Here is a 72,089-nt window from a genome sequence, read left to right as displayed (position 1 = left end):
AAACATACAAAGGAACAACCGGTGCCACCCACTGCAAAAACATGCCAAATTGTAAAGACCATGAAGGCTAGGAAGAAAATGCATCAACTAATGAGCAAAATAACCAGCTAACATCATAATGACAGGATCAAATTCACACATAACAATATTAGCCTTAAATGTAAATGGGTTAAATGCTCCAATTAAAAGACACAGACTGGCAAACTGGATTAAGAGTCAAGACACACAAGTGTGCTGTATTTAGGAAACCCATCTCACATGCAGAGACACATATAGGCTCAAAATAAAGGGATGGAGGAAGATCTACCAAGCAAATGGAAAACAGAAAAAGGCAAGGGTTGCAATCCTAGTCTCGGATAAAACAGACTTTAAACCAACAAAGATCAAAAGAGACAAAGAAGGCCATTACATAATGGTAAAGGGATCAATTCAACAAGAAGAGCTAACTGTCCTAAATATACAGGCACCCAATACAAGAGCACCCAGATTCATAAAGCAAGTCCTTAGAGACCTACAAAGAGACTTAGACTCACAAACAATAATAATGGGAGACTTTAACACCCCAATGTCAACATTAGACAGATCAACGAGACAGAAAGTTAACAAGGATATCCAGGAATTGAACTCAGCTCTGCATCAAGCGGACCTAATAGAAATCTACACAACTCTCCACCCCAAATCAACAGAATATACATTCTTTTCAGCACCACACTACACCTATTCCAAAATTGACCACATAGTTGAAAGTAAAGCACTCCTCAGCAAATGTAAAGGAACAGAAATTATAACAAACTGTCTCTCAGATCACAGTGCAATCAAACTAGAACTCAGGATTAAGAAACTCACTCAAAACCGCTCAACTACATGGAAACTGAACAACCTGCTCCTGAATGACGACTGGGTACATAACGAAATGAAGGCAGAAATAAAGATGCTCTTTGAAACCAACAAGAACAAAGACACAACATACCACAATCTCTGAGACACATTCCAAGCAGTGTGCAGAGGGAAATTTATAGCACTAAATGCCCACAAGAGAAAGCAGGAAAGATCTAAAATTGACACCCTAACATCACAATTAAAAGAACTAGAGAAGCAAGAGCAAACACATTCAAAAGCTAGCAGAAGGCAAGAAATAACTAAGATCAGAGCAGAACTGAAGGAAATAGAGACACAAAAAACCCTTCAAAAAATCAACGAATCCAGGAGTTGGTTTTTTGAAAAGATCAACAAAATTGACAGACCGCTAGCAAGACTAATAAAGAAGCAAAGAGAGAAGAATCAAATACACATGATAAAAAAATGATAAAGAGGATATCACCACCAATCCCACAGAAATGCAAACTACCATCAAAGAATACTATAAACACCTCTACACAAATAAACTAGAAAATCTAGAAGAAATGGATAAATTCCTCGACACATACACCCTTCCAAGACTAAACTGGGAAGAAGTTGAATCTCTGAATAGACCAATAACAGGCTCTGAAATTGAGGCAATAATCAATAGCTTACCAATCAAAAAAAGTCCAGGACCAGATGGATTCACAGCTGAATTCTACCAGAGGTACAAGGAGGAGCTGGTACCCTTCCTTCTGAAACTTCCAATCAATAGAAAAAGAGGGAATCCTCCCTAACTTATTTTATGAGGCCAGCATCATCCTGATACCAAAGCCAGGCAGAGACACAACCAAAAAAGAGAATTTTAGACCAATATCCTTGATGAACATTGATGCAAAAATCCTCAATAAAATACTGGCAAACCGAATCCAGAAGCACATCAAAAAGCTTATCCACCATGATCAAGTGGGCTTCATCCCTGGGATGCAAGTCTGGTTCAACATACACAAATCAATAAATGTAATACAGCATATAAACAGAACCAAATACAAAAAGTACATGATTATCTCAATAGATGCAGAAAAGGCCTTTGACAAAATTCAACAATGCTTCATGCTAAAAACTCCCAATAAATTAGGTATTGATGGGACATATCTCAAAATAATAAGAGCTATTTATGACAAACTGACAGCCAATATCATACTGAATGGGCAAAAACTGGAAGCCTTCCCTTTGAAAACTGGCACAAGACAGGGATGCCCTCTCTCACCACTCCTATTCAACATAGTTTTGGAAGTTCTGGCCAGGGCAATCAGGCAGGAGAAGGAAATAAAGGGTATTCAACTAGGAAAAGAGGAAGTCAAATTGTCCCTGTTTGCAGATGACATGATTGTATATCTAGAAAACCCCATCGTCTCAGCCCAAAATCTCCTTAAGCTTATAGGCAACTTCAGCAAAGTCTCAGGATACAAAATCAATGTGCAAAAATCACAAACATTCTTATACACCAATAACAGACAAACAGAGAGCCAAATCATGAGTGAACTCCCATTCACAATTGCTTCCAAGAGAATAAAATGCCTAGGAATCCAACTTACAAGGGATGGGAAGGACCTCTTCAAGGAGAACTACAAACCACTGCTCAATGAAATAAAAGAGGATACAAACAAATGGATGAACATTCCATGCTCATGGGTAGGAACAATCAATATCATGAAAATGGCCATACTGCCCAAGGTAATTTATAGATTCAACGCCATCCCCATCAAGCTACCAATGACTTTCTTCACAGAATTGGAAAAAACTTCTTTAAAGTTCATATGGAACCAAAAAAGAGCCCGCATTGCCAAGTCAATCCTAAGCCAAAAGAACAAAGCTGGAGGCATCACGCTACCTGACTTCAAACTATACTACAAGGATACATTAACCAAAACAGCATGGTACTGGTACCAAAACAGAGATATAGATCAATGGAACAGAATAGAGCCCTCAGAAATAATACCACACATCTACAACTGTCTGATCTTTGACAAACCTGACAAAAACAAGAAATGAGGAAAGGATTCCCTATTAATAAATGGTCCTGGGAAAACTGGCTAGCCATATGTAGAAAGCTGAATCTGGATCCCTTCCTTACACCTTACACAAAAATGAATTCAAGATGGATTAAAGACTTAAATGTTAGACCTAAAACCATAAAATCCCTAGAAGAAAACCTAGGCAATACCATTCAGGACATAGGCATGGGCAAGGACTTCATGTCTAAAACACCAAAAGCAATGGCAACAAAAGCCAAAATTGACAAATGGGATCTAATTAAACTAAAGAGCTTCTGCACAGCAAAAGAAACTACCATCAGAGTGAACAGGCAACCTACAGAATGGGAGAAAATTTTTACAATCTACTCATCTGACAAAGGGCTAATATCCAGAATCTACAATGAACTCAAACAAATTTACAAGAAAAAAACAAACAACCCCATCAAAAAGTGGGCAAAGGATATGAACAGACACTTCTCAAAAGAAGACATTTATGCAGCCAAAAGACACATGATAAAATGCTCATCATCACTGGCCATCAGAGAAATGCAAATCAAAACCACAAAGAGATACCATCTCACACCAGTTAGAATGGCGATCATTAAAAAGTCAGGAAACAGGTGCTGGAGAGGATGTGGAGAAATAGGAACACTTTTACACTGTTGGTGGGACTGTAAACTAGTTCAACCATTGTGGAAGTCAGTGTGGCTATTCCTCAGGGATCTAGAACTACAAATACCATTTGACCCAGCCATCCCATTACCGGGTATATACCCAAAGGATTATAAATCATGCTGCTATAAAGACACATGTACACATATGTTTGTTGTGGCACTATTCACAATGGCAAAGACTTGGAACCAAGCCAAATGTCGAACAATGATAGACTGGATTAAGAAAATGTGGCACATATAGACCATGGAATACTATGCAGCCATAAAAAAATGATGAGTTCATGTCCTTTGTAGGGACATGCATGAAGCTGGAAACCATCCTTCTCAGCAAACTATGGCAAGGACAAAAAACCAAACACCACATGTTCTCACTCATAGATGGGAATTGAACAATGAGAACACATGGAAACAGGAAGGGGAACATCACACACCAGGGCCTGTTTGGGGTTGGGGGAGTGGGGAGGGATAGCATTAGGAGATATACCTAATGTTAAATGACGAGTTAATGGGTGCAGCACACCAACATGGCACATGTATACATATGTAACTAACCTGCACGTTGTGCACATGTACCCTAAAACTTATACTAAAAAAAAGAAAGTGAAAAAAAAAAGAAAAGTAAACTCTATACACTGCTGGTAGAAACACAAATTATTAAAGCCACTATGGAAAACAGTATGGATATTTCTCAAAAAAAAAAACTCAATATCAAGGCCTGGATGACATGAGAGACTATTATGCTAAGTAAAGTAACTGAGGAATGGAAAACCAAACATCTTATGTTCTCACTTATAAGTGTGAGCTAAGCTATGAGGATGCAAAGTCATAAGAGTAACACAATGGACTTTGGGGACTCTGGGGGAAAGGGATAAACTACAAATAGGGTGCAGTGTATACTGCTCTGGTGATGGGTAAACAAAATCTCACAAATCACCACTAAAGAACTTACTCATGTAACCAAACACTACCTGTTTCCCAATAACCTATGGAAAAAAAGAATTGTTTTAAACCACTAGGTCATTCACATGGTATGGTTTCCTCATACATTAGACCGAGTTTCAACCTCACTTATTCCATTGAGGAATACATTTGTTTGATCCTGTGCTCTATTTTTAGAGTTAACTATCAGCCTGTGAAATGGTCTGAATACATTCAATTTCAGTATGTTTATAGCAGCACAATTCACAATTGCAAAAATATGGAACCAGCCCAAATGCCCATCAATCAACAAGTGGTTAAAGAAACTGTGCTATATACGTATATGATTGAATACTACTCAGCCATAAAGGAATGAATTAATGGCATTTCCAGCAACCTGGATGGGATTGAAGACTAATATTCTAAGTGAAGTAACTTAGGAATGGAAAACCAAACATCATATGTTCTCACTCGTAAGTCGGAGCTAAGTTATGAGGATGCAAAAGCATAAGAATAATACAATGGACTCTGGGGACTCAGGGGGAAAGGGTCCAAAGGGGATAGTGATAAAAGTCTACAAATTAACTTCAATGTATACTGTTCAGGTGATGGGTGCACCAAAATCTCACAAATCACCACTAAAGAACTTACTCATGTAACCAAATACCACATTCCCCAAAAACCTATGGAAATAAAAAATAAAAATGTAGAGTGGCTGAATAGATAAAAATAAAGCAAGACCTAATAATCTGTTGCCTACAAGAAACACATTCCACCTAGAAAGACACACATAGACTGACAATAGAGAGATGGAAAAAGGTATTCCATGCCAAGGGAAACCAAAGAAGAGCAGGACTAGCTGAACTTACATTAAAAGAAATAGGGTTCAAGACAAAAACTACAAAGAAGGTCACTATATAAAAATAAAGGGGCCAATTCAGCAAGAGCTTATAACAAATTAAAATATATATACATCCAACACTGGAGCACCCAGATTTCCAAAACAAATATTATTAGAGCTAAAAAGAGAGATAAAGTCCAATATAACAATAGCTGGATACTTCAACATCCCACTTTTAGCATTGGACAGGACTTCCAGACACAATATCAGCAAAGAAACATTGGACCTAATCTGTACTACAGGACAAATGAACCTAATAGATATTACAGAACATTTCATCTACAGAACATTTCATCAGCTGCAGAATACATATTCTTCTCCTCAGCACATGGATATTCTCAAGGATGTACCATATGCTAGGTCACAAAACACACCTTAAAATTTAAAAAAATGAAATAATATCAAGTTTCTTCTCTGACCACAATAGAATAAAACTAAAAATCAATAAGAAAAATTTTGAAAACACATGATAATGAAACCATAACAGACCAAAACCTATGGGATAAAACACAAGCAGTAGTGAAAAAAAAAAGTTTATACCTACATCAAAAAAGAGGAAAAAATTCAAATAAACAACAACAATCCATATTAAAAAGAACTAGAAAACAAGACAAAACCAAACCCAAAATTAATGGAAAGATAGAAATAATAAAGATTGAAACAAATAAAAATTAAATGAAACTGAAATTAAGAATACAAAAGATTAATGAAACAAAAAGTTAGTTTTCTGAGATGTTAAACAAAATTGACAAACCTTTAGTCTGACAAAGAAAAAAAAAGAGAAAAGAGCCAAATAAATAAAGTCACAGATGAAATAGGAAACATTACAACTAATACTGCAGAAATTCAAAGGACCATTAGTGGCTACTATGAGCAACTATATCCCAATAAATTGGAAACTATAAAATAAGTGGATAAATTCCTAGATGCATTCAACCTACCAAGACTGAAACATAAAGAAATCCATAACCTGAACAGATCGATAACAAATAATGAGATCAAAGACATAATAAAAAGTCTCCCACGAAAGAAAAGCCCAGGACCTGATGGCTTTACTAATTAATTCTATGAAATATTTAAAGAACTAATATCAATTCTACTAAAACTATTCTGAAAAACAGAGGAGGATAGAATACTATCAAACTCTTTCTACGAGGCCAGTATTACTCTGATACCAAAACCAGACAAAGACACTTCAAAAAAAGAAAACTACAGGCCAATATCTTTGATGAATATTCATGTATAAATCCTCAACAAAATACTAGCAAACCAAGTTGAACAAAACATTAAGAAGATCATTCATCATGATCAAGTGGGATTTATCCCTGGGATGCAAAAATGGTTCGACAAACACAAAGCAATCAACGTGATAGATCTTAGCAACAAAATGAAGAATGAATACCATATGATTATTTCAATTGATGTTGAAAAAGCATTTGATAAAATTCAACATCCCTTCAGGATAAAAACCATCAGAAATCTGGGTATAGAAGGAACATACCTCAACATAATAAAAGCCATATATGACAGACCCATAGCTACTATCATACTAAATGGGGAATAACTTAAAGCCCTTCCTCTAAGATATGGAACAGGACAAGGATGCCCACTTTCACTACTGTTATTCACCATAGTACTGGAAGTGCTTGCTAGAGCAATCAGACAAGAGAAAGAAATACAGGGCATCCAAATTGAAAAGGAAGAAGTCAAATTATCCTTGTTTGCAGATGATATAATCCTATATTTGGAAAAAATCTAAAGATTCCATCAAAAAACCATTAGAACTGACAAATTCAGTAAAGTTGTAGAATACGAAATCAACATACAAAAATCAGTAGCATTTCTATATACCAACAGTAAACAATGTGAATAAGAAATAAACAAAAAAAGTAATCCTATTTAAAATTGCCACAAATAAATTTAAATACCTAAAAATTAACTTAAGAAGGTCTATTAGTCCATTTTCACACCACTGATAAAGACATACCCGAGACTGGGCAATTTACAAAAGAAAGGGGTTTAATGGACTTACGGTTCCACGTGGCTGCAGAAGCCTCACAATCAAGGTGGAAGGCAAGAAGGAGCAAGTCATGACTTACATGGATGGCAGCAAGCAAAGACAGAGATTGTGCACGGGGACTCCTCTTGATAAAACCATCGGATCTCCTGAGACTTACTCACTATTGTGAGAACAGCAGGGGAAAGACCCACCCCCATGATTCAATTACCTCCCACTGGGTCCCATGCACAACACGTGGGAACTGTGGCAGTTACAATTCAAGATGAGATTTGGGTGGGGACACAGCCAAACCATATCATTCCAACCCTGGCCCCTTCCAAATCTCATATCCTCACATGTCAAAGCCAATCATGCCTTCGCAACAGTCCCCGAGTCTTAACTCATTTCAGCATTAACTCAAAAGTCCACAGTCCAAAGTCTCATCTGAGACAAGGCAAGTCCCTTCTGCCTATGAGCCTGTAAAATCAAAAGCAAGCCACTTACTTCCTAGATACAATGGAGGTACACGCATTGGGTAAATACAGCCATTCCAAATGGGAAAAATTGACCAAAAGAAAGGGGCTATAGGCCCCATGCAAATCCAAAATCCAGCAGGGCAGACAAATCTATAGCCTCCCTCCCGGCTGCCTTCACAGGCTGGCAGTGAGTGTGCAGCTTTTCCAGACACACAGTACAAGCTGTCAGTGGATCTACCATTCTGGGGTCTGGAGGACAGTGGCCCTCTTCTCACAGCTCCACCAGGTGGTACCCCCGTAGGGACTCTCTGTGGGGACTCTGACCCCACATTTCCCTCCCATACTGCCCTAGCAGAGATTCCCCATGACAGCTCCATGCCTGCAGCAAACTTCTGCCTGGAGATCCAGGCATTTCCATACATCCTCTGAGATCTAGGCAGAGGTTCCCAAACCTCAATTCTTGACTTCTGTGCTCTTGCAGGCTCAATACCATGTGGAAGCTGCCAAGGCTTGGGGCTTGAACCCTCTAAAGCCACAGCCCAAGCTCTACATTGACCCCTTTCACCCATGGCTGGAGTGGCTGGGATGTGGGGCAGCAAGTCCCTAGGCTGAGCACAGCACAGGGACCCTGGACCTGGCCCACAAAACCACTTTTTCCTCCTAGGCCTCTGGGCCTGTGATGGAGGGCCTGCCCTGAAGACCTCTGTCATGCCCTGGATACATTTTCCCCATTGTCTTGGGGATTAACATTCAGTCCCTTGTTACTTATGCAAATTTCTTCAGTGGGCTTAAATTTGTCCTCAGAAAATGGGATTTTCTCTTCTATGGCATTGTAAGGCTGCAAATTTTCCAAACTTTTATGCTTTTCTTCCCTTATAAAACTGAATGCCTTTAACAGCACCCAAGTCACCTCTTGAGTGCTTTGCTGCTTATAAATTTCTTCCACCAGATACCCTAAATCATCTCTCTCAAGTTCGAAGTTCCACAAATCTCTAAGGCAGGGGCAAAATTCCACCAGTCTCTTTGCTAAAACATAACAAGAGTCACCTCTGCTCCAGTTCCCAACAAGTTCCTCATTTCCATCTGAGACCATCTTAGCCTGGACTTTCTTGTCCATATTGCTATCAGCGTTTTGGGCAAAGCCATTAAACAAGTCCCTAGGGAGTTTCAAACTTTCCCACATTTTCCTCTCTTCTTCTGAGCCCTCCAAACTGTTCCAACCTCTGCTTGTTACCCAGTTCCAAAGTCACTTCCACATTTTTGGGTATCTTTTCAGCAGCACCCCACTTCTGGTACCAATTTATTGTATTAGTCCATTTTCACACTGCTGATAAAGATATACCTGAGACTGGGCAATTTACAAAAGAAAGAGGTTTAATTGGACTCAGTTCGACGTGGCTGGGGAGACCTCACAATCATGGCAGAAGGCAAGGAGGAGCAAGTCACATCTTACATGGATGGCAGCAGGGAAAAAGAGAGACCTTGTGCAGAAAAACCCTAGATTTTTAAAATCTTCAGATCTCATGAGACTCATTCACTCTCACAAGAACAGTGCAGGAAAGACCCACCCCCATAATTCAGTCACCTCCCACCGGGTTCCTCCCATGACATGTGGGAAATGTGGGAGTTACAATTCAAGACGAGATTTGGTTAGGGACACAGCCAAACCATATCACTACCCAAAGAAGACTATGTCAAGGCATTTAATAAACAGAACCCCAAAGGTCAAGGACAAACAAAGGATCCTAAAAGCAGCAAGAGAAAAGAAACAAATAACATACAATGGAGCTGCAATACATCAGGCACCAAACTTTTCAGAGAAAACCTTACAGGCCAGGAGATCTGTAAGGTACAAGCAATCTACAGATTCAATAAAATTTCCATCAGTATACCAATGACATTCTTCACAGAAACAGAAAAAACAATCCTAAAATGTTTATAGAACCAATAAAACTCCAGAATAGCCAATGCTATCCTAAGCAATAAGAACAAAACTGGAGGAATCACATTACCTGACCTCAAATTATATTACAGAGCTACAGTTACCAAAACAACATGGTATTGGCATTAAAACAGACACATAGACCAATGGAACAAAGTATAAAACCCAGAAACAAATCCACACAAATACAGTGAACTCATTGTTGACAAAGGTGCCAAGAACATACACTGGGAAAAAGACACTCTCTCCAATAAATGGTGCTGGAAAAACTGAATATTCATATGCAGAAGAATGAAACTAGACTCATATATCTAAGACCTGAAACTATGAAACTACTGAAACAAAACACTGGAGAAATTCCAAAAGGCATCAATCTTGGCAAAGATTTATTGAGTAATACCCCACAAGTCCAGGCAACCAAAGCAAAAATAGGCAAATGAGATCACAGCAAGTTAAAAAGCTCCTGTACAGCAAATGGTACAACCAACAATGTGAAGAGACTACCCACAGAATAGGAGAAAATATTTGCAAACTACCCATCTGACAAGGGATCAATAACCAGACAATATAAGAAGCTCAAACAACTCTATAGGAAAACAATCTAATAATCTGATTTTAAAAAATAGGCAAGAGTTGAATACACATTATCAAAAGAAGACACAAAAATGGAAAATGTATATGAAAAGGTGTTTGACATCATTGACCATCAGAGAAATACAAATCAAAACTACAATGAGATATTATCTCATTCCAGTTAAATGGCTTTTATACAAAAGACAGGCAATAACAAATGCTGATGAGGGTGTGGAAAAAAGAGAGCCCCCTACACTGTTGGTGGGATTGTAAATTATTAATACTGAACCACTATAAAGAAGAGGTTTGGAGGCTCCTCAAAAAACTAAAAATAGAGTACCATGTAATCCAGCAATGTGACTGCTGGGTATATCCAAAAGAAAGAAAATCCGTATACCAAAGAGATGTCTGCACTCCCATGTTTGTTGCAGCACTCTTCACAATAGCCATCATTTGGAAGCAATCTAAGTGTCCATCAACAGAGGAATGGATAAAGAAAATGTGGTACCAAAACAAGGATGCCCTCTCTCATCACTCCTATTCAACATAGTATTGGATTCCTAGCCACAGCAATCAGGCAAAAGAAACAAAGGGCATCCAAATAGGAAGAGAGGACGTCAAACTGTCCCTGTTTGCAGATGACATGATTCTGTGTCTAGAAAATCCATAGTCTCAGGCCAAAAGCTCCTTTAGCTGATAAATAACTTCAGCAAAGTTTCAGGATACAAAAATCAATGGACAAAAATCACTAGCATTTCTATACACCAACAACAGTGAAGCCAAGAGCCAAATCAGGAATACAATGCCATTCACAATTGCCACAAAAAGAATAAAATACCTAGAAATATAGCTAACCAGTGAGGTGAAAGATCTCTACAATGAGAACTCCAAAACACTGCTTAAAGAAATCTGAGATGATACAAACAAATGGAAAAACATTCCATGCTCATGGATAGGAAGAATCAATATTGTTTACATGGCCATACTGCCCAAAGTAATTTACAGATTCAATGCTATTCCTATCAAACCACCAATGACATTCTTCACATAACTAGAAAAAAATGTTTTCTTTTTTTTTTTTTTTTGAGACAGTCTCACTCTGTTGCCCAGTCTGGAGTGCCATGGTGTGATCTCGGCTCACTGCAACCTCCGCCTCCTGGGTTCAAGCAATTCTCCTGCCTCAGTCTCCCGAGTAGCTGGGATTACAGGCACCCACCACCGCACCCGGCTAATTTTTGTATTTTTAGTAGAGACTAAAAATCTCTACTAATAGTGGATTTCGCCATGTTGGCCAGGCTGGTTTTGAACTCCTGACCTCAGGTGATCCACCCGCCTCGGCCTCCCAAAGTGCTGGGATCACAGGCATGAGCCACAATGCCTGGCCAAAAAAACTATTTTAAAATTCATCTGGAACCAAAAAAAAAAAAAAAAGAGCCCAAATAGCCCAGGCAACCCTAAGCAAAGAGAACAAAGCTGGAGGCATCACGTTACCTGACTTCAAACTATACTACAGGACTACAGTAATCAAAATAGCACAGTGCTGATACAAAAACAGACACATAGACCAATGGAACAAAATAGGGAACCCAGAAATAAGGTCATACACCTACAACCATCTAATCTTCAACAAAGCTGACAAAAACAAGCAATGGGGAAAGGACTCCCTATTCAATAAATGGTGCTGGGATATCTGGCTAGCCATAGACAAAAGATTGAAACTGGACCCCTTTCTTATACCATATACAAAATCAATGCAAGATGGATTAAAGACTTAAATGTAAAACTCGAAACTATAAAAATCCTGGAAGACAACCCAGGCAATACCATTCTGGACATAGGAATGAGCAAAGATTTATAATAAAGATACCAAAAGCAATTGCAACAAAAGCAAAAACTGACAAATGGGATCTAATTAAACTTGAGAGCTTCTGCATTGCAAAAGAAAGTATTATCAGAGTAAACAGACAACCTACAGAATGGGAGAAAATATTTGTAAACTACGCATCTGACAAAGGTCTAATATCCAGCATCTCTAAACAACTTAAACAAATTTACAAGAAAAAAACAACCCCATCAATAGGTGGGCAAAGGATATAAACGGATACTTTTCAAACGAAGACATACATGTGGCCAATATGTATATGAAAAAAGCTCAATATCACTGATCATTAGAGAAGTGCAAATCAAAGCCACAATGAGATACCATTTCACACCAGTCAGAATGGCTATTATTAAAAAGTCAGGCCAGGCACAGTGGCTTATTTCTGTAATCCTAGCACTTTGGGAAGCTGAAATGGGCAGATCGCTTGAGCCCAGGAGTTAGAGATGAGCCTGGGCAACATGGCAAAACCCCACCTCTACAAAAAGTACCAAAATTAGCTGGGCATGGTGGCACACACCTATAGTCCCAGCTACTAAGGAGGCTGAGGTGGGAGGATCGCTTGAGCCCAGGAGGTCGAAGCAGCACTGAGCTGTGAGCGTGCCTCTGTAGTCCATCCAGGGTGACAGAGTGAGACCCAGTCTCAAATAAAAAGAAGTCAAAAAATAACAGGTGTTGGCAAGGTTGCAGAGAAAAGGAAACGCTTATATACTGTTGGAGGGAGTATAAATTAGTTCAACCATTCTGGAAAGCAGTGTGGCGATTCCTCAAAGAGCTAAAAACAGAACTACCATTTTACCCAGCAATCGCATAACTGGGTATATACCCAAAGGAATATAAATTATCTACCATAAAGACAAATGCAGGCCAGGTGTAGTGGATGCCTGTAATCCTACCACTTTGGGAGGCCAAGGCAGGTGGAACACTTGAGGTCAGAAGTTCAAGACCAGCCTGGCCAACATGATGAAACCCTGCCTCTACTAAAAAAATCGTAAATTAGCCGGAAATCACTTGAACCTGGGAGGCAGAGGTTACAATGAACCGAGATCACATCACATCACTACACTCCAGCCTGGGCAACAGAGCAAGACTCCATCTAAATATATATATATATATATACACACACACACATACATGCATGTGAATGTTCATTGCAGCACTATGCACAACAGTAAAGACATGGAATCAACCTAAATGCCCATCAATGGACAGATTGGATAAAGAAAATGTGGTACATATACACCGTAGAATACTATGCAGCCATACAAATGAACAAGATCAGGTCTTCTGGGAACATAGATGGAGCTGAAGGCCATTATCCTTGGCAAACTAATGCAGGAACGGAAAACCAAATACCCCATGTTCTCACTCATAAGTGGGAGGTAAATGATGAGAACTCATGGACACAAAGAGGGGAACAACAGACACTGGGGCCTACCTAAGGTTGGAGGCTAAGAGGAGGGAGAGGATTAGGAAAAATAACTATTCGGTACTAGGGTGGCAAAATAATCTGTATAACAAACCACTGTGACACAAGTTTACCTATATAACAAACCTGCACATATACCACTGAACATAAAATTAAAAAATTTTTTAATGTGGTACTTATACGCAATGGAGTACTATTCAGCCATAAAAAAGAATGAGATCCTGTTATTTGCAACCACATGGATGGAACCGAAAGTCATTATGGTAAGTGAAATAAGCCAAGGACAGAAATACAAACATCACATGTTTTCACTTATTTGTGGGATCCAAAACTCAAAACAATTGAACTCATGGACACAGAGAGTAGAAAGATGGTTACCAGAGGCTGGAAAGGATAGTGGGAGGGTGGAGATGCAGGTAGGTTTATGTGTACAACAAAATAGAAATGATGAATAAAACCTGGTATTTGCTAGCACAACAGGGTGACTATAGTCAATAATAACTTAATTGTAAATTTTAAAATAACTAAGAGTGCAATTGGATTGCTTGTAACACAAAGGATAAATGCTTGAAGAGATGGATACCCTATTTTCCATGATATGATGATTTCACGTTGCATGCATGCATCAAAACATTTCATGTACCCATAAATATATACACTTACTATATACACAGAAAAATTAAAAATTAAAAATATATATAGATAGCTGTTTGTCTTATATTTACATTCCTTTTAAAAGTCTTATATTTCTGTATATAAAGAATACACAATATGACGTACAAAATTTAAATGTGCAAGAGTTAAATTGTACAGAGGACAGAAATATAATGAAAAATATTGTTAGATTTTTCTCACACATATTATTTAACTTATCCTACTATTAATTACTACTAATGGCCACTGTTTAGTCCTAGTGTTTTGTTTAAATAGCACTTACGTAACAGAAAATAATACATAAAAAACATATAATTTCAAGTGAACACTTATTCTTAAGTAATGATACATATGGACAATTATTTATGTTATGGGTTTTCTTCATCTAGCACATCTATCTCCTGGGTTGGCTCTCTGAAGTTGGCCACCCTAAGACTATAGTACCATTCTAGTGGGAGGAAAAATATATAAACAAGATACTATTTGTAAATTGCACAGAATAGAAACTGATAAACAATGGTGCCTTCTGTGAAAGTGACATCAGTGGCCGGAACAGGTGAGAGAGGTTTTCTTTTACTAGGGTATTTTAAAGTAGTCTTAAATGTTGTACCCTGCAAATATACCACGTATTTTTATTTTATTTTATTTCTTTTTTTGAGATGGAGTCTCGCTCTGTCGCCCAGGCTGGAGTGCAGTGGTGCAATCTCGACTCACTGCAACCTCCACCTCCTGGGTTCCTGCGATTCTCCTGCCTCAGCCTCCTGAGTAGCTGGGACTACAGGCCTGCGCTGCCATGCCCGGCTAAATTTTGTATTTTTAGTAGAGACAGAGTTTCACCACATTGGCCAAACTGATCTCAAACTCCTGATGTTAAGTGATCCGCCCGCCTCGCTCCCAAAGTGCTGGGATTACAGGCGTGAGCCACCATGCCTGGTCCCCACCTATTTTTAAATGTACCTTGCAAATATTCAAAAGCAAGGGACTGTTACTAGTTTTACACAGAGGTTGGCCACAGTTAAGAGTGGGGAAAGGCACTAGCTCAGCGTGGGAGCACGTGCTCTCACTGGAAACAATGTATTGAGAACACATGGTTCTTGGGGCGGAGGTGGGGGTTCCTGCCCAAACTTCAAGATGGCGGCCAGGTGGACGGCTGATTCTGATGAGTCTGATGAGGTGAGCTGCGCCACAAAACTGAAGGGCCCGCTAAGCCTGGGAAATTAGTATGTATTTGTGTATGTGTTTGTGAGGAGAGCCACTGGAGGGTTTTAAAGAAAATAATGATTGGATTTATGACTGAAAGGTCCGTCTAGCTGTGTAAGGAATGTGGGGAGACTCTATTTGGGGACCATATTTCTGTAATCTTGGTGAGTAAGGATGTTGGCTTGGACTCGTTAGCATAGTAGCACTGGATGGAGATGTGGAGACATGCATAGAACTTTGGGAGGTCACCCGGACAAGACTTGTTGCTAGATTGAGTGTGGATTGTGAGGGAAAGCGCCAACATGGCTGCCTGCTCCGTTTCTGGCCTGGGTGAGTCACGGTTCCTGTTCCTGAGATGGAGAATCCTAGGGCGTTGGTGGATGTGGAGGGTAAGAATGCGTTATCTGCGACATTTTAAGCCAGAAATAGTTAACTGATGCACATTTTTTGAAAGTCACTGGGGCTGGATGGTAGGTTCTCACGAAAAGTCATTCGGGCTGTTCTGTGGAGGAGGGGCTGGGAAGGGTGTAACTGGGAGGCAAGGAAGGGTCCTGTGTTGGCCTCAGCGGGGAGACAGGAAGCTGCTCCAGGGCCAAGAGAGACTAGAGGGTCTCTAACGGGCCGAGTGAAGGCTTTAGTTTTTCATCAGTGTGAAATGGGCAGCCATGGTAGGGCTTTGAGTGTGACAAGGGCTGACCAAAGTCTTGCTGTGGGGAGAGCAAGCTATTGGGTAGGATTGTCAGATTTAGCTAATAAAAATCCGGGACACCCGGTTAAATATGAATGTCAGAACAATTATTTCGTAGCATAAGTATGGCCTGTGCAAATCTGGGATATACTTATACTAAAAATGTATTCCTTGTTGATGTGACATTCAAACGTAACGGGTCCAACTGTGTTGGACCAAGCAGCCCTAACACCGACTGGGTCTGGAATTTCGGGAAGCCGAAAGGGGCAAAGGTGGTAGCCGTGGAGGTGTGAGGAGGGACCCCCGCAAAGGTGAGGTTGGCCCGCTTGGTGCGCTTTGCCGGGAAACAACTCTGGGAAGTCGAGCTTCTCGGCCCCTCTACTTCTTTCAGCCCCCAGCAGGCTCCACGGGGAAGGATTACCTGCCTCTTCCAATCCTGAGCTCGGGCGCCCGAGCGTGTCTCTTCCCCTTGCCAGCGGCTTGCTGAAACTCCCGCCCCTGGCGGCTGGCACGTAACCCCGCCTTCCGTTTCCCTCCTCCCGCTCCCTGCAGGGGTGGAGCCTGAGCGAGGAGCCCGCGAGCTCGCCTGTCTCCTCTCTCTCCGCGGATGACGAGTGGCTGGATAACATGGAGTCGGGCAAGATGGCGCCTCCCAAGAACGCTCCGAGAGATGCCTTGGTAAGTGCGAAGGATGAGCAGCGGAGCGCGAAGCCAGGTGCAGCCAGGGACCTGCGAGGCAGGGCCACGCTGAGGGCCTGAGGGGGGGCTCGCACGCTCGTTTCAGTCTAGTCAGGGCCGTCAGGAGAGGGTGATGGGGATGCGCCCTGGCCCCCGGGCCCCTATCTCGCCGCTTGGGCCAAGCCCTGCCAGAGGGTCGCGGTCCAGCGGAGCTTGCGGAACGGCTGCCAAGCTTTGTGTCCTGGGCTTGGGGCCCCTGTCTCCCCATCGTCTCTAGCTATCTGCCAGCCCTGACTCCGCGTCCAGGATTCTGATGCTAGCTTAACCCGCCGCCACAGCCAAAAATGACAACCAGCTGGATGGAGATACTTACCTCTGCTGGGGAAGCCAACTTCTGTCTTCTCTTTGCCCCACACCCCGCCCCCAACCCCGCCAAAAAATAAAAATAAAAGTTTTCTGCAAAAGCGTACTATGCGATTTGGTGTGATCACTGACTCACTTGGGAGGGCAAGGGTGAGTAGGACTTTGGAGCCCAAAGAAGGGGAACCTTGTATCATAAATATAAATACTACCCTTCAGTGCAGCCTTGATTTCCAGTACCAAATTCTGCATCTGGTGTTTTTATTTGAATCCACAGGTGATGGCACAGATCCTGAAGGATATGGGAATCACAGAGTATGAACCAAGGGTTATAAATCAAATGTTGGAATTTGCTTTCCGTAAGTTAATGAAACACCAAAAACTTGCCTAACTTGTAAACTTGAAAAGATATTTTTATTGTAAGAACATTTTCTTTTATTTTCTTTTTTGAGACAGGGACTCGCTGTTGCCCAGGCTAGAAGGCAGTGGCGCGATCTTGGCTCACTGAGGCCTCCGCCTCCTGGGTTCAAGCGATTCTCATGCCTCAGCCTCCCGAGCTGGGACTACAGGCACTTGCCACCACGCCAGGCAAGGTGTTGTGTTTTTAGTAGAAAGGGAGTTTCGCCATATTGCCCAGGCTGGCCTCGAACTACTGACTCAAGTGATCCGCCCATCTCGGCCTCCCAAAGTGCTGGGATTACAGGCGTGAGCCACCACGCCCAGCCTTGTAAGAACATTTTCAACCAAATTATGTTAACAGTTAGTATCAGAATTCAGCCTAAAGAATTAAAGGAGCTCAAGCTATGGGACAGTAGTATTCACACTGTGATACCTGTTTAAAACTGATCATATAGACAGGACAATTACTTATTAAAATCATTAAGACAAGTAGCCATAAATATTAAGCTGTCTTCATATGTTTAAGAAAAGATTGTTTTGTTCTTAAAGGTTATGTGACTACAATTCTGGATGATGCAAAAATTTATTCGAGCCATGCTAAGAAACCTAATGTTGATGCAGATGATGTGAGACTGGCAATCCAGTGTCGTGCTGACCAATCTTTTACCTCTCCTCCCCCAAGAGATGTGAGCAAACTTTGATTTGAAGTTATTTTTACTTATAATTTTTTAAACTGTAGTTCTAATAAGGATTTTTTTTTTAAGTTTTTACTGGATATCGCAAGGCAGAAAAATCAAACCCCTTTGCCACTGATTAAGCCATATGCAGGACCTAGACTGCCACCTGATAGATACTGCTTAACAGCTCCAAACTATAGGCTGAAGTCCTTAATTAAAAAGGTAAGAAATTTTAGTCAACTTTTCTTTTTTTAAAAGGTGGAATATGATAGGGGACTTTGTGAAAAGCAAATTCCTGTAGCTAGTATAGTAGATTAAAGGTTAAGATAACTTACTGGAATTTTTTTAATTTTAAAAAATTTTCGAGCTAGATGGAACTTTATTGTTCATCTAACTCAACAGTCATTTTTCACATCAGGAAGCAGGGCCTGAACTCATTTATGAAGTTAGTAGCAAAGCTAGGACTGATTCCAAGCTTCATAACTCCCATTCTTTCCACTATATCATAGTTTTTTAGTGAGGCCTAATAACAGAGGAAATGATACCATCAGGAATTAGGCCAGCTTTCTAAAATATGACATAAAGCTCTCCCACCACTGAAAAAGTTCTCCCCATAATAGGCTGCCTTTTCTGAAGTTCCACTATAAGAGTTTTATTCTTTTTTGGGTTAAGAAATTGACCAGTTAAGATTAAAAATCACAAAGTAGTTAGAGTCTTAACTTGAATGGGGATAACAGCTATCTTAAACTTTAATACTGCATAAGATTATATACGTATTCATATCTATTTTTATATAGATAAAGACATGTATATATGTTTATGCAAACCCCAGATTAAATGTTGGATTTAGAACACTGAGAGAACAAAAACAGGACTTTCTTGCCGTGGATTATCCATAATCATTTACATCAGCAATCCTAATTTCATTCCTGGTAAATTTAGGTGTCACATCTTAACATTAATTTGTTTTTTAAATCCCCTAGGGACCTAACCAAGGGAGACTAGTTCCACGATTAAGTGTTGGTGCCGTTAGTAGCAAACCTACTACTCCTACTATAGGTAAGTGAGAGGAGACAATGGCATTTCTGGCTGGTAAAGCAGTGCCTCAGCACTTGGTTTTGAACTATAATGCAAGTCAAAAAGTGAATCAGAAATTCTTGTGTATGTGTTACTATTAATAATTTTACTCATCCTCTAGTAAAGCTATAAACATACATGTTACTGGATTTCAAAATGAGAAAGCCACAAGGAACGTCTGATCTCAAATGAATATAAAATAGGACATTGCCCCCATTGTTGTTGGTATAAACTCTGATACCAAAAACAGGAGTTTACTCTTAGCTATGTACTTTACGCCTTCTATAAGGTGCCACACACACTTATGGCAGTAGACTACTTATTAGAAATTTAAATTTCGAAATAAATTGATAAGAGAATACAGTAGAAAGAAGATTAAGGTGTACAAAAATCTTAAGGATCTCAAAGAAAAAAATTGTTGTTAATACTAACCTTTTTAAAACATAGTACTGATTGTTTTAGATTGGTCAGTGGGAGCCCCTTCAAGCTGTTTCCTGTGTCCTTTTGACATATCTGCATCATTCTGTGATCATTTCTTGCTTTCTGATGCAACAAGATGTTCCAAACTCATCTTTATATTTTTCTGCCCAGGTCCTAGAATCATCCACTTGTCCAAAGAGCTCTGGTTCCTTTTAGTGGAGAATGGTATTTAGAAACCATTATTTGTTTCTTTTTAATATCGTTGTTTAGATAATAAGGAAAACAAATAATGGACTTAGAGTTCCTGTTTTTTTTTTTTTTTTCCTACGTTCCTGCTGGGTTTCTTGCATAGTCTGGTAATCAAAGTATTTTCAGAAAAGTCCCTTTTCACCAGTATTAATTTATTGGCTCTTATTGCTTATAACTTGAGTCCTGTAGCTGTCGTATAGCTCAGGTATAAGCAGCATTTGATTTCTGAGGTGTGTAAACCCTCTCTTCATATTCTCAGGATGTAAATTTGCATTTCAGGCATTGTAAAACCAGTTTGGTATAGTATTAGTTGTACATGTCTAATTACCTACCTGTGACCTTTGTGGACAGAAATCTGCATTATAATCTTTGTAAAGTTTCATCATATACTGTTTGTCTGTGGGTTCACATTACTTAAATGAATACCAGCTTTTTTAAACCCCTAGGCTGGTAATCAGTTTCGTGTGTTAGGCAGGTTAACCAATTTTAGTTATCAGTTGTGATTTTTATTCCTAGCTAGACATTTGTTGTACATACTTCAGAGATTGTTAAAATCTAGAGTCAGGGCACTGCCAAAAAATGCCTGATAGTTTTAAAGATGCAAGTTTTTTTTTTGTTTTTATTTTTTATTTTTTGAGACAGAGTCTCGCTCTGTCACCCAGGCTGGAGTGCAATGGCACAATCTTGGCTCACTGCAACCTCTGCCTCCTGGGTTCAAGCAATTCTCCTGCCTCAGCCTCCCGAGTAGCTGGGATTACAGGTGTGCGTCACCACACCAGGCTAATTTTTGTTTTTGTTTTTCAGTAAAGACGGGATTTCAGCATGTTGGCCAGACTGGTCTTGAACTCCTGACCTCAAGTGATCTGCCTGCCTCAGCCTCCCAAAGTGCTAGGATTACAGGCGTGAGCCACCACGCCAGGCTTAAAGATGAAAGTTTTAAACTTGAAAAAAATTAAAATGAGTTGGCCAGGTGCGGTGGCTCACACCTGTAATCCTAGCACTTTGGGAGGCCAAGGCGGGCCTATCACTTGAGGTCAGGAGTTCAAGAGCAGCCTGGCCAACATGGTGAAACCCCGTCTCTACTAAAAATACAAAAATTAGCCGGCCATGGTGGTGGGTGCCTGTAATCCCAGCTACTCGAGAGGCTGAGGCATGAGAATTGCTTGAACCCAAGATGCGGAGGTTACAGTGAGCCAAGATCATGCCACTGCACTCCAGCTTGGGCGACAGAGTGTAAGACTCTGTCTCAAAAAAAAAAAATTAAAATGATTTATATAGACTTAAGACCTGAGTATTTACTCTGTTCAATTGGGGGAGGCTCCATCTACAGTCTAATGTGTTCAGTTTTAAAGCCTGAACTCCATACCTACTTAAATGTATTAACAATCCTTAGGCCAAGAAAACATCCACCTACTGTGAGTTTTCTTTTTTCTTTATAAAATACTTACATTGCTTCATTACGCTTCACCAAATTCTTTGAACTGATCCTTAATACATGGGAAAACTTACCTAGGGATGGAGATATTTTAGAGGAAGGTCTCACCTTCTGTGTTTGGGAGAGAAAGCAGTAAAACCCGGATTTCTCGGTACCTTTGGGCTTTATTCCCTTAGACTTTCTTCACCTTTGTCTCTAGAAATGATGATAATTGTAGTGTCCTCAGCAACTCTATCTCTGGGTAGACTGCTGATTCCAAGGGGGGAAGGGATGTATTGGAAAGCCTGCATCCTCAAATGAAAAATTGGAAATGGATACATTTCCATAAATGTATTTTTTGAGAGAGCAATGATGTCAGTATATATATTAAGTCTTCGAGTCTTGCAAAATACATTTATTAAGCAAACATTTGTTGAGTACCTATTAGGAGCAAGGTAAAAGAGCCATGTGCTCACAAGGATGAAAAATGTTAGCCAAGGCTTGTAATCTAGTCAGTGAGATAAGATAATAATAATAATGACTCCTATGACGTTAAGGGAACTTCAGAGGCAGGATATAAGACGTTTAACTGAGAAAATTAAGGAAAGTTTTATAAAACGGGGTAGTATTTAGAGTTGTACCTTGGAATAATGGGTAGAATTTAGATGACTGGGGGTTTAGACTAGGTTATCTCCAAGATATTTTTCTGCTTAAAAAGTATCTGAACACAGAAAGGGAATAAATTTTCTGGGCCCACCTGGAGACCTCAAGGGGTGTATTTGATCTCTGCTTTAGTTTCATGGGCATAGATGACATCTTCTGATTCTCAGCAAGTGACCAAGATTAAAAGTGCCAACTAAGGTAATAGAAAACCTGGGTCTTTATTCTGGTAGGTTAAACTCTTATCTTTATGTCTTCATCCAGCTAAACCTCAGTGCTTACTATGTACCAGATGCTGTTTGAAGAGTTTTACAGGGATTATTTTTACTTAATTTTCACAATAATTATATGAAATGGGTGATATTATCCCCCATTTTACAGAGGAGAAAACTGAGGCACAAAAATTCAAATAACTTGCCCAAGGACACTCAGCTAGTAGGTGAGAGCCTGGATTCAATCTCAAGAAGGTAGGCTACAGAGCCTACATTCTTTACCACTATTCTATACTGAATTTTGTAACATCTAAACAAGCTTGTAAATTTTTTTAAGGTTGTTTTGCTCTTATTTCTAATGACTTTTTCCTCACCTTTTATTAGTTTCCTTTGCTTTGAAGATAGTTTGCGGTAAGCTGAGTAGAATATAAATCTGTATAAGTCACCTAACAAATATGGTCTGTTTATTGTAACTACAGCAACCCCACAAACGGTGTCTGTCCCAAATAAAGTTGCAACTCCAATGTCAGTGACAAGCCAAAGATTTACGGTGCAGATTCCACCTTCTCAGTCCACACCTGTCAAACCAGGTAATGTGATTGGGGGTGGGGGACAGAATTTGTGAATAATTTGAAATTGTAGAACCGTTTGTATTCCTATAGCAAGAGGTAAATTGTTTTAATACCCAACAGGAAGGTGGCAGTAATGCTGCAAATGAGGGTTCTTCAGAGGGACCTATGAGCCCTCTAAAATTCTGTGAAATTTTACATAAAGTAGTCTCCCCCCTTATCCTTGAGGGATTGTTCCAAGACCCCCAGTTAGATTTACAACCTTTAAAGTTAAATTTATAAACTTTCTAAATTATAAGGTTTAATTTATAAATTAGGCACGGCAAGAAATTAACAATTAATTAAAAAAGAACAATTACAACAACATACTGTAATAAAGTATATGTGAGGTGATCTCTCAAAGTATCTTACTGTACTGTACTCATCTATTTTTGGATCGCAGTTGACCACAAGTAGCTGAAACTGCAGATAAGGGGGGGCTACTATATATGTAACGTTTTGGGGAGGAGGGAAAGAGTATTCAGTGTGTTCATCAGATTTTCAAAGAACACCGTCAACTAAACAGTTAGGTTCCACAAATCTAAGGCATCTTCAAGGAAAAGCAGTTAAGGTAACAGCTCAAGAAAGCGACAAAACTTAGTGATGAATATGTGTATGCAATCCAGAACATAAACGTAAATTCAAATGAAATTGTACCTTTACTTCATAGGATACACACACACACACACAGATTGGAATAAGTAGAATTCTGTCATAGCAGTTTACTAATGTGTATGTCTAGATTTCATGTCTTCTGAAACCTAACTGCACACAATAAGCAACTTATGTAAAATACTGGCCTATTAGGGAAGTGATTCCTGACCTTGAACATAGGCCTTTGTTTAGTATGTTGCATGATGAATCCAGTGCAGTTTCCCATGACTAAATTGAAATTCTAGGTTGTTAAAATACAACAGAACTTCTTCAACCTTGTACTAGATATGTTTGATTTAATCTTTATCTATACATAGATCAGAACATCACATTATATCCCATAAATATACACAATTATTGGCAAGGTGCAATGGCTCACACCTGTAATCCCAGCACTTTGGGAGACCGAGGCGGGAGGATCACTTGAGGCCAGGAGTTCGAGACCAGCCTGGCCAACGTGGTGAAACCCCGTCTCTACTGAAAATACAAAAATTAGCCAGGTATGGTGGCACACACCTATAATCCCAGCTACTTGGGAACCTGAGGCACGAGAATCACTTGAACTCAGGAGGTGAAGGTTGCAGTGAGCCAAGATCATGCCAGCTTGGATGACAGAGCGAGACACTGTCTCAAAAAAATAATAATTTAAAAATAAATACACAATTATTATTTGCCAATTAAAAATAAAGATTTTTTAAAATTTAATTCAACTCATTGCAGTGTAAGTACCTATGTTTCTTCTATGATATAGTTGCACTTCATGCTATTGAAATTCGTATTAGAATTACATTCAGCTTTGTTGTATACTTTTTATCATATGTTTCGGATTCTGGGTAATTCATAGCTTGGTTTTGGGGGGGGTCTTCTCTGTTTACAGTTCCTGCAACAACTGCAGTTCAAAATGTTCTGATTAATCCTTCAATGATTGGGCCCAAAAATATTCTTATTACCACCAACATGGTGTCGTCACAGAACACGGCCAATGAAGCAAACCCACTGAAGAGAAAACATGAAGATGATGATGACAATGATATTATGTAAGGAATATAGTCTAGTCTAGATGCATTTCAAAAGGAAAGTTGGTTTTGAGCCCAGCATACTGAACTAGAATATTCTAGATCTTGTTTTACCTTAAAAGACTGAAATGTAGCTGCAGTATTTTTCGTCAGTTAAAACTGTTAGATCTCTTCAGTAAACATACAAATGTGTTTTTCAGTAGGCTTCAATTACAAACAGTTAAGTACTTGTTTGTTAATAGTTTCGTTAATGTTGAGTCCTAGTATGGCAATTCTGTTTTTGAGACACTTTTCTGCCTTCTATCACTGATAGCAGCACTTAAGTTTCAGGTTCTACAGCCTAGTCAGCAGGTTTATCTTTAACAGCATAATTTCTGATCTACATTTAAATACTACTTTATTTTATAAGGTAATATAGTTATTTACTGTCACTAGCTTTTTTATTTTTACCAAATCTCTCAATATAGGAAACATTTTTTGGAAAGGGTGGATTTAGAGATTCTAAATCCATTTTGAATGTATTTGTTTCTTTGACTTCCTTAACTCCCAAACTCAACTCCCTTTCTAGATCCCATTCATTTTCTGCACCTCCCCCATAGGCTTGTTTCTCTCCATGGCTGTTAAATGTAAAAGGCCATACCTGGAATTTTAAAAATATTATTCCTGGTAATACAGCTCAGTGTCATTTTCCTATTTTTAAAACATGCTCTACGTGCCTAATGTTTTGTGATTCACTTTAACCTGATGGTTTGCATTTGCTGTTTTTCACTCTTATGTCAGAGCAGTTGGGTTTTACCCCTTAGTTTTTATACCTGTTTAAGCTTTACTGTGCTTTTGACAGGTAGTTTTGGGTCAGTTATATTCAGTTTTAGTATTGTATTCCAAGTTGATAACTCTTCCATGCTTCACATTTCTAAATTTAACAGAGATGCTGTAGCTTAAAACATGTTTTGATAAGTAATTACACTGGACCTAGGCAAAACCACTGAAGAACAAGTGTTCCTTTTTGCCATATACATATTATGTTTTGATCACTGCTGCTTGAGCCCCGCTATTGGTATAATTCAGATCATTTTAGCTTGTTGCTGAGGATGTCACATATAGGACAGGATCAAACCTGAAAGTAAGACACTAATGGTTCTCCATCCTCTATAAGGCCAACAAAGAAAACAAATTAATGTGACGTAACTTGCATTTATGTGCACTCTGCATAGGTTTCCCAATAATACTGTAATGTTGCTGAACACCTTTCCCTGTTTTCCATTTATACACATATTAAAGTCATATTGGGAAAGATGGCAAAGCTTTTGAGAATATAAACACACCTGTTTTTTCTTAAGTTCAACATACTTTTGTAGAATTTGTAAAATAAATGTTCATATCATAATTTAGAATTTATAGCCAAGGATCCTCAAAACAGAAGTTTCATCTTAGGATAGTGCTTGATATATCTAAGAAAGTCCAGTAACAGAGAAGAAATGTCTCAAATGTCTCATATCAGTTTTAGTGTTTTTCGGTATTAAGGAAAGGTAATATAAAAACAGGTAAAATGTATAAAAACAGACCCGACCAACATCATAGGAGATAAATATTCATTATATAGCATAAGATATTATTACTTGAATGTTCTCAGGGAGGCAGCAAGTCAGAAGGCCTAGGTTCTAGTCCTAGCTCCATCATTTACCAACTGTGTGACCTTACTTCACCTTTTAGCCTTGTTCTCCTCACTAGTAGTAGGAAAGTAACACCTACCTTGCCTACCTCACAGGGCTGTTGTGAGGGTTCAATTGGTATATGTGAAAATTCTTTCAAAATTGTAAAATGCTATATGACTATAAAGAATTATTACATTTGTTCCAAGGTTAATAAAAATTTGAGCTTATCAGTGTTTTCATTTTTTAGGATTCAAGGGAGATGAACAAACCCCAGTAACTCTGATGGCCAAAAGCCATTAAGATTTGTTTAATGGTTATATATCAGAAAATCACTTGCTTTTATCTAGAATCAGCATGTGACACCATCATAGTGAAGCAAATTGAAAATGAGTAGAAGAATATGGGTTTAAATCTGTTGTCCTTCACCTTCTAGGTAGAATTTTTAAAAAATATGTGCTGATGGTAAATGGGATGAGGACACTGTTATCTCCAGTTCTTCCTTTTATGGGTAGCAAACAAGCATCTATGATCTGAGTACGAATATAGCCAGCATGGGGCGGGGGGAGAATGGAAGATGTGATGCACACTATGTTCTAAGGGATCCAAGGTGACGGAATATTCAAGAGGCAGGAAAGAAAACACTAATCAACTACAGAACAGCAGGTATGCCACCATTTACATTTTAATATATTTATATACAGATAGATAGATATACACACATGGGTATGCTCTTTGAGTCTCACTCTGTTGCCTGGGCTGGAGTGCAGTGGCGCGATCTCGGCTCACTGCGAGCTCCGCTTCCCAGGTTCATGCTATTCTCCTGCCTCAGCCTCCCGAGTAGCTGGGACTACAGGCGCCCGCCATCACGCCCAGCTAATTTTTTGTATTTTTAGTAGAGACGGGGTTTCACCGTGTTAGCCAGGATGGTCTCGATCTCCTGACCTCATGACCCGCCCGCCTGGGCCTCCCAAAGTGTTGGGATTACAGGCGTGAGCCACCGCGCCCGGCCTCTTTATGTATATTAAATAGCCTTAGATTGAAAGACACTGGTCTTCCAGAGGTTGCTTCTGGGGAGGGAAACTGGTAGGGGACTGATGAAGGTGTCTTCATTGTATATTTCTTTTTGATCATGTGTTAACCCCTGTGCTAGAGGGAAATTTTGGAAAGAAAACAGAAAACACTGAGCTAAAGAACCAAATTGTTCACTTACGACATGCGAATTATTTTTTTCTGCACATAAACACATATATAGTCTAGGGTTAAAGGTGAATTTACAACTTAAAGCATACACCTTTGCAATATTTTACCAATAATTCATAATTCCAAATTAGAAAGCACATCCTTATACTGTTTTGTGGGGTTTTTGTTTGGAGGCAGAGTCTCTCTCTGTCGCCCAGGCAGGAGTGCAGTAGCGTGATCTCAGCTCACTGCAACATCCACCTCCTGGGTTCAAGTGATTCTCCTGCCTCAGCCTTCTGAATAGCTGGGACTACAGTGGCACCCGCCACCATGCCTGGCTAATTTTTGTATTTTTGGTAGAAACGGGGTTTCACAGTGTTGGCCAGGCTGGTCCCAAACTCCTGACAGGTGATCTGCCAGCCTCGGCCTCCCAAAGTCCTGGGATTACAGGCGTAAGCCACCATGCCTGGCCCCTTATACTGTTCTAGCTTATATGCACACAAGTTATCTACTATCTTCTTTGGTTAGGTTAAAAATTCCTTCAGAACATAAATGCTCTTATATTCCCTCTATCACGTCTTTAAGCACATAGAAGGAACTCAAATATTTGCCTAATTGACAAGTTATTTATGACTGGAGATTCCTCCATTCATTCTTTAGGTTAACAACCCAAATAAATGGGGGGTGATCCTGGAAACAGTCCAGTAGAAAGTACTTAAAAGGTACAGTCAGAGATTGTTGGATAGATAATGTTGGCAATTGTAGAGTCTATGTGCTGGGTTTATGGGAGTTTATGCTTCCTTCAGTTCCATCTGAAATAATTTTTAAAACGTTGGAGGAAAGGTAATCAGTAGGAAAAAGTCACAAAAATTGGACTAGAATTCCTGAGTACCCACAGAGGTATGCAGAAACATGGTACAATTTAAAATTAACTACAAATATGGGTACAGTATTAACTAAAATACAAATGAAGAAAAAAACTTGAGCTTTCAAGTTTGTTTTGTTTAGAGCAACCACCAAAATTTTCTTTTGCCATTCTATCCAGGGTTAAACAAAATAGTCTAGAAGCATCATGTCAGGGATAGAGTCTAGAAGCAGCTATAGCCTAGAAGCATCATGTCAGGAACAGAGGCACATTGGAAAAGCATCAGCCACTGGAACCAGACAAACCTGGACTTGAATCCCTGCTGTTACTTACTAGCTCTGTGGTCCTGTCCAAAAGTTTATTTCTTTGTCCCTAAAGTTGAAATACATATCTTGCCAGCACAGAATTTCTGGTTAGACATGGCTTTTTCAAATCATGTTTACCTCTGCTCTCTCCCAAAACTCCATTAAAAGGACAGGAAAGAAATAGGAAGGTAAAATTATAAAGATGAAAGAATCCGAATGGCCATTAGATTCTCAATAGTGACAACGAAACAGTGGCTTCAAGTCTCAAAAAGTGACACTCAGGCTAAAATTCTATATATAGCCGAACTAGGAATCAAGTATAAGGGTCGAATAAAGACATTTTCAGACTTACAAAGTCTTAGAGATTTTGCCTCCCAGGCACCCTTTCTCAGGAAGCTAGTAGAGCCTTGTGTTCTACAAAAAGTAGACCAAGAAAGAGGGAACAGAGGGAATCCAGAAAACAGGAGTCTAACACAGGAGGTAAAAGGAATCCCCAAGAAGGTTATAGGAAATACCAGAGCAACAGCTAGCTGTACACCTTGCCTGGAGGGCATCAAGTACAAATTGGAAAAGAAGCACCAAGGACTCCTGCAGGGATAACTCTAACAAGGATTATTCAGTATGTTTTAATATATTGAGACACTTATGCTTCTAGAAGATTTGGGAATGAATCACTGATGGGTAGGCACAGAAAAAAAATTTTTTGAAACACTGTTAACACCAAAGACAATAAAAGTTACATAAGTAAATTTAATCATAGCATACTACATAGCTCAGCTGTATTAGTTATGTAGACTTTTGATCTAATCTATAATTGTGACAAAACTATACTGAGAGAATGAAGAAGTGGAAATATATGTGGAACAGAGCCTTCCTCCATGGTATGAAATAGATTTCTTTAAAAAATAAAAAAAAAGAAGTGAACAATATAACCATATTACTTAGAAACATGGAGGTATATACGTGAAAAACTCAAGAGTTGAAAGTGGTCACCTCTGGAGAGTGGGAATCTTGAATGGGAGGAATGGGCTGGGGCTTTTTTGTTATAAGCCTTGACTTTTCAAATTATGATCATGTGTAACTGATAAAAGTTAGAATAAAAGCACTAGCACAATGTCTGCCATAAAGTAGGCCCTTGATAAAGAATAGACATTTATCTAATTGTCCCGTCTCTCCACTGCTGCTGCCCCACTTCTTGCATTCAACAATGTAGACATCTGATCCGTTCCTCAACATTCTATTCTCACCCTTCCTAACAAAGTATGACAGGAAAAAAAAATCACCGTTTCAATGGACACTTTTATTGTTTACTTAATGGATCATCAATTTTGTCTCCCTACCTACAAATGGAATTTCATCTTGTTTCCATGCCGAGTAGTGAAACAGTGACAAAGCTAATCACAACCTACATCAAAAGAGAACTAAGTTAACACAGCTCACTTTCTTTTTAACAGGCAAAATATAAATATATGCACTCTAGAATGCACAATGGTTTAGTCACTAAGAAATTCAAATGGGATCTTGAAGAATGTAGGCAAATCCAGGGTGCAGTAAAGATGAGCTGAGATGCTGTGCAACTGTTTAAGGGTTCCTGGCACTGCATATCTTGGCCACTAGCTGAATCTTGACATGGAAGGTTTTAGCTAATGCCAAGTGGAGATGCAGAAAATGCTAAGTTGACTTAGGGGCTGTGCACAGGAACTAAAAGGCAGGAAAGTACTAAATATTGCTGAGAGCATCCACCCCAGGAAGGACTTTACCTGTTTTTGAGAGAGCACACATACATAGACAGCATTACTATAGGGCCCCAGTAAGCCAGATTTCTCCCACTTTATCTTCCCAATAACATGCCAGCTCTTTTTTAGGATATATGGCCAGGAGTTGGCCAACTTTTACATTGTGGATTCCAGGTCTACTAGACCATAACTCTCAGAACAAGTTTCTATCTGTCCCTCCCCACCTCAGTGGATGCCAGGAGCTTTATCTGAAGTTCCTCTGTACTGCCCAGCTAGTAATGACTGCTAATGACAACACTACCTAGTAACTTTCTCCACTCCTTTCTACCCACCTCTCACTGCACAGTCCCACCCTTCTCCCAAACAAGCCAAAAAACAGAAGACCCTCACCTTCCAGGAGCTCCAAACTGGCACCACCCCCAGTGCTCACATGGCTGACTTTATCCTCCGTGTTCCATTTGGCACAGCAAGTGGCAGTGTCTCCACCACCTGTTGAATGAAAGCCAGGTAAAAAGGGAAAAGAGAGAAAAGAAAAAAAAAGGGATTGGCACCAAAACTGTAAGGCAGTGTGCTCCCCAACCCAAAAGGTAGCTTATAAACCCCCAACTCTATCTTACCAAGAGGCTCCTCTGTAAATTATCTACCTGTTTACCTCTTAAGATTTACCCGGAATAAAAAGACACAGAAGTTCTCCATTCCACCTTCCTCTGATCAGAATTCTGCCAGCTTATATGGGTATTAGCTTTGTATAGGACCGCTTACCTATGATGGTGATGCAGCCCCTAGAAGTGGCTTTCACCACCTCATCCATGAGAGCTTTGGTTCCCTGGGCAAAAGCTTCCCATTCAAATACCCCCACAGGACCATTCCACACAATCTGCTTAGCCCGAGTGACAGCCTCAGCATACTTCTTGCTGCTTTCAGGACCACAGTCCAAGCCCTGAGGGGTAGAGGTGAAAGAGAAGATGAGCTATCAAGAAAAGCTACTTAAACACCACCTCCACCAAGACCAGAACTCAGGGCTGCACACCAAAGTTTCTTCTAGAACCAAATAGTACCCTTCAGTCTTTAAAATTATAAACCTGTTCATGGCCTTTGTACTCAAAAATTCTACTGTATGGAAGATCAAGTCTAAAGGAAAACCTCAAAAGTTATTTAATAAAGACATTCTTAGCCACACTATTTATGTTAGTGAAAACTAGATCAATAGTTCTCAACCAGGGTCAGTTTTGCCCCCCTTCACAATAGATAGGCATGTGGCAATGTCTAGAGATATTATTGTTGTTGCAACTTGGGAGGGTGCTACTGGCATCTAGTGGCCAAGGATGCTTTAAACAACCTTACAATTCAACAGTCCCCCACAAAACAACAGATGTCAATAGTGTTGGGAATGACAGTGAACTATATCAGTAGTACTCAAACTTTGCCATGCGTGAGAATCACCAAGAGGGCTTATTCAAACACAGACTATTTGGCCCCACCCCCAGTTCCTGATTCAGTAGGTCTGGGGTGGGGCCCAAGAACTTGCATTTTTAACAAGTTCCAAAAATGATACTGACACTGCTGGTCTTAGGAACACACTTTGAGAAACACTGAACTAAATAATACGTGAATGCCTGAAAAGAAAAATAAGCAAACTAGCATGTAAAAACATGATACAATTTTACACAGCAATCAAAATGATATTTGGAGCACCCTAAAATCAACTATATTAGTCTTTAATATACACTTACATTTCTCCATGCTTGTAATCAGTATATTTTTTTCATATGAGAAAGTTTTCTTATATAGCTTTCTAGATAGCAACATAATCCAAAACAACCCAAACCATGAAAGTACATGACACTATCTCCAGCACGCAGTAAGTACTTAATACACATTAAACAGATGAAGAAAAAACAGAAAAAACTAAAAATGGGCCGGGCACAGTGGCTCACGCCTGTAATCCCAGCACTCTGGGAGGCCAAAGCGGGTGGATCACGAGGTCAAGAGATCGAGATCATCCTGACCAACATGGTGAAACCCCGTCTCTATGAAAAATACAAAAATTAGCTGGGCATGGTGGTGCACACCTGTAGTCCCAGCTACTGGGGAGGGTTAGGCAAGAGAATCACTTGAACCTGGAAGGCAGAGGTTGCAGTGAGCCAAGATCGTGCCACTGCACTCCAGCCTGTCACTGACACAGTGAGACTCTGTCTGAAAAAAACAACAACAACAACAACAACAACAAAAGGTTTTGCAACACATTACTGCATTACTGAAGGCCAGTAATCCAACAGCACTGCTTTTCTCCCATGGAGAGGAACTCACTGCAACATGCAGAGCCCTCTCTGACAGATCTCCTATAGAGATTGTTTTAAAATGCTTGTTGATTGGCTCAATCAATGAATAAATGATACCACAGAGTTTCTGTTTACTCACACTACCAACCCACTCAAGTGACTCACCATCCAGCCAGCAGGTATGCCAGAAGCCACAGTGGCTTGGCCAGTCTTGGCATTCTCATCAAACTTGTCAGCAGTGACAAAGTCAACAGGCAAGGTAATCTTCACACCATTCTTCTCAGCTTTGGACATTAGGTCTTTGACAATCTTGGCTCCCTCTTCATCAAACAGAGAAGTGCCAATCTACATAGGGGAGCCAAAATGATGGAGGTCAGCATCTATACTAAGAACAAGACTGCCTCACAAAGCAGACAGGAACCAGACACAATACAATATAAAGGAACAATGCAAAGACAAAAGAAAGACTTGCCAAAATAAATAAAAATGGGAATTTTCAGGGCTTATGTCAAAAGACTGTTTTCTTTTTACATGTATACAACCTGCTATTATCATGGAGAGCAATTTCACATCCACTTGGCATTGGTTTCCTACCTCCATGTTGTTGAGCACCTTAAGGAAGGTAAAAGCCATTCCACCACCAATAATCATCTCATTGACTTTGTCCAGCATATTATTGATGAGCTGGATCTTGTCTGCAACTTTAGCTCTAGAAGAGAAAGCAAGAATCATCACTTAAAGAAGAATGGACTAGAGAAGTGATATTACATAGAACCTGAGTTTCTATTTCAAGGCACAGGAACAGAGAAAGTCTCAAAGTGACAAAAGTACCGCCTAACTTTGCCCTATGTTTCTCCAACCCAAAAACTCAATCATTTCTAAGAAATCCTTTTAAGGTATGGCTCCAGACATCAGTATACCTTTTTAAAAATTCCTCACCCCACTTACCATCAGTACATTTTTTTTTTTAATTCTACCTAGAAGCTGACGGACAACAGATTTAAATCCATATGCTTTTTTTAAGCAGGGCTCAGAAGACCTACTCTTGTCTAAGGAAACTATGGGTTCCAAATCTATTTTGCACATTCCCCAACACACACACACACACACGCACACACACAAATTCAGAGCATCAAGATTGCTAATTGTATCTAAGCACGATTGCTAATTGTGGAATCCCGGAGCCACTCAGAATTATCCTAACCTTAGAGCAGGGATCGGACTGTATACTAAATAAATATATACTGAACAAAAATATATATTCCTAAAGTCATACCCTATGCTCAGTTGCTGGGACATTTTTTTTCTCTCTCTTTTCAACACAAAGTCTCACTCTGTTGCCGAGGCTGGAGTGCAGTGGTACAATCACAGCTCACTGTAACCTGGAACTCCCAGGCTCAAGCAATCCTCTTGCCTCAGCCTCTCAAGTAGCTGCGACCACAGGCATACAACACTACCCCTGGATAATTTTTCTTTTTAAATTTTTTTGTAGAGACAAGGTCTCACTATGTTGCCCTGGCTAGTCTCAAACTCCTAAGCTCAAGTGATCCTCCTGCCTTGGCCTTCCAAAGCACTAGGGTTACATGCCTAAGCCACCATGCCCAGCCTGGGACATTTTCTTTATGGCATTTATTTTTGTTGGATCACCCAATTCAACACATTTACTAGGCACCTACTCTGTGCCAAGCACTATTCTAGGTCTTTGAGAAACATCAGACGGCAAAGGCAACAGAAAGATCCCTACCCTTTGGGAGCTTATTTTCTAGTAGACGGAAATAAGATAAATACACATGTATCTTTCATCTCCCTATGAGACAAAAAAGATCCAAACTAAAGAGAAACAAAGTAATAGCTTGCCTTCCATAAACATTCCCATATAACTAAATCCCACTTACATGGACAAATCACCTTGCGTCTGTTTCCTTCTTCATTCAATAAACAAGATAATGCCTATCCGGTGAGAAACCCTATGCTAGGATTTGTGAAAAGGAGATATGAAACAACAGTGATGTGGGTCAACAGATGGCAAGAAACTATTTACTATTTATTTCAGTTGTAAAGATTGGCTACCACCAAGGGTAAAGATAGATTGTTTTAAATACACACACACACACACACACACAAAGGGAAGAAAGCAGTTAGAAAGGAGTTCAATTTCTTCTAAAGAATAGCTTACAGCTCAAATGCCTGTTTGTTCAACAAATCAACAGAATGAAAGTAATAAATAGGGGATTATTACAAGAGATACCTAACAGCCAAAGGCAACGCATGGACTTCATTTGAATCCTTATTCGAACAAACCAACTGTAAAAAGACACTTCTGAGATGATCAAGAATATCTGAATACAGATTGGGTATTAGATGATAGTAACGAAACTGCTAAATTTGTTAGGTATAATATGGTGATTATTTAAAAGAAATCTTCTTATCAGTTACAAGATGTATACAGGAGTATTACAGGTTGAGTATCCCTAATCCAAAAATCTGAAATCCTCCAAGATCAAAACTGTTTGAGCTCAAAGGAAATATCATTGGAACATTTCAGACTTCATATTTTCAGATTAGGATGATCAACTGATAAGTACCATGCAAATATTCCAAAATCCAAAAATAAATCTGAAATCCAAAACATTTATGGTCCCAAGCATTTCAGATAAAAGATACTCAACCTATGTAAGTGAAAGTATATGATGTCCAAGGCTAACTTAAAAACATTCCTGACAGCAGGGCACAAGCTCACGCCTGTAATCTCAACACTTTGGGAGACCAAGGCAGGCAGATCGCCTGAGCCCAGGAGTTCGAGACCAGCCTGGGCAACACAGTGAGACCCTGTCTCTACAAAAAAATTCAAAAATTAGCCAGGCATGGTGATGCATGCCTGTAGTACCAGCTACTCGGGAGGCTGAGGTGGGAGGATTGCTTGAGCCTGGAAGGTCAAAGCTGCAGTGAGCTGTGATCATGCTACTGCACTTCAGCCTGGGCAGCAGAGTGAGACCCTGTATCAGAAAAAAAAATATATCTATATATATATAGATCTAGATCTATCTATATAGACATATCTATAGACATATCTATATAGATCTAGATCTATATATATAAATATGTCTATATATCTAAATACATATATCTATATATCTAAAATATCTATAGATCTATATCTATATATCTAAAATATCTATATATAGATCTATATATCTAAAATATCTATAGATCTATATCTAGATATCTAAAATATCTAGATATAGATCTATATCTATATGTCTAAAATATCTAGATATAGATTTATATATATAGATCTATATCTATATATATACACACACACACACATATATATATATACACATATTTATTTCACTTGTATTCACATTGTCAGGAATATATACGTGTGTGTGTGTGTGTGTGTGTGTGTACATTCCTGACAAAACAGAGTTAGGACATAAAAGAAACAAGATTAGCAAAAATGTCAATTAATTGTTGAAACAGGGTAATGGATACCTGGGAGTTTACTATATACTGTTCTCTCAACTTCTGTACATATGAGTGTTTCTTACAATAAATTTTGTTTAATAAAATATAAAAGTTCTCCCAAAAACTGTTAATGGCCTAGGGAAACTACACTGCAAGAAAGGTGGCAAAAAAATCTCACATACAATTCCCCATAACAGCTATTTCAGTCTGAACCTAAAAACCTAACCATAAGGTGGCACTAGGTGGCACTCACTCCCATATTCCAGGTCTACAGAAAGTTGGAAAACAAAGCCCAGGAATAGATACCGTTTTCCAAGAACAAGACACAACAACCTGTATCTACCTGAGTTATTTTTAAGACTCTGAAACTGGGCTCATAAAGCCTGGAGAGCAACTGTATTAGCCCATTTTCACAATGCTATAAAGGACTACCTGAGACTTGGTAATTTATAAAGAAAGGTTTAATTGACTCACAGTTCCGCATGGCTGGAGAGGCCTCAGGAAATTCACAATCGTGGTGGAAGGCAAAGGGGAAGCAAGTCACATCTTACATGGTGGAAGAGAGAGGCGAGCGAGGGTGGAACTGCCAAACAACACTATCACAAGAACAGTATGGGGGAAACCACCCCCATGATCCAATCACCAGGTCCCTCCCACAACATGTGGGGATTATAATTCGAGATGAGATTTGGGTGGAGACACAGAGCCAAACAGTATAAGCAACTATGCTACCTGAAATTGACACCCAACTCCAGAGTCAATTTTCATCAGGAAATAGTATGTTCACTCCCCTGGGGGAAAAAAAACCTTGCTCATAGAAGGGTAATGGGCCTCCAGCCATAAAGAGACTGCTACCTAGATCACCACACCAAGTCACAGGAAATTGTCTTATCTAAGCAGTGCTGGCTCTCTCACCTAAAACTTATCACCTAAAATTTATCCTCCTCTCAACCCTCAATTCTGAAATTTCTATTTTTAACTAAGCCATTGGAAAATCATCATCTACTTGCTGCCTTTCCCTATAGGAGAAAAGATAAAATAGGTATGTAATCTGGAGAAATGAGGTCTAAATTACATATTAAACACATACGAAGAGGTTTTTATAGTTATACCCTGCCAGGTTATATGTATGTAAAAGGCTCAAGCACTTCAAAATTGCTAAATGAGCACCTATGGTGGATCTTTCCCATTCTTCCCTGCAGAGCCATCTTCTATCCTTCTCTACCCTGTTGCATCACAGGAGGAGGACCTGCATGGACTACATCAAGGAGCTTTCTTGCACTCTGGCTTCCATTTGGGTTTCAGCCAAATTGAGGGTGGGAGGGGGTGCAGCAGCAGGAGACTGAAAGGAGATCAGAATATTTATTGCCCTGGCTCCCCCTCTCTACCAATCTTGTGTCCTTTGACCAAAGGCTACAGTTCCCATCAGATAGCTCTCTCCACACCAACTTTCCTCTCTGAATTCTGATAACCATTCCCCTCCCTTTGTCCCTTCAGGCATAGAGATGGTGATGCCTGTTGGTAGCCCCAAATTACTGTACTGTCCCTTTGTGGTCTCCCTGAAGCCTACCCACACCTCTGTATGTAGTTCGTTCGTTCGTTCGTTCATTCATTCATTCATTTATTTTGAAACGGTCTTGCTCTGTCACCCAGGCTGGAGTGCAGTGACGTGATCACAGTGCACTGCAGCCTCTACCTCCCAGGCTCAAGTGATCCTCCCACCTCAGCCTCTCTGGTAGCTGGGACCACAGGTGCATACCACCACCGCCCAGCTAATTTTTTTTGTAGACATGGGATCTCACTTTGTTGTCTGGGCCCATCTCAAACTCCTGGGCTCAAGCAATATTCCTGCCTGGGCCCTCCCAAAGTGCTGGGATTACAGGTGTGAGCCACCATGTCCAGCCTGTAGTTCCTTTATTAAATTCTCCTCAGTTACCCAGTGTGACTGAGCTATATGACAATAAACCACCCAAGTTATGGCCTACTACCAGGCAAACAATACTTAAAGCATGATCTTAAAGAGTTCTTCATACCCGCCCAGGATGGCCAGGAAGGGTCGCTCTGGGCTCTCCAAGGCCTTTGCAAAGTAGTTCAGCTCCTTCTTCATCAAAAACCCACCAGCCTTCTGTGGCAGATTGACTCCTACCATGGAGCTAGAAAAGATCAAAGACATTCAAATTCTAGCCAATCCCTATCATTCCTCCTAGTCCTAGAGGCCAGCTCCTTATCACTAAAATATTTCTACTTCTGGACTGCAAGAAATCATGGTTTTCATCCCTACATTGCAACAAAAAACACTTAGGTACAAGATAAGATTTTTAACTAATACTGCAAGGTCAAGGGGAAAGAGTAAAAAAGTAATGAACTTAGGTAGAATTTAAGATACCCAGTTAACACTCTTCAGCAGGCCAAAGGGCAAATCACAGTAAGTAATTGGCCGGTTGATGATAACAGAAGAGGATTCCTCAATTTGCTTCCTACTGACAACACGAGAGTCTGATCTTGTAACGTTCATAAAAGGATAACTCTGTACAAAATATCTATGGTGAGAAAGAGCAACCTCTTCCTGAAACTCCACAAAAAGCCCTACAATTACCAACATTTTTTTACCTTTATTTCCTCTTTGGATGAGAGCTACTCAACAAGAGCCATAGTGGCAGTTCCAATTAGAGAAGCTGAAAGGGTTACAGTATAATACAAAACTCTCCAAAAACCACCCAGAGCTTGGGCTACTCAAGTAAATAGGAATACTGTTCTCAGTGTGGTAGTCTACGAGGTTCTTGGTACCTGTGGGCTCTGTGAGCAGTGCCAAAAGCATCATTGACGTAGACATCCCCTAGCTTGGAAAGTGAAGCTCGGAAAGCTTCTATTTTGGCTGGCTCGGCTTTAACCTATAGAGAAAAACAAAAACAGAAAATGTGATGGCTCCAAAGACAACTATAAAAGCATTTCATACACCAAGAGTCCTCTTGAACATCTCTAAAGACCCTGAGTAGGTGGGACAGCGATTTTTTAGAACCAGCAGTAGGATGTGTTCTTTCTTCCAAATATTCCAGGTACTTTGGTCATTTCTGCATGTTTCTGCTCTCCCTTAACTTCCCTCAAATTGCAAACCTAACATTCCTGAACGATGGCTTTACCTCTAATCACATGAAGTTAACCACACCCCACTAGCCTCTCCCCAGCCTTCAGCTCATGGTTCTGATTATCCTTCCCTCTCCTTGACTTAGTTCCTCATTTTAAACATTCTCCTTGTGATAGTATCATACTTGACTCAAGCTGCTGGCTACCAAGGCCTTTCTGCGAAGTGGAAGGGGCTCTCACACATATTCCTCATAAAAGCAACAAGGGCAAGCTGGGACAGAGAAGGCAGATGGAAACATGACAACAGAAAAGAACCTCAGAAACACTTCACATTGACAAAGAGGTATTTTATGACCTTCTCTGGAAGCCAGGCATCTGAGAAAACAAGAGATATACTTCTACAAAAAGAGAGGAAGAAAATGTAGAAGTTAAACATAGAGCTTTAAAATGTCAGCTTGCCATCAAGGGATACCCCAAAGGTGACAGAAAGCAACATGGGAGGATAAGCAAAACAGACAGTCTCTGGCAGGAGATTAAGCAAAGAGGCACAGGAAGCAAGCCAGATGAAAGGGGACAGGACACAGAAGAGTACATAGCACAAAGCAGATGTTCATTTCAAGTCACTGCCCACTCCTATGCTCCTATGTATCAAGGAGGTGAACGGGACTGCCATAAAAAATGGGGCTTTTCCCTAAAGACCCAAAGAATTGCAGAGGCACTAATGCTAAAAATTGAAGATTGTGGCGCTCCCATAACCTCTCTAGAATAGAATAACATCTGCCACTAGTGACTGGAAGATGACACATGTAGTAATGATAACAATGCTGAAATGTAAGGAGACCTGAGTTCTATGTCCAGCTCTGACACTAATTCACTGTGTCACCTTTGGGAAGTTGCTCTGAAATTTTCCCTTCTATCAAAAAGGCATAATAACCCCTCCATTTAAGAACTATTTAAGGAGGCCGGGGCAGTAGCTCACACCTATAATCCCAACACTTTGGGAGGCCAACATGGGAGGATCACTTATGCCCAGGAGTTCGAGATGAGCCTGGGCAACATAGCAAGACCCCATCTTTACCAGAAAAAAAAAAAAAAAAGTAAAAGTCAGTTGGGCATGGTGGTATGTGCCTGTAGTCGTAGCTCCCTGCAAGGATGAGGCAGGAGGATCACTTCAGCCCACAAGTTTGAGGCTGCAATGAGTTATGATCATGCCACTGCACTCCACCATGGGCAACAGAACAAGACCCTGTCTCTTTAAAAAGATATTTAAGGAAAAACAGGGTAAATCGAAAGCTCTTCATGAAAAAAGGTGCCATGGAAATAAACAATATCAATCAGAACTCATTTCTCATTTACTGATCTGCAAATAACTAGAAGAAAGAGAAGGCCCTTAAAAGATCAATGTGGGCACTTTGGATAAAGGGAAAATGTTTATGTCCTCATGTCCTCACTTTGTTTTTGTGGTTTTTTTGAGACAGTCTTGCTCTGTTGCCCAGGCTGGAATGCAGTGGTGCAAACTTGGCTCACTGCAACCTCCACATCCTGGGTTCAAGCAATTCTCCTGCCTCACCCTCCCCAGTAGCTGGGATTACAGGCACTTGCCACCATGCCCGACTTTTTTGTATTTTTAGTAGAAACAGGGTTTCACCATGTTGGCCAGGCTGGTCTCAAACTCCTGACCTCGTGATCCACCCACCTCGGCCTCCCAAAGTGCTGGGATTACAGGCATGAGGCACCTCACCCAGCCTCACTGTTTTTTTAATCCATTTTGAACTTGGGACTGACTCCTGAAATTTCAGGTATTAAAAGCCATTAGATAGTGAATGTCAAGTCGATTAACTAAAAAAGTCATAGACTACATAGTCAGCTCATCATTTCCTAAATAAAAAGTTTTGCTTCAATTTGCCCTTTGCCTCCTGCCACTTCTAAGTCCCAGAGTTCATGCATCATGAGTTCCAGTTTAAAAGGACACCAAATTTTAGGTCAGCATTTGACTCCTAATACTGTAGCAAGACCACGCCAAAAGCAGGATAAGGCAAGACCAGCACCTTTGGTGCTAAAAAAAGAAACTGCTTGAAAGCAGGCACTCCCAATGACCTTAATAAATTTGAGAAGCCAAAGGAGACTGAGACACTAGACTCAGAGCATCTTGTTCTCCGAGATACTAAAGACCAGAATAGTGGAAAGTACTAAAAAATACCTTCAGCTTCCTTTCTAGCCAATGGGCAAATTCAAAATCATCTGCAAAGAGCCAGTTTTATCACTGAATATTTGAATTCTGGTTGTCAGTTCACAGTAATCTGTTTGGTGAGTTAGCTATGGCTGCTTTTGCACAACACTGACAGAGAGGAGTAGTTCCAACAGAGACTATATGCAGATGGCAGTGACTGCACAACACAGAAAGCCTAACAGAAAGCCTAAAATATTAACTATCTGGCCATTTATAGAAAAAGTTTGCTGATCGAATGGGCTGAGCTCTAAAGACCACCAACAGCACCACTGCCTCTAACTTTAATCATACAATTGCCTTTCAGAAACTTAAGTTTTTGAGACTTAGTTTCTTTATGAAATAAGGTGATACCTGTACCTCTATCTTAAAGAGAGATTTAAAGGAACATACTTTACACGTCTTAAGAAAATGCCTTAAATCCAAGGTGACATCATGACCATCATATTCACTGAATACTCTTCCACCACAAAGGTGTTCACATATTTTTCAAACATATTTAAACACCACCTGAACATGAAGGAGGGCTTCTGGGATGCTGCTAATATTCTACTCCTTGAGCCGGGTGATGGTTACACAAGTGTGTTTACTTTGAGATAACCCATCAAGCTGTGTCAGCATTGTATACTTCAATAAAAGGTGTCTAAGTCAAAATAAATGAGCTTTCTCTATTCTTCAACCACAGTCTCTTACAGACTCAGGCCCTCACTCCCAATAATGTCAAAATCACAGGTCCTACCTTGTTCCCAGAAGCATCTTTTCCCTTCCCTTCTTCCTCCACATGAAAGCGGAGGTTCTCCAGCAGGATGACAGACCCAGCAGCTGGGTTGGCACAGGCTTTCTCCACTTCTGGGCCTACACAGTCCTTCAAGAACAGAACATCCCTGAGAAGAGAAGAGATGAAGACACTTGAGCAGTCTGAAAGTTAAAAACCAGTAACAACGTGCTTGACAACTTCCCCCGCCACAAAGTCTACCAGCACCAGAGCCTGGCACTTACTTGCCCAGCAGAGATTTGAGTTCTACAGCAACTGGCTCTAAGGAGTACTTGTCAGGCATAGGGACACCATCAGGCCGGCCTAGGTGGCTCATAAGGACTACTGACTTGGCTCCATTGTCCAAGCAGAATTTGATGCTTGGGACAGCAGCCTTAATCCTGCAACCAAAGAGAGACAACAAACAGAACGAAGTTACTCCTAGAAATTAGTGGGAACTAGTTTATTGATAACCTCATAAAGCATAAAGCTCCTTTTCTTCTCCAAGTTCCTTCAAATCTACTATCAGTAATTCAATGGTGGTCCTTAGGGGAAGAAGTTAAATGCAATGCCAACCCTCCACCTAGGATTGTACAATCTCATTATGTATCTGCCCCTTTCACAGACAAGAGTTAACACAGCAGGCCTGAGGCTACTATCTACAGAAGGACCTGTCTGTAAGATTGGATCCTGGCTGGTATCTGGGAACTTGGCTTTCAAAGTTAACTGATAAGACCAACAAGGGCTATTCGCTCTTCCTAGACTCTCTATACAAACATGGTGATTTATGCTGAACACCTGCCCCACTCTAGAAGTCTAGAATTTTTTTTTTCCTTTTTTTTTTTTTTTTTTTTGAGACAGGGTCTCACTCTGTCACCCAGCAAGCTGGAGTGGAGAGGCACAATCTCGGCTCACTGCAGCTTCAACCTCCCCAGGGGCTTAGGTGATCTTCCCACCTCAGCCTCCCAAGTAGCTGGAACTACAGGAATGTACCACCATGCCCAGCTAATTTTTGTATTTTTTGTAGGGGTTTTGCCATGTTGTCCAGGCTGGTCTTGAACTCCTGGGCTCGAGTTATCTGTGGGCCTCAGCCTCCCAAACTGCTGGGAATACAGGCGTGAGCCACCACACCCAGCAAAAGTTTGGAATTTTGGTAGTTGCTAGGCAGAGGATACCTATGTGACCAGTTCCCAATAAAAATCTTGGGATCTGAGTCTCTAGCATGCTTCTCCAGGCAGCGACATTGCAGACAATTACTGCATTTTTCACTGTTGAAGAAAGGAAAACACTTGATGTGTCCCCTCACGGGAAACTGGAAGCCCATGGATTTCTCTAGACTCCCCCATGTCTTTTCCTCTTCCTAATCTTGTCATGCATTCTTTCACTGTAATAAACTTTAGCCATGAGAACAGCTCTGAGTCCTAGCAAATCATCCTGAGATATGTGGGTGGTCTTGGGGACCCCTGAAAACACTCTTCTTATATGACTATGGAAAATAGATAAAATTCTCAAATATTGAAACCATCAAAGGAAATTTGGGGAAAAATCAAAAACATGTAGTAACTTTTCTGCACCTATTAGTAGATCCTAAGTCACTTTTTTATGTAGGAAAAAATAATTGCACTGTCTAGAGCTTGGTTTCCATAATGTATCACATTTATTACATTATAAATTAATCAAAAAATTAACTCCCTTTAAACATTTAAAAGTTTTGTTATAAACCTGCTACTAACTTGCCATTTTGCCAGTTTATAAGAAATTAAAATTGATCAAGAAAAGCATTTATTTATTCACCAAATATTTACTGAATGCTTCTTTTGTGCCAGGCATCATTCCAGGTTCTGAGAATGAAACAGAAAACTCTTAAAAAGTCTCTGTTCTCATGGAAGTGAAATTCTAATGGAGAGAGACAATAAACATGTATGTGTGTGTGCGTACATGTAATATATCAGATGGTGAGATACAGAAAAAAACAAACCATTGTTCCCCATTTTTGTCCCCCTACTTTTGAGGACAAAAATGACCGGGGAACAATGGTAGAGGAGATTTTTAGATAGGATGGCCAGGGACAGTCTGATAAGATGACATCTGAGCAAAGAATGGAATGATTTAAAAAGTTATATTTTTAAAATATGCTATTAATATTTAGCAGATATAAGAACTCATTTATATCAAATTTAAAAATCTGTATCAGGTACAAAGTTTGTGCAATGGAACCAATTAGTTTTCAGGACTATCCCTTATCAGCAAGTTTTATTATTTCTAATGTTTCATTTTGTTAACTCCATGGATTTCCGGAAATGAAAAGATTTCCAAACATGTTTCTTTACTCTTAAAATACCTTGATAGGCATATTTCCAATCGTTTCTGTGTGTTGCACAATAATGAAGATCAAGAGGGATCAGACCTGCCTTATACAAAGACCCTGCCACTATGGTACAGCAGGGATGTGCTTGGCAAAATGACAGGCTCTATTCTGGGACCAATACCTGAAAATGTTCTGGGTCTAGACCTGCACAGTCCATTACAACAGTCATTTAGTCATGTGTGTCTGTTGAGTACTAGATATATAACTAGATCAAATTGAGATGTGCTGTCAGTATAAAAACACATGCCAGATCTTGAAGACTTAGTACCAAAAAAGTTAAATGTCCCTTTAATTTAATTAACACAATTTGGCTCACATTGTATTTCTATTAGATACCACTGGTCTAGATCATTGGAAAGCACCTTGCCAACACAAACCCTTCATTTAAAATTTAAAATAGGCCGAGCACAGTGACTCACGCCTGTATTCCCAGCACTTTGGGAGGCCAAGGTGGGCGGGGTCCAGGAGCTCAAGGCCAGCCTGGGCAAAAGGGCAAAACACTGTCTCTACAAAAAAAATATGAAAAAGTAGCCAGGTGTGGTGGCTCACGCCTATGGTCTCAGCTCCCTGGGAGGCTGAGATGGGAGGATCGCTTGAGCCCAGGAGGCAGAAATTGCAGTGAGCCAAGATCGTGCCACTGCACTCCAGCCTGGGCGACAGAATGAGGCCGTCTCAAAAAAAAAAAAAAAAAAAAAAAAAAAAATTAAATAAAAACCTTCTTGATGGATACCCCATTTAACCTGATGTGATTATGTATTGCATGCTTGTATCAAAATATCTCATGTAACCCATATATATATAAAATCTACAAAAATTAAAAATTAAAAAAATTAAAAAGAAAGTAAAGACAAAAATAAAGACCTTTTACAACCTAGTTAAAAGCAAGAGCAGTACTCTCACTTAAAATTTGTTTCTGAATCTAGGATCCAAGACATTGGAGCAGCTAAACTGACTGAAAATGTACTTCTGAAGTCCTTCCTGTTTGTTTTTTTGGAAGCAAAAACAAATGAAAATTCTCAAAAATTGACTTTATCTGAGTCACATGGAATGGGGGCTTGTAAAACTACACGTAACCTTAGTAACTACTGGTACTTTTAAAATCCTTCTCTTACATAGTTCTTCATTTTGCAAGAGAAGCCAAGTAACCCTAAACTTTTATATTCTTTTTGTGTGTTTTATAGAGATGGTGTCTTACTATGTTGGCCAGGCTGTTCTCGAACTACTGGCCTCAAGCAATCCTCCTGCCTCGGCCTTCCAAAATGCTGGGATTACAGATGTGAGCCACCACACCCAGCCAACTTTTATATTCTTTAAAAATGAATAACTCTGCCAGGTGTGGGGGCTCACATCTGTGGTCCCAGCACTTTAGGAAGCCAAGCAGGAGGAGCACTTGAGTCCAGGAGTTTGAGAACAGCCTAGGCAACATAGCGAGACCCCATCTCTACAAAAAAATTTTTTTTTAATTTAACCAGGTGCAGTGGTGTGCACCTGTTGTCCCAGCTACTCGGGAAGCTGAGGCCAGAGGACTGCTTGAGCCCAGAAGGTTAAGGCTGCAGTGAACCGTGATCACACCACTACACTCCAGTCTGGGTGACAGAGTGAGATCCTATCTCAAAAAAAGAAAATGAACTCCAAATTCTTCTAATTTTCAAAAAATAAGGGGAGGAGAATCACTTTCTTAAGATTTTGCTTATGTTTGTATATTCTCATAAATAAGAAAGCAGATCAGATAGTGGGTTGATAGAAAGCCAAAATCATTTGTTCTAAGTTGCTACAGTTCCATAATACAATATGAAAGGAAAAACATTTCATCCTATGTACCTACACACATCTTAAACCCAGCCCAAGGCTTAGCAGGGACCTTACCTCTGGTTGTTTGTTATCTGGTTGTTCTTCATAGGAACATTGAAGTCGACTCTAAAAAAGAAAGATTCAAGACCATGATCAACTTACTGTTCCATCAAAGATTAGGAGATGCACTTTTAATGAACCAGTTAAATAAGTCGGAAATTCAAATCTCATCTTAAAAATAATCAATGGCATTAAAAGTCAAAATAGTGGTCAGTCACGGGGAGGATGGCAGGAGTGGTGACTGGGATAAGGACACCAGAGGCTTTGGGGTTCTGGTAATATTCTATCTCTTAACCTCAGTGATCATACAAATGTGCTCATTTTGTGGTAATTCTTTGAACTTGTGATTTGTGCCCTTTTAGGTATGTCTTTAAAAAGAATTAAAAAAAAAAAAAACCTAACTTAAATCACAGGAACTAGCTCTGAAGATCTGGGAAGCTAAAGCCAGTTCCACCTAAAAAGATATCTGTCTGGGCCTGGCATGATAGTATCTGGGTAGCAGCTGGAGGAGTGAGGAATAATAAGGAATGCATCTTGACCCTAATTCCCTTGATACTATTTCTGGGTCCTCGTGAAACTAACATGACTAGAGAAAAAAATTAAAATAAAAATAAAACACACTAAGAGAAAATCATTCTTTTTGGAGAAAGCCTGGGGCCTTAAGACTAGGGGTCCTTCAAGCAATACACACAACATAAGACAGCCTCTTTCAAAAAGCCTGAGAAGAGAGAGTGGGACATGTGCCCCAGCCCACCTGACAAACAGGCAAATTAGAAGGGAAGTAATCAAGACGACACAAGAAAATAATATACTGCAGTCTCTCTTACCCAACAGATTACTGTGTTATCATTCTTAAGAACCAATTATTCTGAACTCCTTGGAACCTCAGCCTACTTCAATGTGAATGAAAACAATAATGTACGGCAGCTATTTTTAAGGTTTAAGAGTTGTGCCTGCCATGATCATTTTTAAGTGATTTTTTTCTCATCGGGATGACAGTATCTACCTCGTAGTTATTGAGAGAATTAAGTCAGCCAGCAATTTGTAAAGTGCTTAGAAGTGTACCTGACACACAGTAAGTGCCGTAAAAGTGTTAGTTGTTGTTACATGTTTCTCCAGAATGTAATTCTGTGATTTGACACGTAAATCAACCACTACTAAAAACAGCTAGCATCACTTGCAAAGGGACTACAGTGAAGTATGACCTAATCAAGAAGACTGCTGCTATCCTTGATTATAAGCCTCCATCTTTTTCCTCTGCCTTTTTATATACCCCTTCCTCTCTAAGGCTAAGGCAATTACAAACTCCTACAGACATACTGAGAAGACCACCAATTTCTTATATCCACTAAGCCTGAACTCCAATCTACCTCACTGAAGAACAGCCTTTCCAAAGGTAGGCTGGGGAAAAATAATTCTATATTAAAACATGTTTTAAAGTCTTCAAAATTAAAGGCAGTAAGCCTCTGATGAAAGAAATACACTCTACTTTGTTTCAGGCCACTTGATTCTCTGTCTTCTTTAAATATCCTGAACAAGGAGCCTGCCAGCCTTAAAGTACATTCCAAAGAAGAGAGAATATCCCATTACCATGGGTTATTTTCCCCCATGCAACCTCCCAGAAGGCCTATGCTCAAAAGGACTAATGGCACAAGGATGAGCACAAGCCACTTCTTGCAGTGCTACTCTCTACCCCCAACCCTTACAGGGACGAATATCTTTGGGCAGAGACACCTAAGAAACTGTCTCATCTATCCAAGCTGCCATGCTGTCAGCTTACTAATGAATTAGACTTGATTTATACTCTCTCCTCAAGGCCCTCTGGATTACCTCCCCTCATCTCCTACACTCACACAACAGCTCTGCTTTTAGCTTCTCCTCTGAGGACTCCAACACAGCAACTGCTCTTGCCTACAGATTCTACTTGTTCCATTTTACATAAAATATGCACAATTTTCTTTTTTTTTTTTTTTTTTTTTCGTTTCCTTATAACACTCCTGTGCTTTGCTTCAGGCACAAAGTCAGTTATTACTACATATCCATCAGAACGAAGAATAACTAAAATAGCTGGTAATGAAGCAGAGAAACTGATTACTCACATACTGCTGGTAGAAATGTGAAATGCTGCGGCCACCTTGGAAAACAGTCTGGGGATATCTTAAAAGGATGTGGCCCAGCAATTCCACTCCTACGTGTTTACCCATGAAAAATGACAGCATATGTCCATACCAAGACTTGTATACAAATGTTCACAGCAGCTTTATTTGTAATAGCCCCAAATCAGAAACAACCCTAATACCCTTCAATGATAGTTAAACAAACTATGATACATCCATACCATGGAATACTACTCAGCAATACACAGGTATGAACTTTTGATACATGTGACGATGTGGATAAATTTTGAGGACATTACGCTAAGTGAAAAAAGTTAATCCCAAAAGGTTATATACCATGTGATTCTATCTGTATAGTATTTTTGAAGTGACAAAATTTTAGAAACAGTGGACAGATCAGTAGTTACCAGGAGTCAGGAAGGGAGGTGGGTATTATAAAGGGGTAGCATGAAGGAGATCTTGGTGGTGACTGAATAGTTCTGTATCTTGATTGTGGTGGTGGTTACACAAATCAATGCATGTAATAAAATGGTATAGAACCATACATACTTTATACCAAAGTCAATTTCCTACTTTTGATATTATTCTATAATTAGGTAAGATGCCTCCATTGGGGGAAAATGGGTTGAACACAACACCTAACTTTGTAACCTCCCATGAATCTTTAATTATTTCAAAATAAAACATTAAAAAATATACTGATTTAGCTGGAATAAGAATATCAAGTCTCTATCACCTGAAATCTCAGGTCCCAGGTCCAGTTCCATTAAAAACTCTCAAAGGAACCACGTCCATCAATGCTTCACTGCCCCAAATGGAAAACTGGGATATTGTGGGTGTCTTAGTGACTTTTTCTCTGCTCTCAATTTTTTCCTGTTTCTCTTCCCACTACATCAAAGCAGTTTCTCTACAAGTTACAACAAGTTGGAGAAAACCAGCGAGGTTTAAAAAAACAGGCAGGAGCAAGCAAAAAGGAAGTGCTTTACAAGCAGGCAAAGGATGACTGGCAACCTATGAGAGAAAGGAAGGAAATTACCACAAAAATAAGCAGAAGTGTATTCAAAGAGACTGTAAAGTCAACTGGGGAGTCCTAAAAAACTAAGATGAAACCTGGTAATTAACAAGTCAGAGGTTTCTGGCTATCCCATGTTCCCTCAACAAATCAATTTTCCTTGGCAATCCAAACCAGTGGACCAGAAGAGTCAGCAAATACCAGAGTTCACTTCTGCAGGACAAAGACGACAAATGCGGCAGCCACTACTCAGGAAGCCCCATTCCGGAAACACCGCCAGCAACCACCACGTTGAAACAAAAAGGAATTGAGCTGACACGACATGGCTGCCTAGGCACCTCCAAAAAAGTAGACCTACAACGTGACTCTCTGTTCAAAAGAAATACATTAATAATCAGGGAACGATGTAACTTCCTGTCCTCAGCCTAAATAAGTAGAAGGTATCCAGATTACGGGAGAAAAGTTCTATTTCAACGTATCCTTGGTCATTGTCTCGTATATTCGGAGGATCTAGTTGATAGCCAAGGAGACCCAAATTCTACTCCTAGCTCTGCCACCAACTTGGTAGTTCAGTAACCCTGAACAGGTCATTTTCCATCAGCAAAACAGGACTAGCCAATCATTTCAAGGCTATGGGTTAGTGTGTGCTAAATGAAACTTTATTAGGTCCAGAGGGAGAAAAGTTAAGCAGCTCCTCCAATCCCACCCCCAGCTAGCTTCCTCAAGCCAGTTTCCCTAGAGAGAGGAAATAAAGCCCAAGACTGCAATTATAGGAAGGTTATCAGCATGATGTCCCACTCCTTGTCTTTTAGTTGGTCCATGCATCTGGAAGAATCAGCCTCGAACACAGGGGAGATGCAAGGAACTAATTAAAACCTAAAAGCTAGTTGCATGCCAATGTCCACCTGTCCTGTTTTTTTTACAGGGTCTATCCCCTTTTTTTTAGAATTGTATGAGGGCCAGAAAGGGCACTCCTCTAGTACTAACATGGCTGTGATTCCTACTTTGTCCAGATTACAAAGGCCTATGTCATTTGGGGAAATGTGGAAACCAGGTATTTTTCACGGACATAAATTATTGGGTTCTTCTATCTCCATAGCAGGGCAGAAGTTACCTGCAAAGTAATATTGACCAAAGTGAAATTAGAGAGAAGGGGAGAGCTACATGTACTTTTAGGATACCCATACAGTTCCCTAACTCAAACGTGTCCTCATATGTTTAAAGTTAGAGTAAAGGGAGATCTCCTACTGACTTATGTGTCTGTTAATATCCAACACAAGCCCTCATTTGAACCAGCCCAAATTGGAAAAGGGGCCAGATTACACCAGCCACATGCCTACCTATCAATCAACCACTTCCCAAAAAGGTCAAGGTTGCAAAATGCTATCAACAGAAACCTTTATGACCCCTCAAAAACACCACTCTTGGATCCTGTTAAGGTATATAAACAGTCAAGTCCATCAGTTACATACCGACTCATCCTCCTGCACCTTGCTCCTGGCATGCACAAATATACCACACGTGACAAAAAGAATAAATGTAAAAGCTCCCCACTATATCAACAATTCTGGCAGATAAGAAAGAAACCGTGTTGGCAAGTGACCAGAGATCCAGATGCGCAGAGTAAGAGACCCAAAGTGCACAAGGAACCTTCTTCCCCCACTTTTAAAATTCTACTTTTCTAGCCACACGTGGGGATGAGGTTGGAGGCCAGCAAGTATGAGGAGCCACACCCTGCTCTACCATTACCTAGTATGTCACAATCCTGATGCAAATCCTGTGCCCAAGAGTCCAACGATACCACGCTGCAGGGCAGCAGAGGCCTGTTACATAAGCTCTGCAGGGCCTCCTCCGGTGCGCCCCGCCCTACCCTCCCACCCCAATTCTTTAGTGGCGGGGGGCGGGGGGGTCTACTCCTGAACAGTTAAATCAACATCCTCTTGGAAAAATATCCTTTTGTGCAGGGACCTGTGAGATGTGGGCCGTTTCTCATTTGGCTGCGACGGTCTAGGAGCGTGGGGGAAGGGAAATTAACAAAATGACCTTTCAAGGTCCCTTCCTTGAAGCCTAGAGATTTGCAGGATAAGCATTAAGTCCCATCTAGCCGACTGGGGGCTGGAGGCAACGGAACCGCATTTCACCAATAGGAAAAAGGACAAAATGAGTCCCAGCGGCAATCTCGGCCCTTCCTCAGTGGGATCCATCCCCGAAGGGTGACTTCGGCTGCTTCCTGGGCTGGGGAAAATGCGGCTAGAAACCACCAAACCCGTGAACAGCCTCGCCCTCCAAGCCTAGGACCCCTGGGACCCACCCAAAAGCTAAAAGCAACTTAGAGCAGACGAGAGAACAAGTCGGCTCCGGCCAAAGAGGTTTGCGACAGAGCACAGAGAGCACGCGGGCAAACGTGCAGAATTACCTCATAACGACCCGCTTCCCTTTAACGTCCAGCTTGTCCAGCGTCAGCTTGTTAGAAAGCGACATTTTGGAAATACAGCTGGGGAGAAAGGTCGGTGATTCGGTCAACGAGGGAGCCGGCAGCCGACGTGCGCTCCGGAGGCTTGCAGAATGCCGAACAGAGCGCGGGCAGGAACAGGAGCCACACTGCCGCCCCACACCCCGCCTCCCGCACCGCCCCTTCCCGGCCGCTGCTCCCGGCGCGCCCTGCTGAGCAGCGGCTATTGGCCACAGCCCATCGCGGTCGGCGCGCTGCCATTGCTCCCTGGCGCTGTCCGTCTGCGAGGGTACTAGTGAGACGTGCGGCTTCCGTTTGTCACGTCCGGCACGCCGCGAACCGCAAGGAACCTTCCCGACTTAGGGGCGGAGCGGGAAGCGTCGCCGGGGGCCCCGCAAGTGTAGCGGCGAAGATCCAGGTGGCGCTGCGAACGGACCGGAAGAATGTGCTAGACCCAAGGTCGGCGCCGCTGCGTTTCCCGGAACCACGCCCAGAGCAGCCGCAGCCGTGCGCAAGCCCAGGACTGCGTTGGAAAAGGCGCCACCCCAACCCCGTGGAATTCGAGGCTGCCCTACCAGGATCAATGCAAATGCCACCTCCTTTTGGAAAGTCCTGGTTTCCTAGCTCCCTTCATGGAATTGTGCTTCTTAAGGCTTACTTAATAATAGAGACCTCTCAGAAGTTGGAAAAGGCCGAGGTCCACTCTGGCCCCCATCTTTTTTAAAATAAAAAATGTAATGTAATTTTTCTGGTTATGGCATGATTGATGCTAATGGCAAACATGTGGCATTTTTCATATATTAACCAACGCTCACAAAACGCAGAAGTGACTACTGTTATCCTCATTAGGCAAATGAAATAACTGATGCACAGAGAAGTTTAGTGGGCCAGGCGCGGTGGCTCACGCCTTTAATCCCGCACTTTGGGAGGCCAAGGCCGACGGATTGCTTGAGCCCGGTGGTTTGAGACCAGCCTGAGCAACATAGCGAAACCCCATCTCTACTTAAAAAAAAAAAAAAAAAAAAACAGCCTGAGCAACATAGCAAAACCCCATCTCTACTAAAAATACAAAAAATTAGCTAGACGTGGTGGCGGGCACCTGTAGTCCTGTTACCCGTGGAGGGTGTCCAAGTTCTTAGCGTCTTGAACTAAGAACTGGACGAAATGCACAAAGCAAGGAAAGAATGAAGCAATAAAAGCAGAGATGTATTGAAAACGAAAGTGTAACCGCCCAATGGGTTCACCTTCTCGGCTACCTAGACAGAGCCGATTTATGAAGACGGGAATTACAATGGTGAAAGAGTAATTCACGCTGAGGGGCTGTGCGGGAGACCAGAGTTTCATTATCACTCAAATCAGTCTCCCTGAGCATTCTGGAATCAGAGTTTTTAAGGATAATTTGGCGGGTATGGGTTCGGAAAGTGGGGAGTGCTAATTGGTCGGGATGAAGATGAAATCACGGGGTCGTGAGTTCTTGCGAGTTCTTCCTGGGTGGGATCGTGGAGCTAGTTGAGCCAGATTATCAGTCTGGGTGGTGTCCTCTGCTGCATGAGAATGCAGGGTCTGCAAAATATCTCAAGCACTGATCTTAGGATTTGCAGTGGTGATGTTATTCCCAGAAGCAATTTGGGGAGGTTCAGATTCTTGCAGCCAGAGGCTGCATGGCCCCTAAACTGTAATTTATAATCTTGTAGCTAATTTGTTACACTTACAAAAAAAAGGCAGACTGGTTCCGGCAAGAAGGGGAAAGGGCTATTATCAATTTTGTCTCAGAGCTTACACTATAAATTCTTTCCCAAGGCTAGTTTGGCCTATATCCAGGAATGAACAAAGACATTTTAGAAGTTAAAAGGAAAGATACAGTAGGTTAGGTCTGATCTCTTTCACTGTCATAATTTCCTCAGTTATGATTTTTGCAAAGGCGGTTTCAAAAGTATACTCCACAGGGTGAGAGCAGGCCTGAGCAAGCAGCTCAAGAGCTTGGTTACAGAATTTTCTGGGGTTTAAATACCCTCTAGAGGTTTCCCATTAGCCACTTGGTGTATACTCCATGCAAATGAAGTAGTGGTCCATGGTCAGTCTGATTGGTTGCAGAAAGTGACCAATCAGAGGCTGAAGTGAAGTTACAAAGTTACACTGCTATACAAATGAAAACTTGGCCTGCCACCAGCCTGATTGGTTGCAGGAGGGGACCAATCAGAGGTACTTTCAATTTCTCATTTAACTGACTTTTATTCACAGTGCTGGGAAAATATATATACTGACTGAGGAGATATTCTAGTTAACCAAGTATGATGATGATATGATATATCATTCAGATTCCCTCTTTCAGAACTGAGGCACTCATTATTAGCTGCTGGGAGTATTAGTTGCTGACAGCTCACAGCTGAGTTTCTCCCCAGAAACTGCCCTGTGCTGAAGGAAGCTGCCTTGCCTAAGGTTATACCCACTTCCCAGGGGCATCCATCAGTGGTTGCTCAATGCTGTTCCAAAGGCCTGGCTTCTTTGCTTCATTTCAGGACATCTCTAAAGGACCATCTCTGCTTCAGAACTGTCTGTGGGGTTGGCTGAAGCCTCTGTTGAAACTTCTCCCTTTCTATCCAAATCTGATTTCCTTACTCCTTTACAGGAGTTGTTCCCAGAAGCAACCCCCAGTGATCCACCTGCACACAAATCTCAATCTCAGAGCCATTTCCCAATGCTAAGATGGTGCCCATGATCTCTGCCCTCTAGTGTTCACATCTTTCTATAATTTCCTCCCCTTGAATGTGAGCTGGAACTATGACTGGCTTCTAACCAATAGGATGTGGCAGAAGTGATGAGATATAACTCCCATGATTAGATTATGATGTAGATAGGAGATTCCATCTTTCTATCTTTCTAGTTTGCTCTAGAGAGACACCCTTGTTGGCTTTTTTTTTTTTTTTTTTTGAGACGGAGTCTCACTCTGTTGCCCAGGCTGGAGTGCAGGGACACAATCTCGCCTCACTGCAACCTCCGCCTCCCGGGTTCAAGTGGTTCTCATGCTTCAGCCTCCTGAGTAGCTGGGATTACAGGTGCATGCCACCACGCCCAGCTAATTTTTGTATTTTTAGTAGAGACGTAGGTTCACCATGTTGGCCAGGCTGGTCTCGAACTCCTGACCTCAAATGATCTGCCCAATTCGGCCTCTCAAAGTGCTAGGATTACAGGTGTGAGCCGCCACACCCAGCCCAATGTTATTTCTTTAAACCAATGAGAATTCTTGACAAACAACTTTGCAATCACCCCCACTCCTGATTCATCCTTTTTTCTTAAAAAATTTGAACCTCCCCATTGTTCTTCAGAGTACTCTTCAAGGCAACCTGGAAGTGTGTCCCAGGCTGCAGTTCTCAACCATGGCCCAAATGACCTTTCCATATTTTGCCTACACTTCTTCCTTTTAGGTAGACATGATCTATAGAGAAAAATCAATTGAAGATATCTGTAATGTTAAATTTGTTAACCATAAAATGCAACTGGGAGACAGATTGCAGGCAATTTTATGAAAAAACTTAATAAGACCATATTGAAAAAAATACATTTTTCAGAAAAATACCAGTAACATGGTATTAGAGACAGATATAGCTAAGAAACTGATCAAAATATGTGTATGCCCCAAAAAAATCTGCTTGTGGTTATTTTTTTGGGGGGGAGGGGAGGGTTGTTTGTTTGCTTGTTTTAAAGACAGGACCTTGCTCTGTCTCCCAGGCTGGAGTGCAGTCCAGCAATCAGCTCACTGCAATCAGGCTCAACCTCCGGGGTTCAAGGGATCCTCCTGCCTCAGTCTCCCAAGTAGCTAGGACTACAGGCATGAGCCACCACGCCCAGCCTCCCTAAACTCTTTAAAGTATCCCAGTTTAGGTGATAAATCATATAGTCTCTCTAAGGCTATAGGATCTTTCTTTTTGTGGCTTTTTCCCGTCCTTTAGTTTAGTTATCTATTGCCCAGATATAGTGTTGTCTTCTGTAAATATAAAAGAGCCACTTACTTGAGCCACTTAAATTGTCTATTCTTTATCACATTCAAGGGAGATATCAAAGGAAGGGAGATAGGAAGTTCAGAGGTATAAGCAGGCTCGGGCTTTTGTTCCCTGAGAGGTTTCTTTTTGCCAGTTAATTCATTAACAAGCCCCAATAGTTGCCTCAGAAATAGATTGATACCTCCAGGGACATATGAGTAAAGCAGTGAGAAAAGAAAAAAAAAACGCACACATACAGCAACATATACAGAAAAACAGAAAGAGCATGCAAGAGCTCTAACAAATAGTAAATACAATTCTAAGTAAAGAGAATCCCACAAATGTGAAGGTAAGAGGTAGAGCCTATATGAATCCTAGACTCCTCTGCACCAATCCTCTATTGTGAATTCCTGGAGGAAAGTTTATGCCATTATTTACGTTACAATGCCCCAATACCTTCTACATTGGGGTCCTTACCATTAGGTCACCATTGTAACAGAGACCATTTTCCCTTTCTTTACTAATAGAACTCCTAAATTTTAATCAAACACATGGCTCTCTAGCAAGAGACTACATTTCTCCATCTTCCTTGTGGCTTGGAGTGACCATGTGAGCAAGTTCTGGGCAACTGATATAAGCCATTTCCACATAGTGACCCTAAAAAGGAAAGTTCATGCTGTCTTTAGCCCTTTTCTGCCTTCTGCTGACTGGGAGATGGCAGAAGCTGGGGCAGCCACCTTGGCCTCAGTGATGGTAGTGCTTCCTCATCAGCCCTGGACCACTCACCTCTATACTGTTAACATGACAGAGAAATCAACTTCTATCTTGTTTAAACTACTTGTGTGCAATCTTTGTTACAGTACCAGTCCCCTCCCTAATAAAACTATGATGAGCTAACCTTGCAAAATGAAAAAAGCACACATTGAGTCACTGGAACATGAGTAGAAAGACCAGTGGGACAGAATAGAAATTCTATAAATAGAACCAAATGCATGTAGAAAATTAGTACCGAGTCAAATCAGTGGGGTAATAATGGACTTTTATTTTAAATCAATGGTCTTGAGACAACGGCATAGCTATATAGAAAAGATAAAGTTTGATCTCTTCTTCACACATATGGCAGGCAAACTCTAAGTGACACAAAGATCTAATAGATTTACCCTTTGAGCCAGCAGTTCCATTTCTGTGAATCTAGTGTAAGGATAGATCTGGACTTTATGTATTTCTGTATGTACATTTTCTCGTTTGTCATAGCAAAAGACAGGAAAAATCCCAAGTGTCTGTCAATAAAGGACTAGTTAAATAAACTATGGTACATCAATACAATAGAATACTGTACTATATGAAGCTTAAGAATGAGGGAGCTCATTCCATATCAAGGCTGCAGTAAGCTATGATGGCGCCACTACACTCTGTTCTGGGTGGCAGAGAGAAACCCTGTCTACTGGCTCTACAAATATATATATATATTTGTATGTATACGGCTTGTTGCCTTGTGTTTGCATAAAGAAACACTGGCAGGACACGGTGGCTCACGACTGTATCCCAGCCCTTTAGGAGGCCAAAGCCGGATAATCGCTGGAGGCAAGGAGTTCGAGACCACCCTGGGCAACATACCAAGACCCCTGTCTCTACAAAAAAGAAAGAAGAAGAAGAAGAAGAAACACTGAAAGGATATATAAGAAATGAATAACGTTGTTATTTATGGGAGTAGGAAGTGTAAGTTAGATGGGGACAGGAGTAGGTATGGGGGTTCTAAATGTAAATCTTGTTCGTTTATTTTTTGAACCATGTTAATGTATTACTTATTCAAAATAAGTAACTTAAAAAGAAATCGGGGTTAGAGAAACAAGATCATCCATAAGCTACATTAGGAAAGCCCAAGATTTTCTGAGAGGCCAAAGCTATCAGTAGTCACTGCTACTTAAACAACTCACTGAATGCCAGTGTGCCCCAGTGAACCTACAGAAAAGGAAATCAAGAAAAATGGCATGTCTTTGGGCTGTAAACTGGCTAGAGAATCCAGATACCATGAAACAACAGTAGAAATTCATACAGAAGTTGATGGGTTTAGCATTCTCCATGGTGGTAGATGAGACTTCTTTCTGTCCCTTTTCTTGTCATCAAGTATGGTTTCAAGTGCAGTCACTTTAGACCACATAGTAAAATGGCAGAGATCATCAACAACGAGATCACAAAATGCAATGAGCTTTTGTTGAATCACTTAGCCTCTGGGACATATGCAAAGACAGCTAGATGTGTAGAGAGAATTGATAATGATGGCTAAGTAGCTGCCTTGCTCAGATTTTCTGCACTGAACTACCAAGGATACAAATGTCACCCTTTAAGGCAATGATTGAGTAAAAGGTTGGAATGCTCTGGCTAAATAGTGAGTTGGGGAGTTATCATATTAGGCAATTACCACCCAGTAACACCTTATTATGCATTAGCTAGTTAACTAGAGTTCTGAAATGTGAACAATAAGTTATTAGGTTTTCCTGCTGAAATAAAGGCTGAAAGGAATAGTGCAATGAATAGTATCAGAAGAGGGCAGGCTTGGGAGAGTAACAGTAATGGAGGTTTAGGGAAGGGGATGAAACATGAGAGTCTGGGAAATGACAAGATACAGACCTGGTCATGGAGGAGCCCATACAAAAACAGCCTAGTTCCGTGTAGCTTGCCACACAGATGTCCAAGCCCCACCTAGGTTTAGTGTTTTGTTTGTTTATTTATTTGTTTTGTTTGTTTTTGTTTTGAGACGGTGTTTTGCTCTTGTTGCCTAGGCTGGAGTGCAATGGCACAATCTTGGCTGACTGCAACCTCCACCTCCCGGGTTCAAACGATTCTCCTGCCTCAGCCTCCCAAGCAGCTGGGATTACAGGCACCTGCCACCATGCCCAGCTAATTTTTGTATTTTTAGTAGAGACGGGGTTTCACCATGTTGGCCAGGCTGGTCTCGAACTCCTGACCTTGTGATCCACCCGCCTCAACCTCCCAAAGTGCTGGGATTACAGGCGTGAGCCACCACGCCCGGCCCCACCTAGGTTTATTAAATCATATGTCCTGTGAAATTTCAAATGGAACAACAATGTAATGCACTTAAAGGGAAGTTATAAAACTTCTTAAGTACCCCAGGTGAATCTAATGCACAGTAAGCCTCTCAAACTGCAACTTTCTGGTATCTACTGGCCATGACAGTTATATTTCTCACTGCAAATAAATTTATTTTTTCTGTCAGGCAGTTTCTCAAGGGATCAACCCTGGGACATGCCTAATTCCTCAATGAGAGTGGGGTAGCCAAATAGCTCATGATCGAAGACTGGAATTAACACAAATGAAAACAGAGAGGGCAAAATAAACATTTTAAGAACAGTTTAAAGTAAGGCAAGTTGGCACAGACACTGGCCTAATCATAAGATGAAGGAATTGAAACTGGCTTTGCAAAAATTATATCAGTGTGTAATAGAGCAGCTTAGCTTCAAACCATGTTTTAAAACTTTTTTTTTTTTCTTTTCTTCTTTCCCCCCAGTCTCAAGACATGGCTTTGACACAAACTACAGAAGTGTTTTCTTTTTCCTTGAAATATAGCCTGGGGATGTGCTTTAAAACTCCACTTCCTCCCCTTTCCCACCTTATGCTCCCATGCCTTATGCATATTTATTTACCTGGATGCTTGTTAAGTTCACACTGGCTCACTTACCTGGTCATATATTTCCTTAGAAGCTTCAAGGACCGAATCCTGACAGGAAACAGGCACCTCCAGGATTCTCTCCCCAGCAGGAGATTACTTCAAGACCGGAGTTCCCTCTGGACTAGAGATTGACTGCAAAATTGAATGTGATTGATTTGTACCTGTCAGGTCCACAGTGGTGCCATGGAACAATAATTCAAGATAAGCCATCAGAGCAAGTCACACCATCTGGCACCTCCTAGCCCCCTTCCTCTCTTGAATTCCAAGCCCCTCTTCTTAAACCCTTGCCATCTCTCCAGAAATTGGAAATTGGCAATTTTTGGAAAGGATTCCAGCCACTTTCCCCCTTGCTGGCAACGGATAATAAAATTCACTCTCTTTTTATCATACCTGGCTCTTGTTACTTTAACTTCTTACTGCAACCATCAAGCAGCCAGACCCTCTTTTGGTTATAAGACATACTCACAAATTCCAGCAGAATCTACTATTATGGTTACAAACTAAAGGATAATGTTCACATATGCATAGTATTAAAATAATTAGTGGTCATACACTGAACCATCCACCACATCACATTTCTCTCACTATTGGCCATGTTATCATTAAACATAAAGGACAATAAATTAAATATATGTAATTTAAGTACTTTTACCAATGGAGGTGAGCAATGTCAGATAATTCAAGCTATCAAATCAAGATAGTCCAGCGACTCAGGAACCTGAAGCAGAAGGATTGCTTGAGCCCAGGAGTTTGAGGCTGCAGTGAGCTATGATCACACTACTGCCCTCCAGCATGGATGAAAGAGTGAGACTTTGTCTCTAAAATAAAATAAAGGATGGACAGGAGTATAGCAGAAAAACAGAAAGAACACACAACAAAACATAAACAATGCTAGGGCATTATATCTAAACAGATGCTATCTCATTTTCTTTTCTTTTCTTTGTTTTTTTCTTTGTTTGTTTTGTTTGGAGAGACAAGGTCTCGCTCTGTTGCCCATTCTGGAGTACAGTGGCATCATCATAGTTCACAGCATCCTTGAACCCCTGGGCTCAAGCCATCCTCCAGTCTCAAGCCATTTTCCTGCCTCAGCGTCCCGAGTACCAAGGGCTATAGGCACACACCACCACAGTCAGCTAATTTTTTTAATTTTGTAGAGACGGGGTCTCGCACTGTTGCCCAGGCTGATCTTGAGCTCCTGGCTGCAAGCAACCCTCTCTCTTCAGCCTCCCAAAATGCTGAGATTACAGGCATGAGCCATCACACCCAGCCGATGCTGTCTCATTTTCCTGTGAGTTTGATCAAAACCAAACAATCCTGTCCCACTCACCAATCTAGAGATAACTGTGAACTGCATGTGGAAGAAAATTTGGATATGGATGTGAATGACTGAACAAATGGGAATTAAATTTTTGACAGTACTTTCTTTTTCTTTTTTTTTTTTTTAGACAAAGTTTTGCTCTGTTGCCCAGGCTGGAGTGCAGTGGCATGATCTCGGCTCACTCCAACCTTTGCCTCCCGGATTCAAGCGATTCTCCTGCCTCTGCCTCCCAAGTAGCTGAGATTACTGGCATGCACCGTCATGCCCTGCTAATATTTGTATTTTTAATACAGACAGAATTTCACCATGTTGGCCAGGCTGGTTTCAAACTCGTGACCTCAGGTGATTCACCCGCCTTGGCCTCCCAAAGTACTGGGATTACAGGTGTGAGCCACCACGCCCAGCCAACATTACTTTCAAAAACAATAAGACAAAGCTTTTTGGCTATATATATCCTCTCAGATTTTCTAGAAGAAAATTATATTGTTTGCAAACAATGACAGTTTTGTCTCTTCCTTTACAATATTTATACATTTTTCTTTCTCTTTCACATCGACTGGAACCTCCAAGAAAATGTTGACAAGAAGCAGTGTTGTTGAACATCTTGCTTTTGTTTTTGACTTTATAGATACTTTCACCATCTACATAAAAGTTTTCCAACTTTTTTTTACCATGTCCCACAGCAAAAAACAAACAGAAAACATTTTAGTTTTGCAATCCGGTACACACACAGACACACACACACACAGAGACACATTTTCAAGAAATAATGCTTACCCTTTCTATATGCAACACACTCTAATATTTTATATTCTAGTACGTGTTTTCATGCTGAGTGCATTAAAGACATTTAGAGGCTATTGGGGAACTATGCATATGACTAGGTTTTAGATGATATTAAGGGATTGCTGTTAATTTAGGTATGATAATAGTATTGTGATTATGTGAGAAAATGTCCTTGTATTTTAGAGATGCATACTGCTATGGTCTGAACGTCCCTTCCAAAACTCATGTTGAAGCTTAATCCCCAATGTGGCAGTATTGAGAGGTGAGGCCCTTAAGAGGTGATTGGATCATGTAGGCTCTACCCTCAAGAATGGATTAATCCATTCATGAATTAATAAATTAATGGGTTATGACTTATCATGGGAGGGGAACTGGTGGCTTTGTAAGAGAAAGAAGAGAGACCTGAGCTAGCATGCTAGCACAGTAAGCCCCCTTGCCATGTGCTGCCTTGTGCCACCTTGGAACTCTTCAGGGAGTTCCTACCTGCAAGAAGGCCCTCACCAGATGTAGCTTGTCAATCTTGGACTTCTTTGCCTCCATGACTGTAAAATATAAATTCCTTTTCTTGATAAGTCGAGGCAGAGCAAGATGGGGGAATAGAAAGCTCCACGGGCCATCCCCCCACTCTGCAAAAACACAAAATTAACAACTATCTACACAGAAAACAACACCTTCATAAGAACCAAAAATTAGATAAGCACTCCTAGTACCTTGTTTTAACTTTGTATTACTGAAAGACGTACTGAAGAAATAGGAAAAACAGTCCTGGATCTATAACGCCACCCCTCCCCAACCCCGGTAGCAAAAGCATGGTGTGGAGAGCATCTCTGGGAGGTGGGGGAGGCAGAGCACAGCAATTGTGAGGCACTGGACTCAGTGCCATCCTGTTAGAGTAGAAAGGAAACCTGAATCAAACTTAGATGACACCTGCCCACAGAGCGAGCATTTAAACCAACCCCAGCCAGAGGGGAATCGCCAGTCCCAGCGATCCGATCTTGAGTGCTTGCAAACGTTGCCACCAAGGGCTACAGCACTCCGTGTCTCCAAGTAAACTTGAAAGACAGTCTAGGCCAGAAGGACTGCAACTCTTAGGCAGCCCTAGTCTTGAACTAGGCCTAAAGGCAGTGGAATGAGGGGGCACGATGTGTCATACTGAAACACCAGCTGGGGCAGCCAAGGGAGTGCTGGGATCACCCCTCCCCTAACCCCAGCCTGCACAGCTTGAGGCCCCAAAAGAGACCTCTTCATTCCACTTAAGGAGAGGAGAGGGAAGAGTAGGGAGGACTTTGTCTTGTCTCTAGGAAACCAGCTCAGTTACAGCAGGATAGGGCACCAGTCTGAGTTGTGAGACCTCTGTTTCAGACCCTAGCTCCCAGATGACATTTCTAGAAGGGAACCCACTGCTTTGAAGGAAAGGACCCAGTCCTGGCAGCATTTATCACTTGCTAACTGAAGAGCCCTTGGGCCCTGAATAACCAGCAGCAATACCCAGGTACTACATCAAGGGCCTTCAGTGAGCCTCTGAGATTTGCTGGATTCACATGGAACTCAGCACATAACCAGCTGTGATGGTTACCAGGAAAAACTCCTTCTGCTTGAGAAAAGCAGAAAGAAAAGTAAAGGGGCTTAGGTACCAGAACAGCCACAGGGGGGTAGTAGAGCACCAAGCAGGCACTTGGGGCTCTGATTCCAGGACTTAACTCTTCGATGACATTACTGGACATGCCCTGGCCGAGAGGGAAAACCACTGCCCTGAAGGGTAAGTCCCAAGCCAGGCAGCATTCACCACAGGCTGACTTAGACCCTGGGGCTTAAGAGAACATCGGCTACAGCCTGACAGTACTCCTCATGGCCTAGGATGGCAGTGGCTACTGGGTGGGGCTCATCTTCCTTTGCAAAGGGGAGAGAAGAGTGGAAAGGACTGCATCTTGTGGTTTGAGTGCCAGCTCAGCCGCAATACAGTAAAACAACAGGTAGACATCTAAGATATTTGATTGTAGTCCCAGGCCCCTAGACAGCACTTCCAGACCCACCTGGGGCCTGAGGAACCTTGCTGCCCTGAAGGAAAGAATACAGGCCTCACTGGCTTTGCCGCCTGCTGATTGTAGAGGCCCAGGGCCTCGAGTGAACATAAGCAGTAGCGAGGGAGAGGTCACAGCAGGCCTTGGGGAAGTCGCAGTGCTGTGCTGACCTCAGGTCTGACCCAAAGCAGTCAAAGTAGTGTTGGCCGCAGGGGTGCCCGTGTCACTCCATCCCCAGCTTTAGGTGGCTCTGAACAGAGAGAGAGACTCAGTATGTTTGGGAGATAGTAAGGGAAGAGAACAAGGGTCTCTGCCTGGCAATCCAGAGAATTCTCTCAGATCTTATGCAAGACCATCAAGGCAGTACATCTATGAGTTTGCAAAAACCACAGCGTTACTGAGCTTGGAGTGTTCCCTAAAGAAGATATAGCTTAGATCACAACACTAAAGTTCTTTCAAATATCTGAAAAGCCTCCCCAAGAAGGACAGCTACAAATAACCCCAGACAGTGAAGACTACAATAAAGACCTAACTCCTTAATGCCCAGACACCAAAGAATATCTACTAGCACCAACAACATCCAGGAAAGCATAGCCTCACCAAATGAACTAAATAAGGCACCAAGAATCAATCCTGGAGGAACATATATGTAACCTTTCAGACAGAGAATTCAAAATATCTGTGTTGAGGAAACTCAAAAAAATTCAAGATAACACAGAGAATGAATGCAGAATTGTATCAGATATATTTAACAAAGAGATTGAAATAATTAAAAAGAATCAAGCAGAATTGCTGGAGTTGAAAAATGCAATTGGCATACTGAAGAATACATCAGAGTCCATTAATAGCAGAATTGCTCAAACAGAAGAAAGAATTAGTGATCTTGAAGACAGGCTATTTCAAAATACACAGGAGACAAAAGAAGAAATAATAAAAAAAAAAAAGCATGCCTATAGGATATAGAAAATAGCCTCAAAAGGGCAAATCTAAGAGTTATTGGCCTTAAGGCAGAGGTAGAGAAAGAGATAGGGGTAGAAAGTTTATTCAAAGGGATAATAACAGAGAACTTCACAAACCTAAAGAAATATATCAATATCCCAAAACAAGAAGGTTATAGAATACCAAGCAGATTTAACTCAAAGAAGATTCCCTCAAAGCATTTACTAATCAAACTCCCAAAGATGAAGGATAAAGACAAAATTTTAAAAGCAGCAAGAAAACAGAAACAATTAAAATTAAATGGACCTTCATTAGATCTGGCAGCAGACTTTTCAGTGGAAACCTTAAGGCCGAGAGAGTGGCATGACATATTTAAAGTGCTGAAGGAAAAAAAATGTTTACCGTAGAATAGTATATTTGGTGAAAATATCCTTCAAACATGAATGAGAAATAGATTTCCCCAGAAAAACAAAAGCTGAGGGATTTCATTAATATCAGACTTGTCCTATAAGAAATGCTAAAGGGAGTACTTCAATCAGAAAAAAAAGGACATTAATGAGACATAAGTAATCATCTGAAGGTACAAAATTCACTGGTAATAGTAAGTACAAAGAAAAACACAGAACATTATAACACTGTAACTGTTTTGTGTAACTACTCTTAAGTAGAAAGACTAAACAATGAACCAATCCAAAAATAATAACTGCAATGACTTTTCAAGACTCAGACAGTACAATAAAATATATATAGAAACAATAAAATGTTAAAAAGTGGAGGTATAAAATTAAGGCATACAGTATTAGTGGGTTTTTTTTTGCTTGTTTATGCAAACAGTGTTGTCATTAGCTTAAAATAATGGGTTATAGTATCTCCAAGCCTCATAGCAACCTCAAACCATAAAACATAAAATTGATACATAAAAAATAAAAAAACAAGAAACTAAATCATATCACCAGAGAAAATTATCTTCACTAACGAATTCAAGAAGGAGAAAAAGAAGCAAGAGAAGACCACAAAACAACCAGAAAACAAATAACAAAATGACAGGAGTAAGTCCTTACTTATCGATAATCACATCGCCTGTAAATGGACTAAACTCTCCAAACAAAAGACATAAAATGGAGGCTAGGTGGGGTGGCTCACACCTGTAATCCCAGCACTTTGGGAGGCTGAGGAGGGCAGATCACTTGAGGTCAGGAGTTAGAGACCAGCCTGGCAAACATGTTGAAGCCCCATCTCTACTAAAAATACAAAAATTAACTGGGTGTGGTGGCAGCCACCTGTAATCCCAGCTACTCGGGGGGCTGAGATGGAAGGATCACTTGAACCCAAGAGGTGGGGAGGTTGTAGTGAGCTGAGATTTTGCCACTGCACTCCAGACAGAAAATGGCTGAAGGGATGAGAAAACAAAAGCCATTGATCTGTTGGCTACAAGAAACATACTTCACCTATAAAGACACATGTAGACTGAGATTAAAAGGACAGGAAAAAAACATTCCATACCAATGGAAACCCAAAAAGAGCAGGAGTAGAGCAGACAAAAGAGATTTCAAGACAAAAACTATAAGAAGAGAAAAAGAAGGTCACTATATAATGATAAAGGGGTCAATTCAGCAAGAGGATATAACAGTTTTAAATATGTATGCACCAAACACTGTAGCACCCAGATATGTAAAGCAAATATTATTAGAGATAAAGAGAGAGATAGGCTCTAATACAATACTAGCTGCATACTTCAACACCCCACTTTTAGCATTAGACATATCTTCCAGACAGAAAATCAACAAAAAAAAATCAGACTTAATCTATATCATAGATCAAATGGATCTAATCGATTTTACAGAACATTTAATCCACAAGAGCTGCAGAATACACATTTCTTTCCTCCCCACATGGATCATTCTCAAGGATAGACTATATGTTATGTCACAAAACAAGCCTTAAAACATTCAAAAAATTGAAATACTATCAAGCATCTTATCTGACCAAAATGGAATGAAACTAGAAATTAATAAAAGGAATTTTGGAAACTATACAAATACATGGACATTAAACAATATGCTCCTGAATGACCAGCGGGCAATGAAGAAATGAAGAAAGAAATTGAGGCCAGGTGCAGTGGCTCACACCTGTAATCCCATCACTTTGGGAGGCCGAGGCAGGTGGATCATGAGGTCAGGAGATTGAGACCATCCTGACTAACACAGTAAAACCCCATCTCTACTAAAAATACAAAAAATTAGTTGGGCGCAGCGGCACACACCTGTAGTCCCAGCTACTCAGGAGGCTGAGGCAGAATTGCTTGAACCCAGGAGGCAGAGGTTGCAGTGAGCCAAGATTGTGCCACTGCACTCCAGCCTAAGGGGCAGAGCAAGACTCCATCTAAAAGAAAAGAAAAAGAAATTTAGAAATTTCTTGAAGTGAATAATAGTGGAAACAAAACATACCAAAGCCTATGGGATACAGCAAAAGCAGTACTAACAGGGAAGGTTATAGCTATAAGTGCCTACATCAAAAAAGAGGAAAAACTTCAAATGAACAATTTAACAATGCATCATAAAGAACTAGAAAAGTAAAAGCAAATCAAACCCAAAATTAGTAGAAGAAAATAAATAATAAAGATCAGAGCAGAAATAAATCAAATTGAAATGAAAAAATAATACAAAAGGGCAATGAAACAAAAAGTTGGTTTTCTAAAAAGTTAAACAAAATTGACAAACCTTTAGCCAGACTAAGAAAAAAAGAGAGATGGTTCAAATAAATAAAATCAGAAGTGAAAAAGGACACATTACAACCAATACTGCAGAAATTCAAAGAACCATTAGTGGCTACTGTGAGCAACTATATACCAATAAATTGGAAAACCTAGAATAAACGGACAAATTCCTAGATACTAGACCCTAGAAATCCAAAACCTGAAGACAGCAATAACAAGTAATGAGATCGAAGCCATAATAAAAAGTCTCCCAGCCGGGCACGGTGGCTCATGCCTGTAATCCTAGCAGTTTGGGAGGTTGAGGTGGGCAGATCACTTGAGGTCAGCAGTTTGAAACCAGGCTCTACTAAAAATACAAAAAAAATAGCTGGGCATGGTGGTGGGTGCCTATAATCCCAGCTACTCGGGAGGCTGAGGCAGGAGAATTGCTTGAACCTGGGAGGCAGAGGTTGCAGTGAGCTGAGATCATGCCACTGCACTCCAGCCTGGGCAACAGAGCAAGACTCCTTCTCAAAAAAAAAAAAGAAAGTCTCACACACAAAAAGCCTGGGAACTGATAGCCTCATGACTGAATTCTACCAAACATTTAAAGGAGAATTAATACCAATCATCCACAAGCTATTCTTAAATCATCCACAAACTATTCTTAAAAATAGAGGAGAAAGGTATACTTCCAAACTCATTTGACACATTTAGTATTACCCTGATCCCCAAACCAGACAAAGACACATCAAAAAAAGAAAACTATAGGCCAGTATCTCTGATGAATATTAATGCATAAATCCTCAACAAAATACTAGCAAATCAAATTCAACAATACATTAAGATGATTCATCATGACCAAGTGGGATTTATGCCTAGAATGCAAGGATGATTCAACATTCACAAATCAGTCAATGTGATATATCATATCAACAGAATGAAGGATAAAAACCATATCAGATCATTCAATTGATGCTGAAAAAGAAGTTGATAAAATTCAACATCCCTTCATGATAAAAACTCTCAAAAAACTGGCTATAGAAGGAACATACCTCAACATAATAAAAGCCATATATAGCAAACCCACAGCTAGTATCATACTGAATGCAGAGAAACTGAAAGCCTTTCCTCTAAGATTGGGAACAAGGCAAGGATGCCTACTGTCACCACTGTTATTCAACATAGTACTAGAAGTTCTTGCTAGAGCAATCAGACAAGAGAAAGACATAAAGAGCCTCCAAATTGAAAATGAAGAAGTCAAATTATCCTTGTTTGCAGATGATGTCGTCTTATATTTGGAAAAACCTAAAGACTTCACAGGAAAACTATTAGAACTGATAAACAGTTAAGTAAAGTCACAGGAAACAAAATCAACATACAAAAATCAGTAGCATTTCTATATGCCAATGGTGAACAATGTGAAAAAGAAATTTTAAAAGCAATCCCATTTAATGTTATGCCACACATAACATTAAATACCTAGGATTAACCAAAGAAGTGAAAGATCTCTATAATGAAAACTATAAAACACTGATGAAAGAAATGGAAGAGAATGCCAAAAAAGGGAAACATATTCCATGTTCATGAATTGGAAGAATCACTGTTGTTAAAATGTCCATACTACCCAAAGCAATCTATAGATTCAATGCAATCCCTATCAAAATATCAGTGACATTCTTCACAAAAATAGAAAATCCTATCCTAAAATGTATATGGAACTGCAAAAGACCCAAATAGCCAAATCTATACTAAGCAAAAAGGACAAAACTGGAGGAATCATATTACCTGACTTTAAATTATATTACAGAGTTATAGTAACCACACATATCAGCTCTAACTAAACTGGAGATAATTATTGAGTACTTAAAATTGAACAAGCATTGTGCAAAATGCTTTACACGTTGTGTTAGTTTGCTCAAGCTGCCATAACAGCTGGATGGTTTAGACAACAGAAATTTATTTTCTCACAGTTCTGGAGGCTAGAATTCCAAGATCAAGGTGTTGACAAGATTGATTTTATTCCCAGGCCTCTCTCGTTGGTTTGCAGGTGGCTGACTTCTCACTGTGTCCTCATATGGTCTTTCCTTTGTGCACACACATCCCTGGTGTCTCTTTGTGTGTGCAAATGTTCTCTTCTGATAAGAACACCAGTCAGATTGAATTAAGGCCCACCCTTACAGCCTCATATTAACTTGATTACTTCTTTAAAGGCCCTATCTCCATATACAGTCACATTCTGAGATACTGGGGGTTAGAGCTTCATCATATGAATTTTGAAGAGACATAATTCCGCCCATAACACATGTATTATCTGGTTATTCAACAGTATTATGAGGTACATTCATTCCTCATTTTACCTCTGAAATTCTCCCTTTCCCATCAATGCTCCCTAACCCTCTACCATCTCCCTTTATTTCCTCTTCACGTTCCTGTCCAGACATAGGCCCACAGTAGTCTGTTTATATAAAAATGTTAATATCACAATTATTTATTTCACATATTTGTTCTTGTTTAATATCAGGAAGTGCATGGTTAACTCTATCACTTTTGCTTATTCTGATACATTTCCATCCTTGCCTGGGTGCAAAACCTATGGAAATCAAAGGAAGACCATCTGTTGAATTGCACAGGACACTGCACACCACAGCTGACAAGAGATGCCTGTCAAGGGCACTGGATATGGGCCTCGAATCTGCAGCTTCACAGAGCTTGAAGAGAGGGTCAACTCTGCCACTTAGGAACTTCTCCATGATTTTCTTCATTTGTGATAATTTACCTTTATTTAAAAAATAATTAATAGACTTCATTTTTAGAACAATTTTAGCTTTATAGAAAAATTGAGCAGTAAGTACAGAAAGTTCCCATAGACATCCCCCTTTGCCCACTCCCTCACATATACATAGATTCCCCTACTATTAACATCTTGCATTAGTGTGGTACATTTATTACAAGTGATGAATCTATATTGAACACATTATTATTATTATTATTATTATTAACTAAAGTGTATAGTTTACATAAGGGTTCACTCTTTGTGTTGTATGTTCTGTGGGCTTGACAAAGGTTTAATGACATATATCCACCATTACAGAATCATAAATAATAGTTTCACTGCCCTAAAAATCCTCGTGCTCCACCTACTCATCTCTCCCTCCCTGTTCCCTAACCCCTGCCAACCACTGATCCTTTTACTGTCTCCATAGTTTTGCTTTATCCAGAATGTCATACACTTGGAATCATACAGTGTTTTAGTTCATTTTCTGTTACTATAGCTGAATGCCTGAGACTGGGTAATTTATAAAGAAAAGGAATTTTGTAGGTTGCCTGTTCACTCTGATGGTAGTTTCTTTTGCTGTGCAGAAGCTCTTTAGTTTAATTAGATCCCATTTGTCAATTTTGGCTTTTGTTGCCATTGCTTTTGGTGTTTTAGACATGAAGTCCTTGTCCATGCCTATGTCCTGGATGGTAATGCCTAGGTTTTCTTCTAGGGTTTTTATGGTTTTAGGTCTAACATTTAAGTCTTTAATCCATCTTGAATTGATTTTTGTATAAGGTGTAAGGAAGGGATCCAGTTTCAGCTTTCTACATATGGCTAGCCAGTTTTCCCAGCACCATTTATTAAACAGGGAATCCTTTCCCCATTTCTTGTTTTTGTCAGGTTTGTCAAAGATCAGATACTTGTAGATATGTGGCATTATTTCTGACGGCTCTGTTCTGTTCCATTGATCTATATCTCTGTTTTGGTACCAGTACCATGCTGTTTTGGTTACTGTAGCCTTGTAGTATAGTTTGAAGTCAGGTAGTGTGATGCCTCCAGCTTTGTTCTTTTGGCTTAGGATTGACTTGGCGATGCGGGCTCTTTTTTGGTTCCATATGAACTTTAAAGTAGTTTTTTCCAATTCTGTGAAGAAAGTCATTGGTAGCTTGATGGGGATGGCATTGAATCTGTAAATTACCTTGGGAAGGATGGCCATTTTCATGATATTGATTCTTCCTACCCATGAGCATGGAATGTTCTTCCATTTGTTTGTATCCTCTTTATTTCCTTGAGCAGTGGTTTGTAGTTCTCCTTGAAGAGGTCTTTCACATCCCTTGTAAGTCGGATTCCTAGGTATTTTATTCTCTTTGAAGCAATTGTGAATGGGAGTTCACTCATGATTTGGCTCTCTGTTTGTCTGTTATTGATGTATAAGAATGCTTGTGATTTTTGCACATTGATTTTGTATCCTGAGACTTTGCTGAAGTTGCTTATCAGCTTAAGGAGATTTTGGGCTGAGACATTGGGGTTTTCTAGATATACTATCATGTCATCTGCAAACAGGGACAATTTGACTTCTTCTTTTCCTAATTGAATACCCTTGATTTCCTTCTCCTGCCTAATTTCCCTGGCCAGAACTTCCAACACTATGTTGAATAGAAGTGGTGAGAGAGGGAATGGGAGAAAATTTTTGCAACCTACTCATCTGACAAAGGGCTAATATCCAGAATCTACAATGAACTCAAACAAATTTACAAGAAAAAAACAAACAACCCCAACAAAAAGTGGGCGAAGGACATGAACAGACACTTCTCAAAAGAAGACATTTATGCAGCCAAAAAACACATGAAAAAATGCTCACCATCACTGGCCATCAGAGAAATGCAAATCAAAACCACAATGAGATA

The 72,089-nt window shown here is 40.5% G+C and overlaps 2 protein-coding genes across 2 annotated transcripts; one reads left to right on the top strand and one right to left on the bottom strand.

Annotated features, from left to right (window-relative positions):
• The first annotated feature begins 16,824 nt into the window (after window positions 1–16,824).
• Window positions 16,825–26,502, top strand: TAF9B (TATA-box binding protein associated factor 9b). The gene is given in 7 exon segments (NM_001132822.1): window positions 16,825–16,890; window positions 17,528–17,609; window positions 18,199–18,335; window positions 18,414–18,548; window positions 19,310–19,385; window positions 22,838–22,948; window positions 24,498–26,502. Coding segments are annotated over 7 exon segments (756 nt in total). The 5' UTR covers window positions 16,825–16,839; the 3' UTR covers window positions 24,662–26,502.
• Window positions 26,503–29,919: 3,417 nt separating this feature from the next.
• On the bottom strand, window positions 29,920–52,169 carry PGK1 (phosphoglycerate kinase 1). Its single transcript, NM_001133654.1, is given in 11 exon segments — window positions 29,920–30,400; window positions 30,767–30,865; window positions 31,139–31,316; window positions 32,824–33,003; window positions 33,253–33,367; window positions 38,160–38,279; window positions 38,914–39,017; window positions 42,177–42,321; window positions 42,437–42,592; window positions 46,426–46,476; window positions 51,956–52,169. Coding segments are annotated over 11 exon segments (1,254 nt in total). The 5' UTR covers window positions 52,021–52,169; the 3' UTR covers window positions 29,920–30,359.
• Between the last annotated feature and the right edge of the window lie 19,920 nt (window positions 52,170–72,089).

This window comes from Pongo abelii, chromosome X (assembly GCF_028885655.2).
Source record: "Pongo abelii isolate AG06213 chromosome X, NHGRI_mPonAbe1-v2.0_pri, whole genome shotgun sequence".
NCBI classification, from domain to species: Eukaryota; Metazoa; Chordata; class Mammalia; order Primates; family Hominidae; genus Pongo; species Pongo abelii.
This window is presented reverse-complemented; position numbering and strand designations above follow the sequence as displayed.